The 69,809-nt window shown below is 43.1% G+C and overlaps 1 long non-coding RNA gene across 1 annotated transcript; it reads right to left on the bottom strand.

Annotated features, from left to right (window-relative positions):
- Positions 1-9,062: 9,062 nt before the first annotated feature.
- Positions 9,063-59,840, bottom strand: LOC147455761 (uncharacterized). The gene is made up of 3 exons (XR_015188409.1): positions 59,322-59,840; positions 55,952-56,029; positions 9,063-9,580 (listed from the first exon to the last, which is right to left on the bottom strand). It is a non-coding gene; the product is annotated as an uncharacterized LOC147455761 (long non-coding RNA).
- Between the last annotated feature and the right edge of the window lie 9,969 nt (positions 59,841-69,809).

The raw sequence follows: 69,809 nt of genomic DNA, 5'->3' as shown, positions 1-69,809 counted from the left end.
TTTTGCCACCAACTAAGCGGCGAGAAGGAGGAATGGAGCTTGAGGAAAAGAATCGGCAATTCAACCATAAATCCAAGCCCGCATGCGAAGATATCGCCCAAAGACCCTCATTTTCCCTTCTTCTCTACCCAGTGGCAGTGGCGGTAAATCTTCATCGGGTCCGATTCGTAGCCAAAGTACCCTTGCCACCTCTTGGGACCCAAAGAAGAAGAAAGAGGTGGATGCCGTTGTGACCCGATTCTTCTATCACGACCATATCCCATTTGTCGCGGCTCTTTAAGCTTTATCGATCTTCTCTCTCACTTCTTCCATTATCCTCGTTTCCGCCACTATGATCTCTAAAGTTTAAACTATGAATAATCATACTAACCTCTTCTATGTGTGATCGAAATATGTTGGAGTATAGGAAAGTTATGGTGCAACGGAAAGAACGAGCCGAAAGAGGGTGCAACGGTTGAAACAGGCAGCAAATGGTCACAAAACGGGCAGATTTTGGTAGGCTCCAATGATAAAAAATGGTCACAAACGGGTAAATTTTGGGGGTTTTTGTTCTCTGGTAGACCTATAAATTGCTCCCCCCTCACCCCTTTCCTTCACAAATGCAACAAGCCTCAAGGATCTCTCTCTCCCTTGCTCTCAAGCTCTACCCTCAAGCTCTCAAGCTCTCTCTCTTCGGCTTGCCCTCAAGGCTTCAAGCTCTCTCCCTTGGTCTCAAGAAGTGAAGCCTCTCTCTCAAGCTATCAAGAAGTCAAGCCCCTCTCTCAAACCCTCAAGGATCAAGCTCTCTCTCTTTCTCGAATCATCCATGGCCTCTTCTTCTCGTACAACCCCCTCCGTTCATACTGGCAACACTCAAAAGGCGAAGGAATGGTCGTGGTGGGATGAAGTGACCACGGAGGGCACCTTGTTGGTGGCGGGAGGTTCTCGTGCATGGGCACGCAAGCTATGCTCTTACACGCGGAAAGGGGAGCATGACAAAGTGAGGGCACACTTTCTTCGAGTGCCGGTACATAAGGTGAGATTTTGCACCAACGTAAGCGTCGAGAAGAGGAAGAAGCTTGAGGAAAAGAATCAGCAATTCAACCATAAATCCAAGCCCGCACGCAAAGGTATCGACCCAAAGACCCTCATTTTCCCTTCTTCTTCTCTACCCCGTGCCAGTGGCGGTGGATCTTCATCGGGTCCGATTCGTCGCCAAAGTATCCTTGCCACCTCTTGGGACCCAAAGAAGAAGGAAGAGGTGGATGCCACCGTGACCCGATTCTTCTATCACGACCATATCCCATTTGTCGCAGCTCGATAAGCTTTATCGATCTTCTCTCTCACTTCTTCCATTATCCTCGTTTCCACCACTATGATCTCTAAAGTTTAAACTATGAATAATCATACTAACCTCTTCTATGTGTGATCGAAATATGTCGCAGTATTCGAAAGTTGTGGTGCAACAGAAAGGAGAGTATGGCACTGGCTATGTGCCGCCATCTTCAGAGGCTCTCCAAACTGCTTTGCTTGATCGAGAGAAGGCGATCATGGAGCAAGCAACACTCAATATTCAATGGCTTTGGGCAAAACATGGTGTTTGCCTTATTGCTGACGGGTGGAGCGATACAAGGAAGAGATATATCCATGGCTTCATCGCATACTCCAGAGGAGAGATGTATTTTGTGCATTGTCATGATGCCACCGAGAGTGGCAAGTCCGCTGATGTCCTCGCTAAATAGTGGACAACGGCCATAGAAACGATCGGCGAGCAACATGTGATGGCCTTTGTCATAGATGGGGAGGCATCAAACAGGGCAACAACAGCTATTGTTGAGGGCCACTATCCGCATATGACAGTGTGCTTTTGCATGCACACTGCTTGAATAACCTTCTAAAAGACATCGACAAGCTAGAATGGATCACACCAGTCATTGCGCATGTAGTGAAGATTGTTAATTTCATCAACAATCACAACTTCATTTGATGCAGGTACCTTAAGAGGTCGGGCGGCAAAGTGCTTCAAAAGTATTTAGACACCAGCTTCAAATTCAATTTTCTCCTTGTGCGCAGGCTATCTGAATGTCAAAATGTGATCCGACGGGTCTTCATCAGTGATGAGTTCACCATCTTCCCCCATGCAAAGACTGTTGCAGGAATTCAGTGCAAGGAGAAGGCAAAGGATCTTGAGTTCTGGAAGGAGCTCAAGAGTCTAGACGCACAGGTAAAATCGGTGGTTCATTTGCTTCGGGTTGTGGATAGCATGGACCCTTGCATTGGCAAGGTTTATGAGGCAATAGACGGCATGATCGAGCAGCTTGCACAGCTTGAGCCGGATGCAGGGTGACTTGATGAGATCCATGCGCTTTGTAGCTCAAGGTGGAATTCATATGCCTCTTCTTTAAAGAGGGCAGCATACATGGTGGATCCAGAGTTCCAAGGTGTAGGGCAAGAGACAGATAAAGAAGTCATGAACCAATTTACAGAGATCTTAAACAAGATGGTTCTAAACAGAGATGGGCGACGCACTGTCAGAGATTAGTTGAGACAGTACAGAGAGATGCGGGGGTCATTTGGCAATGGTGGCTCTTGAGACTTGAGTCTTGAGAGTCGAGACTTTAGGACTTCCATTATCCATACCTTTTTGTATTGCGGCTTGCCCCTTTTGTAGCATCTTTATGGTATTTGTCACCTTTGGTCTTTTGATATTGTGGTTTGCCCCCCTTGTAGTCTCATTATGGTACATGTCACCTTTGGTTTTTTTGTAGCGCCTTGGCGGGCCTTGTTAGCCAAATCAAGCGAAAAGTATATTTTTGCTCACTGTTATGGTTCAACTTTCAAGTCTTATCTCTTAACTTCTACTCTTGCAATTGTTTGAGAGCTCAAATCTGTAATTGCATGTGTTGATGTGTATGGGCCTTATATCTGTTGTGTATGTACTATGATTGGCGGCGCCGCACATCCCATTAAGTCATACTAAGGTTGAATGGTCTTCAAATCGTGTTTTTTGTAGGTATTAGAGTCAACGGACTCTAGTACTACTTGTACTCAAACCCATAACGCTAAAAATTGCATTATTTGGGTGTTTTTAATGCCTCCCATTCCACGTCGTTCCCGTTTCGGACCCGTTCCGCAGGGAAGCCCGCTGCCGTTCCCGTTCTGTGTTCTAGGTAACTCTAGGGCAAATGTACAGTAGTTTCACCGAGAGACTTTGTCGAAGTCAAGTTTATAAATAAATCATCCTAATGATTTACTTTCATAACTTTGTCTTCCAAACTTGCACTACCTAAGTCTTAAAAAGTTTACAACCAGTATCTTGTCTTATAAAGGAAGCCAGAGACCTAGCGTTTTTAGTCAGATTAGCAAGCACTAGAAGATGCTCAACATTGCAGAAATCAGCCTAGCGTTTTTCGTACCCCATTGCCGGCCATTTAGCCCAACGTTTTTGCAACAAAAAAAAACACGCCAAATCAACCCTAGCAGCTAGGGTTTCCAATTTCCAGCCCATTCACTTGTCAGAAGTGCGGTGAATCCACTAACACTAACTTCCTTGTTGCAGCCTGGTACTTCGGATGTCCATCGAGCCTCTTCTCGGCTATTCCCTCGCCGCATTGAATGCTCCCATCGCTGTCCATCAATTGCTCCATCATCAGTTGTGTTTTCTGCCGTGCTTCACGCATCAGATTTGACCATTTTTGCAACCAGATCTGCATTTTTGCAGCCCTTTATTTCGCTCACATTGGCAGCACAAATCAGCCCCTTGGTGGTGGCCATCAGCAACTCCACATCGAGACCGATCCAAAGATCCATCAAATCAGCCCCCGGGTGCTTCATTTTGAGAATTACCACGGCAACATTTCCCATTCAAGTCAGTAGAGTCTACGTTGAGGTATTGTATGTGTGTACATTCTATTTACGCAATCAAAAGCAAATACCACATCGGCAACTATGTGGGGCGCCCTTGAGAGGGTGTTGGGACTTCATCAGCTGTGATTCTCTCTCTCTCTCTCTCTCTCTCTCTCTCTCTCTCTCAAATTGTTGACGTGTCAAGCCATTGAAGAACGAAGCCAACTTGTAGATCCCGGCTGAGGGGCCTAAACTCTAAAAGAAGTAGAAGCAGCAGAAGCTCAACCAACTTATGGGTACCACATCCGACAGAGCCTGTAATAAATCAAGCAAGAGCCTCACACACAAAAAGACATTGCGTACCAACTGATGACATGGCAGCAACTGTATGGACGCTCCGTAAATTTTCCCTAACAAGCTGATGACATGGCAGTTGTACAGACGCTCACTTTCTGCACCGGCAGCTTTTGGACCAGATGCTTTTGACTTGATGCTTTTCATGTAACTGCTTTTGAGCCTACGGCTTTTAAATAAGACCCATAGGCTCTCTCTCACTCTAGCAGTCTACCTGAGGAATGCAGAGCAGAGCCATGGGAGTTGTACTGAATTGAAGCAATATAGAGAAATATCGAAAGGGGTGCCAACGTTTGGGGCCAGTGCTCTCTCTTGGGGTGGCACACTGCCACTCCTCGTCTCATGTGTCGTGCATCGCTTTCAATTCAGTTGTTATTTGAAGAGCTTAATGTTGTTCAATCTGATCTTTTCCGTTGGCACATGGTCTCTCTCTCTCTCTCTCTCTCTCTCTCTCTCTCTCTCTCTCTCTCTCTCTCTCTCTCTCTCTCTCTCTCTCTCTCTCTCTCTCTCTCTCTCTCTCTCTCTCTATGCGAAGTGGAGGCTGCCCCTATTGTGCGACGTGACTTGTGCGTCTACAAAGGAAACCCTAACAGCGTGTAAGGAGAAAACTTTGAGCGGCGTGCCAGCTGCTGTGTGACACTAAGGCTGCCCCTGCTATGCGACGTGCCCTGTGCGTTTGCAGAGGAAACCCTAACAGCACATCAGTCTTCTGCGAAGCAGGTTGCCCGACAGTCTCTCTCTCTAGCAAGAGGTAACAAGTGCCCATCATAACATTTTCGCTCCTTTTTCGTTTGTATGATTATGCGGTCCATTAGAGCAGTAAGAAAGTATTAGAAATGGGTAAATTTCTTGTATGGATGTCCCAAAGTCTAGCCATTGTCTGTAGAACAAGGCTGAAACATGCACCGGCCCCCGAGTATGCTCTTCGTGGTGCTCTGAGTGAGAAGCACGCAACTTGCACCTGTTGAAACAGTGTGCAACTTGTGCTTGCATGCGCCTCTTGAAGAGCGCAACCAGCACCTGCGGGGGGGCCACAACACCTGCATGACCTACAACTTGGGACCTGCATGAGTTAGGCAGGGGGTGATGGAGTATACAGATGCATACACCTATCTTGGGGTAGTCTTCAGTGGATCGGTGTTTTCTTTGAGGAAAGCAGCAGAGGCTATATTGATGAGAGCTTATGCAACCTTGGGAGGATTGGAAAAGATGTGTTCGCAAGTCCAGTTTCAGGAACCTCGAACAAAGCTATGGCTTTTTGACACTTTGATGGCTTTAGCGATGCTTTATGGGGTTCAGATTTAAGGACCCTTAGTAAACCACCATGGGAAACTTGGTAGCACTGATGGATGGAGATGTATGGAGAGGCCTCTAGTCTCTCGGCTGATTCGGGCTAAGGCCTCAGTGCCACATGAGATTATTCGAGCCCAACTAGCTGCCCGCCCCCCCCCCCCCCCCCCCCCCCCCCCCCATAGTTGAGGCCCTTGTTAGATCGGTTTCCTTCATGCATAATTTGTGGGACCTCCCAAGAGACAGATATGCTCGGCTAGCCCTTGAGTCATTCCGGTAACTAGGGCTACAGTGGGACACAGCATGTTGGTATGGGTAGATGACATCGTGGTTTCAGTAACATGGCTTCAGCATGGATAGACTACCTCCATTCCAGTACTCACTTGGATGCACCCTCACTTTCTCTCACACAGACAGAGATCACTAGACTTGTACGTCAAGATTTGATTCAACTAGATACCAGAAGCACATGGATACAACCGATACAAGAGTTGGGCACGGAGATGGCTTTCTATAGAGAGCATCTTGTCCAATTAACAGAGGATGGATATGTAATCAGACTGGCCTATATGGATACTCATTTATCCTATGGGATACGATGTGCTATTGGTCAGATGCGCACATCATCGCATCAGCTAGAGATTGAAACTGGAAAATTTAAAAGAGTACCAACAAAGGCCAAGATATGCCAGTTGTGTCCTATTGAGCCAAAGACATTTACATCGCATTTGTCATTGTCCAGTATACTATGAGATACGAGGTCGCTTTCACTATCTATTCAGAGCCCGTTGGCTGTAGTCATGAGATATCAGAATCAGAGATGGGTTGTTTTTGCTAGAGTTGCTAAGACATGGGGAGAGTGTCTTGAGAAGACCAGGCATTGGGAGACATTCACAAAGAGAGACCGCTGACTTCTTTAGAGAAAGGACTCTGCAGCCACATGAGCATGCTTCATAGCAGACTTCAGAGCCAACTTATACCCAAGGTATATTAGTGGACAGAGCTACTGAGCTCGGGAGGACTAGATCCTCACATCTATGAGGGCAACCACGACATCGACGTAGGCTCCATCAGAGGATCATGACTATTCTAGCACGATATGGGGCCCAGTACGACTATTCACAGAGGCAGACATTGACGAAGCTCTTCAACGACCAATGCAATACTTTCTCAAACAACGCCCGATGTCGGGCATCCTCGGGGATTGAGGATGATGATGAGGATTTTAGTCTGACAATTTTAGTCTTAAACTTTCACTTTACTATTTTATTTTTGTACCCAAACATTGGATTGATCCACAAGGATTATATCAGTTTGGTCTCATAGGTCATTTTGGCCTTCTTAGAGACGCTATATAAAACATTTCATCTCTCTCTCTCTCTCTCTCTCTCTCTCTCTCTCTCTCTCTCCCCCAAGGAAACCAAATGAACCATCATTCGTACTAGGGTAGCACACATTCAAGCAAGGAAAGAAGTAAAGATTTGTGGAAGTGTAAAGTCTAGAATTTCACCATTTCAATTCCGTCGCACCTGACATTGCATTACATAAAATTTGACCATAGGTCCTCTCTCTACACACAAATGATGGGCTTGTACCTTTTATATTACATAAAGGCAAAAAACTGCAAGCGTCCATTTTACAAACCAGGGCCGAAGCAAGATTACAAGATATAACCGTAGGTAAGAAGACCCCTCAAGATCTTCGCAGAAAGCAAAGCTTAGGGGGAAGACCTGATCGGGACAAGAAATGGATACAATTAATGGGGCTGAAATGGAGCACAGAGAGTCCAGGATTCCTAGAGGTACCACACAAATCTACTTGGAAACCACTCCCATGTGATGCAGCACACTGAGGAAGATGATGACCTCTAAATTCCAAACTAACTAGTGGCCAACAATCGTCATAGCAAAAAAAAATAGAGTTGAATCCTCCATTCCCACCATAAAAGTAGAAGATCTTGAGAAATGTATAAAAAGAGTAGCCTTGCTTAAGCATCTTCAACCAAGCAAGGCAAGACAACTGAGAAAGCCTTGTTACAGTATCCGCAACTCGGCAGGATAAGGCAAATAGAAGAGACACCACCACCCTCCACCCACCCAACAACCATGTATCCTTCCATTGCCTGAAGTTGGGAGAAACCAAACACGAACAAATAAGCACATACACTCACGCAAGCATGCACACACCACCACACTCACAAGTAGACATACATCACAAGCAATCCAAGCAGTCAAGAGACACAGACAAGCACATGAAAGAAAAAACGTCGCAAGCAGGTAAGCAGCAAACGAGCAAACGAAAAGAAAAAGACAATCACATAATAGTAGAAGCATCGCAAGCAGGCAAGCAGCAAACGAACAAACAAAGAGGAAAAATGCAAACAAAGGGCGGTAAGGGAGTCCGGTGGGGGAAACGGAAGATGCTGGTCACGGGAGGTAAGTGGAGGCATATCAAAACTAAAACGACTACATAGAACGACAACAAAGACAATAGTAGTATATCCAACAGACAAGACACGAGTAGGAGCACAACTGAACCTCAATACCAAATGATTGGAAGGCAGCACAATCAGCTCAAAAACAAGAACTATACTCAAATACAATGGGCTTGTCAAGGCTAGAGTGTCCAGGATAAGTGTGCTATGTAGTTTAACTATGCGAACTCAATTGGTAGACTAATTCGATAGCAATGATCATTGAAATCAGGACCAAGGATTACATATGTTCCACGTAGAAAGCCACAAAGCCAAAGGGCTGCTCCCGCCAATATGTAGTGCAGCCAAGGTATAGTCTAGTTCATTGCTCAAGGTCCTCTACAATGAAATGGTCCAACTTCCAACGTGCAAGGTCTATCCGTATACTAAAGTGCATGGTGTAACCACTCGTCGGTTGGATAATTCATTCTTTCACTCTTGAATCATTCACTCAAAGTGAAATAGAGCAGACCAAAACTTGAACTAACGAGACAAGACTTCGGGATTGTAGATGAGATGAAGAAGAGGAGTTCCTCTGCAAAGAGTATTGGCCTTCAAGTCGAGCGCCCCTATCAATATCTCCTTATTTTTTCATCAAGTTGTTCTTATTTTTTCATCAAGAGACAACTGTGTGCACCCATGTACTAAATTCGATTTACAATTGAGGCTAGGCCTCACATTTAAAGGCCCTAGGCTCTAAAAGAAACTTTTTAAAAGGATCCTAAAAATAGGGTCCAAAGTCTTTTGCTTTTAATAACTTCCCAAAAAGTCAACTGCTTTAATAATTGACCTCCAAAAATCCATCCCAAAAATTCAACTGCTAAATAATGGCACCCAAAAAACTTTGCAAGTGAAATTGTCATGATTTCCACCACGATTTGCGACAGGATTCACGCATCGCTCAGTTAAAATTTAAGCCTTCTGACCTGCGGCCTCTTCTCCTATACCATTGGTTGGTGCCACGTCACTAAATTTTCACATACCCCTCTCTTTAAGAAGACTATCCAGCCTTGATTACACCTGCTCACACTCACATGGTACAATGCTAAGTAAAACCAGTAGCATGCCACAACAATCAATGCTTATGCTTCATGCTATGTATCACAGTATACAATGCATAGATGCAATAAAATCTCAAGTAATTGTGTGCAATATGTGAGTACATAGACAATAAGCTCGCTACACACACCTCGAGTGTGTTTGAAATCAATCATAGGGCCAAAAACTCCATACTCCCAGTCAATACGGAAAGTCTGCCACTGCCACAAGTGTACACCATTCTAATGCATACGCGAATGACATTGGATCTCATCAGAGGAAAGGTTCATGTCTCATTGGAGGTGATCGTCCATCCAAAGTGGAGGAGATCCATACCATGTCATCATTTATTCATTCATAATCATCATTCTTCATTCTTCATCACCATACATTCATATTTCCAAAAGGGAGTGAAATCAGCATCAAGACCAATATCAAACAACTTCACAAGGCACCCAAACAAGGATCAAACAAGTTCAAACAAAACCCAAAGTAGTATTCTCAGACAAGTAGTTCTTCTCGTTGCATAAGAATGGATCTTCATCTCCCATGCTCCCAAATGCTTGTAAATCCATCTTCCTCCATCCTCCTACCTATTATCTACAAACAAATAACAAGATCATCCAAAAACATCAATTACACACATGCTGAAATTTCAGTAGAAACCCTAATTTGTTGCTTGTCGAAATTAAAATTTGTTTGCATCAAAGTATAGGGCTCATAGAGAGCATCAATTTTTACTTCTACAGTATACCCAAATTCTCAATGTTGAAGACGTTTTTAGATGTCTCTTCAAACACAAAAAAAACATCAAAAAGTACATTTTTTGGCCTTTTGAGAGCACAAACGAACTCATAAAACTCTTTCGCAATGATTCCCAATGTCTCCCCACACTTCTCCAAGCACTTTCGTATCCAAGTATTGGTCAACACTAGTCAAACCTGCTTATATATATATATATATATATATATATATATACACACACACACACACACACACACACACACACACATACATACATATATACATACACGTATATATATACACACACACACACTCTCATAATATCCATCTTCCTCCATCCTCCTACCTATTATCTACAAACAAATAACAAGATCATCCAAAAACATCAATTATACACATGCTGAAATTTCAGTAGAAACCCTAATTTGTTGCTTGTCGAAATTAAAATTTGTTTGCATCAAAGTATAGGGCTCATAGAGAGCACCAATTTTTAATTCTGCAGTATACCCAAATTCTCTATGTTGAAGACATTTTTAGAGGTCTCTTCAAACACAAAAAAACCATCAAAAAGTACATTTTTTGTCCTTTTGAGAGCAAAAACAAACTCATAAAACTCTTTCACAATGATTCCCAATGTCTCCCCACACTTCTCCAAGCACTTTCGTGTCCAACTATTGGTCAACACTAGTCAAACCTGCTTTTATATATATATATATATGTATATATATATATATATATATATATATATATATATATATATATATATATATATATATACACATATAATATATATACATACATGCATACATACATACACACACACACACACACACATATCTACACACACACTCTCATAGTAAGCTTAGCCTATCCCCTGTACAAAGCATCATCAATATAGAAGCTTTCTCCTTTGTATAACGATCCAATGTACACTTGTGTATTTACCTTCCGCCTATGTTAATAGAAATACACTCTTTCCGCCTGCAAATTCTTTGTGTGTGTTTTCTCGCTAATCACAAAACATAACCCCCAATGTAGAAATTGCTTTTTCTGTTTTAGGAAGAGCAGTAAACTCGGGACTTCCTGCTATATATGAAGAGAAATTGACAGCAAAGGAGAGAAAAGATCACAAAGGGCAAAACATCATCATGCTCTCTGATGATCATTCTCAAATGTTGCCATTTGATCAAATTGCATGGACGGAAGTAAAACCACCTGAGAATTGGGTGGTAGACATCCAACCTATCTTAAAGTCAGAAATAGTAAATAGAGTATTAAGTATTGATAATATAGACTCATCCAATTATGTTATTAACTCTCAAAAAGCTATCTCTTCTCTCGTTGTGCATAAAGCCCCTACCAAGTCTATATTATCAATGAGAATAAAAGATTGTCAACATTTAGAAACTTTTGAAAATGAAGATGAAACCTTTTGTAGACACTGCTTGAGACTAATAGATCAAACTGTATTCTCAATACAATTTTGTATGATCGAAGATAAAGATTTCATTACTCACATAATGATAAAGTCTTTATTACCTCTTATGTTATAATGAATGATCACACAAAACCTCGTCCTGAAGTACTTCATAGTAATTATCAAACTGTGAAGCTACATATGGTTGAGAAATAGTTAAACAAACTACATAAGCTCGTTTTTGAGTCAGCCCACATCCTTGCCCAATTGCATATACAACTACAAAGCATGCCCACAGCATCTCCTCCCTCTTGGCATACTGATTTGATCGTACTGTCTTCTAAAGACTTGCAATACTTCTCATTTACTAAACCTTCCATGCATTGTTTTCCTGGTCACTCAGACAAGCATCTGCTCTTAAATGTCTTGAAATTTGAAGAACAACAAGATAATTCTTCAGACATAGAACCGGGGAGGGAAGATTGGGAAGCCGTGGAGCGGCTTAATTACAAGCTGCAAAGCAGCTTGTCGAAGGATGAAAGGGATCTCTACACTATTGCTTATTGTTACAAAAATCGCAATAAACTGATCGCTAATACAGACAAACCTCTATCCAGAAATCCTAAAGGAGTAGTCACAGAATCAATTGACTACAGCTGGGTAGAGGACCGACAGAACCAATTTGGGTTATGTCAAATGCAAAACACAGGTCCAGAATTATAGATTAGCGTCAAGTATTATTCTAGGAAAATTGGGATCAATTTGATTAATTTTATAAAGAAACCATCTACAATGCTCTTCAAGCCAAAATTATTCCAAACAACCTTCCATCTCCTCCCATTGCATATGAAAGTCTTTTCAACCTCAAAGATGAACCAGAAATAGATGATTCTCAAATTGAAATCCCTCTAGTTCCATTGCAAATAAAAAAGGACGAGCCAATGGAAGAAGCATCGACAAGTGCCGCCCAAAATAAAAAAACTCCCTAATTTGTGCAATGTATAAAGAAGGTAGGTGATATTATCTTCTAGAACATGATAATAACATCTTGATTTTAGAATATATATGCATAATTGGATCTATCAATAAATGTTATTTGGGCACATGCGGCAATAAACTGCAATAGAAGCTGTAGTAAATGGTTTTGCACGCATCTTCAAGCGATGGTAGGAAATGCTTCCCCTCGAAGTCAAAAACTCTATTATGCGACCTGAAGGAAATGTCTCTCCTCTCTTGCTCCTAATTAAAAGTATCTATAAAGAATTTATTGGGCATCGAGAAATCAAGCAACATTGATATTGCAGGCTTTTCATGAAGTCTAAATCTGTAATTTCTCCTCCATCTGGAATTTCTGTATTTATTGCAAAAATTTAATATACAAAGCAGGGAAACACTATTCTGGAGAAAAAAAGCAGAATTTGTGCACAAGCTGCCAAAAGAAATTACAAAATTGCTAATCGAAAAATTGGACAACCAAAACGTGGATCTCCAAGCCTTACAAGTACTAATACAAGAATTATGTATTTAAAAGCAGGCACAAAAAGAATTGAAGGACTCAAACCTTCAAATAAATTTTGCAAACAAAACTACTACTCCAAAGATTTAGGATGCGCCGACAAAAAGAAGAAATGCTCGTGCAAACATCCCAAGAAGGGCAAAAAGGAAAAGAAATTCAAGAGAAGACCCAAGCACCGATTTTTCGGGAAACGTAAGTCCACGTCTTCAAAGAATGATAATAAATGTTTTATTTGTGGCAAAACAGGTAATTGGGCCTCTGAATGCCCCAGGAAGAAGAAATGCTCGTGCAAACATCCCAAGAAGGGCAAAAAGGAGAAGAAATTCAAGAGAAAACCCAAGCACCGGTTTTTCGGGAAACGTAAGTCCAGGTCTTCAAAGAATGATAATGAATGTTTTATTTGTGGCAAAACAAGTAATTGGGCCTCTAAATGCCCCAGGAAGAAAAAAATCAGTAGCATTTAAAAACATAATCCTTGAAGATGAGTATAGCTACTTAGAGTTAACCTCTTCACATATCTCAGATTTCCAATTCAGCATTGCTAAGTTTGCAAGCAAGTCTTCTTCAAGCAACGACTACAATTTCGACTCTAGCTTTGAGGATTGTCCCATTGTCGTTAATGTAATGAGCTTGGAAGACATCATGCCCACTCCTTTTAATCCTCAAGAGTGGAAAAGTTGTCTAAAGGAAAACAACAATACAGGTCTGAAGATTTAGATTCAAACGACTCAGATTCCTCTCCCATGTTTGAAAGATCAGGTAAAAAGACCTTCACTAAGAAAAATTGCAATGAGGTAACCACATTTCAGAAGCAGCTTAAAGTTGCTCTAAAAGAAGCTGATAACCATAAACCACCCACTGTAGAAAAAATGCTTATTCCAGCTTTGGCCAAGAAAATGAAAACGAAGCAAATACAGGAGAATAAGCCTCTCTTTGATCATAATTTTATCAGCAATCGAGTCTCAGACAAAATTCAAGGCAGATCAATCCATGAGTTGCCACCCGGAAGAGAACCCTCCTCTCCTTCCAGTTCTGATGATGAAACCACGAAATATCCCCAAGATCTTCCCTCCACAGCACAAAAACTCCCTAGTCTATTATATAATGAATTTCTCCACAGAGAAAATGCACTACGACAAAGTGAAGAAGTGCTTGAAAAGCAACAAGGTCTACTTCGATGGGAAGTGAATCTACAAGAAAGAGAGGAATCTCTTCTCTCTCGACGCGGTGAGAGATATCCACCAGCTCCAATTCCATGGGATATTTCGCTACAAAAAGAACAACCATCTGAAACAACTGAAGAAACAACTCCAAAAGGTATCAACTATCCGAAGAAGACATCAAAGACTTAAGAAAATAATAACCCTATCCAAGCAACAAAGGGATCAACAACTTAAAGAACAATCCACCGAGTTACAAAGGGCCAACTCCTCAAAGTTACAAGTGACCGATATATGCCAAATTGGCAACAAGGATATCCTACCACCAAAGGCGGATATCGTAGTGATTGGCAAAACCCCTCTAACAGGAGAATCGCAACCAAGCTCTTCAGCCAGTAAAGGTAAAGAGTCCCAAACTAAAAAGCATGTCTCCATTACAGTAAAAAGAATTAGTGAAGCAGAGAGACAAGATATCTTAGAATCCCTAGCAATCAATATTGATGGTATTCATGCAGAAGATCTACCATTTCTCACCTCTAAAGAAAAGGTAAACTCTTCTATCCATTATTCCTATTAAAAAGAAGAAACCATTTTGGATCTAGAATACCCTCTCAGACTTCAAACTAATAAAAATAAGGCCAAATAGATTAACACTAATGTCTCAATACAAAGAGTATCAAAATACAGAGACTGGAGAAGATTCTACATCAACTATGCAGACTCTGTTTCAGAATCAGAAATCTCTGAAGAAGCTAACCCTCATAAGCAACTAGATGATGAACAAATCAAGCCAATCAATCTTGAAGCCATTAAAAAGGCATGGATCAATCCAATTAGCAAACAGATTTAACAATGGATTGATGATCCTAAAGAGCTTCAAGCACTTGCTCAAATAATAGATGAAGAGCAATCCCTGAATCATATCCCACAAGAATCATCTACACAGAGCAAGAGAAAGGTAAGAAACCAGTAGAAGAAAGGTTCTACCCAACGATCAGGAACACAAAAAGATAGAAGATTGGTTCTCCCTAAACTTAGCAGGCTTTATAAAAAGATTGAGGACATCCAAACAAGAGTATGTCACAACACAAAGTTGATAATCAATAATCAACGAAGCCTTGCAAGGATTGCAAAACAAGTAGAGGAATTCATTTTATCACAACCGAAAGAAATTCAGGAACCAATTAATAGAGATAATAATCTTTTTCCATTAAAAGAAGTCTCCATCACTATAATCCTCAATACTAAATTTTAGAATTTCCTCAATGCTATATTGGATACAAGAGCCAGCCTGACACTCCTCAACGAGCTGAAAATTTCTGGGAAAAGCTAGAAGAACCCTTTCTTATCGAATGTGCTAACAAATCAGAAGAGCCGATAAACTATCGGGTTAAACTATGCCTAATGCTTGGAAAAGCCAGAATTCCTATCCTTGCCTATCTCAACCAAGCTTTCATATGATCATCGGCAAGGATATTCTTGACAAATTGCAGCCAATCACATTCGACAATGGATATTTAAAATTCAAATGGAAAGAAATAGATTGCTTTGCTGCAATCTTACATCAAATCCAATATACCATTCCATCACATGATGCTCAAAAATATATGTAAAAGAATTCAACCTAACCAATGCAGCTATTTAATAGGAAGCTGCAAATCTAATCCAAGCAAATCCCTATCTAGCTAATAGGAGCACTCACTGTCTAGAAAAAAGTGTGTGCAATAAGATTCTTCACCTACCACTACCTTTTGATCTGTCCACCTTGTAAAATAATAAACCACCATGGACAATGACACCCACTAGCATAAAGTAATTCCCAATCATGCAAAGTGACATCCGCTACCTTACCCACCAAGGCATTACCTGAGGCTCAAGCCAAGTCATTTCTATATAAAGGAGGCCACGTCTTATTGTAAAGGCAGCTTTAGTCGAGCCTAGCCTTGTTTATAAGCTCTCCAACTTCAGTCGAGCCTAGCCTTGTGTATAAGCTCTCCATCTTCAGTCAACCTTGCCTTGTCTATAAGCTCCATATCGATCCTCTCCACACTTAGTGTAATTTCCTTTGTATCTCTTTTGCTTTATAATGCACTCCTTCCGCTTGCAATTATTATGTGTGCGTCTCCTGGTATCAGATCTTGTGAATGTATCTATTGTGAGTTTCATCTTAATGCTCAACGTTCATTACCTCTAGCTTATAGAGTGATTAGCAGAAACTGCTCTCTTTAACATTGTCTGCTTAAGAAGCTATTGTCATTTTTCTGAATTGTGTCGTAAGGCAAGGTCGCGTGGTTGTGTGGTCCGAAGGTCGCCGTCAGCATCTGGATAACAGCCATAGGCACAAATCCTTGATAAACTCCCGCAGAAACTCTTCTCTCTCAACCCAATATCAGGTAAAATTTCAATGGCATTCTTGAACAGATCATTGTGAAAAGTGACAAGTCTCTTGCGCATCTCTCTAAAGCTATAGAAGAAGCTAAACCATTTACCCAATGGCAGATACCAGATCTGAAATCTGAAATCTGATCATATATATAAACATAAATATTTATTTAAACTTAAAGCTTCAACCGTCTACTCAGATAATAGATCAGTTGCATCTATCCCTAAATGCATTTCATAAAGCTCATTGAAATCCTCCAGCATGACAAAGTTGAAGCCATTAAAAAAGGCTATCACTTTGTTCATCTCGTTTGTGTACAAATAGCAAAAAACCCTCTGTTCAGAGCAGGTTTAGCAGTATTCTGTTTAGTAATGATATTAGATACTAGACATAGAAATTTGCAAGACAAATTCCTTGGAGGAATTGAAAGCAACTTAGCAGATGGACCAATTTATCTGCAAATTCGCCATAATTATAATGAGTCACTACATGACCCCTATTTTGGCGAAGCTTTGACTCTTGCAATCAAAATAATTGGTTGTGTTTAAAGCACATGACCCCCAATGTAGAAATTGCTTCCTCTGTTTTAGGAAGAGCAACAAACTCAGAAATTTGTGCAATATACGAAGGGAAATTGACAGCAAAGAAGGAAAAAGATCACAAAGGGCAAAACATCATTATGCGCTCTGATGATCATTCTCAAATGTTGTGATGTGATTGAATTGCATGGACGGAAGTAAAACTACCTGAGAATTGGGCAGTAGACATCCAACCTACTTTAAAGTCAGAAACAGTAAATAGAGTATTAAGTATTGATAATATAGACTCATCTAATTATGTTATTAGCTCTCAAAGACCCTATATTTATTGCAGAAATTTAATATCCAAAGCAAGTAAATACCCGGAAGAGAACCCTCCTCTCTTTCCAGTTCTGATGATGAAACCACAAAATATCCCAAGTATCTTCTCTCCACATCACAAAAAATCTCTAGTCTATCATATAACGAATTTCTCCACAAAGACAAAGGATTATGCAAAGGGAAGAAATACTTGAAAAGCAACAAGCTCTACTTCGATGGGAAGCGAATCTACAAGAAAGAGAGAAAGCTCTTCTCTCTTGGCAGGGTGAATATATATATATATATATATATATATATATATATATATATATATATATATATATATATATATATATATATATATATATATATATATATATATATATATATATATATATTATTTATTTATTTTTATTTCTATTCTTATTTCCCCCTCCCCCCAAACAAAAATCTCTTGATTTCTTTGGTTTTTCTTCTCTTTGATCGTATATAAAGCTTCTTCTATCGCTACAACTTCTTTCAACTCTATAGCTTTGATTGTGAGTAGGACTTGTTTGCTTGAATGGAAAAGCAAATAGCTAACGCTCTGATACCGCTAAAACCACCCACCAGTTGGATGATGGAGTCTTTCACACACATTGAAGTAGAACACGGAACTTGAACTGATGAGACAAGACTTCGTGCTTATAGATGACACGAAAGAGGTGAAGTTCCTCTTCGGAAAATAATGGCCCTCAAGTCTAGTGCCCCTATCGATACTTTATTGTTTTATCAAGAGATTACCATTGTGTGCGCCCATGTACTTGATCCCATTTACAATTAAGGCTAGGCCTAGTATTTAAAGGCACTAGGCTCTAAGCAAAACTTTTAAAAGCATCTTATAAATAGGCTCTAGAATCTTTTGCTTTTAATAACTTACCAGAAAAGGCAACTACGTTAATATCCCCAAAAGACAACTGCTAGAAAACATTCAGCATTACAAACAAGTGAAGGTCGATGTCGATTCTCAAAGCCGCTTGCTCCTTCTATCAACTCTCTCAAGTGTCCACATTCTCTAGCGATGTCACAATCTTCGCAAGCACGTACGACAAGAGAATGCATACACAAGAGTAAATTGAACAAATCCTTTGCGATGAAAGTCATTGAATGGCTGAAATCTTCAATTCTGATGCAACTCTTCATGATAAAACTCCTCCATTCTCGACATAGGTTGAGGAGAGAGCTTTCACATAATCTCCATTGAAGGAAATGGCTGAAATTGCAAAAGAAGTGCTGAAAAATAGAGAATTCTAATGATATACTGGATTGCTTTCATTAAAAACAACTTCGTATATGTTGAAAAGTGGCATAGAATAATGAAAATAGGCTCCCCCAAGGTAAATATGGCTATGGAAAGCTTCAAACTGCAGAAACATGCCACTTAAACTGAGTTTTTAAGCCCCCAAACTGCCCTAGAGGCTCAAACTCACAAATTCTCTTATAGGTAAGTCCTTTTAGACTTGCCACTTGTCAAAATTCTCAATTTGGTCATAGGGCTTTAAGTTGAGTCCTTTATGTCCATTTAAAATTTAAATATGTGTGTAAACACACATTTATTAATGTTCTAAGTGATCTTTTGGTTGCCCAAGGCTCTAGTTCTAACATGTTCTCATCCTGAAAAGAGAGATATACTTACAATCTATTCACAAGCCACAAAATGTGTCAACAAATAGCATACGCATATAGTTGGGCAAGCGTCCCCATTTCCCAAAACTATTCATGACATTCATGCGAGAGACAGCATGCAAGCACATATATATGCTATGCAATACAACATTGGTATGGATGGTCCCTATTCATGAGCCTATGACTAGAGGCCATTCCCGCCAAGTACACAATGATACCAGACCCCCGAAAATCTCCCACACAAAGCATTCCCCGGGAGCACAAGCCCCAATGAAAAGCCAAATCCACCATTCTGCGTATAAACTCAAAGTTCAAAACGGAACATAAAATCTCAAAACACCTAGAAAGAGGTGTCAACCCAAGAGTAGGTGCAAGTTTGTATAGAGGTCATTCATGCTTTGAACATACTCTATAAAACCAACGAGCTCAGTTTCTGTAGCCTAAAGAATCGTAATGCTCCCTAATCACCCCTCTAGTCAACCATGGCTTGGCTATGGAGGGCAGTGGCTCGGTGGATTTGCACCACGAACTTGCCCACACATAGCAATCCAAAGGATCGACTAAGAGACGATGCAAGACTAAGAATCTATTGGCGAGACTAGGTGCTTGCTAATTAATAAATGGCCTAGGAGTAACCATAGGCTCTCATACCAATTGAAAGGGTTTAGGGGAGATTAGCGAGGCTAGCATTTATCTTAGCATACTTGATAATCACTCATTATTCAATGCAAGAGAGAGAGAGAGAGAGAGAGAGAGAGAGAGAGTAGACTCAAAATATAGCTTGATTAATAATAAACTGACAACATGCTTATGATGCTTCAAGTGTTCCAAGAAATGATTACTTATATAGTAGCTGCTAGTGGCTAGGTGCACCTCCGCCACATAGGTTTCTTCCAAAGGGTTAAGGGGCAACTCCCAAAGGGCAAGAGTGGCTCCATAGAATGTAGAAAACTAGGGTGGTTGGGATACCTTTTTGGACTCTTGTGCAACTCACCTCCCATGTGTGCCCTCACATGCTCATATGATGATTGGGCTGCTGACAGAGAAGAGACAGGTCATAGTACACGCCAGTTGTCGGTGTAGGCCAAAGACCACAATCCCAACAGCTCTCGGGCTGTGAAAGGAACCTTGAGTACGCATTGAGCAGTCATCCTAAGTATTTACTATAAATCACGTCCATTGTACATTACAATGAATCTCAACATCTTGAAAGTTGAAGTCATCAAGGTTGAGATTAAGTTGCTCACTCGCAGAGGTGGCCTCATCTTGTGTCATCTCCGACTCACTGAAGGGATCTACCTTCTTTGCCATGCTCTTGCAAAGCATGCGCAAGTTCACACTCACAAACACTGGATCATTTGGCCTCTGAATCCCAAGACGGTTCCTCTTCCTATAGGCAATGTGGTTGTATACGGTTCAAAGTCCAAGCAACTAGAGCTAATGACTTGGTCAAGAATGCAAAGAGCAAAGCGCTGCAACTCAAGTGATATGCCTATCTAATCCATAGTGCTCCCACCATAGCGCCGCCCCAATCTTGGTGCATCATCATGAGTTCTTTCATTCATGTCAACTTCTTAAATATTGGCATTGGATAATACTAACATACCTTCAAGGAGCAAGCCAATGTTGACATCATTTAGGCCATTTAATAAACATGAAAAAATCTAGTTGTGCTGGCACGCGAAGCGGGTGACTGAATGTAAGTTTCTAGGAAGGGAAACTATGAGTGATGACTTCTCAAGTTCCTTAGTGAAAGCCCAAAGATTGACACCAACAAAACACACTTTAGATGCACAATATGCTCAAGCCCCTAACAAAATATTCAGGAAAAAACATATTCCAAATGAGTTTAAGTGCTTTGCATGGTCATTAAAATACCAGAATCAAATTTTGAGCGAAGGGAATGGTATTTGTGTAGCAAAAAACCATTGGTTATTACTCATGTTCGCTCTTTTTATCTTTGTCTCGTCGGCATTTCACTATTGTAGGGCCATGAGCATGCTTTAACTACTGTGGAATGGGGTGCAGCCTGAGTGATTCAAAGTGCACACACCAAGGGTTGTGTGCCTATATGCATGCCATCATCGCATGGACCTTGCAACGCTAATAATGGCATGTTCTCATGAGGCTGAAATCAAGGGGCATTACGGCAGCGTAGATTGTAGTCTTTCATGGGATGCCACATAGACCCAATGGGGTCGGGTACAACAAGTGGCTCAATAGAATCTTTGAATCTTGCCCCACCTACTCCTCAGCACTATTTGACACGGGGTACTGAATGCCCCAAGGCGGTGGGATCGACGACAGAGGGTGGAGTGCATGAATCTCGGGGCGAGGGAAGGGTCCAAAAAAAGTCAACACGGGTGGGGGTTTGGAGATTTGAACCCAACACCTCGGGGAAGCTTGGTGAGCTAACCACGCAGGCGCATGGGGGTTCTTGAAACCCATGGAAGTTCACATGTTTATAAAGTTAGTTTTTGTTTTCCCCTCCCATGTCCTTGTTTACTTTTTGTGCTCTTGTTTACATTTTCGCATCGAACGTACGCACGCGCCTCTGTTTACATGCCTGGGCTTCTCCGCCGTCGATCCCACAGCCTAGGCTTCAATCAATACCCCATGTCGAATAATGTTGAGGCCACCTACTGCCACATCGTGGTCCCCCATCCTAGATAACAACCTTCAAAAATTGAAAGCCTGAAAGGTCTCGCCCCCTCTTGACCTTTTTCCAATTTAAAATTCAAATGGTCCTTCGCTCCAAAGGTGAAGTGGGGTCTAGAATCAAATTTCAGCATTTATCTTACCCATCACATTTAATGTCTTGACTGTCCATGACTTTTTCACCATATGAAACTATGGTATTGCCATGCGTATTGTGGCTTTGACTAGGAAAAAAGCTGGAACGGAGGGGACACACTATGACATGCCTAGTGCCTCCCATTGGTCAGTTCCTAAGCACTCCTTAATCAAAAGGGCTCAAAGAACACTCAAACGACCATGTGAGTGTGTGTAGCAAGGGATCTTGGCGCTCGCTGCTGCTAACCTGCTTGCCATCGCTTCTCCTTTCCCCCTTTCCCATCATCTTGCCTCCCCCCCCCTCCCCCCCAAAACTCCTCCCGTTGTGAGCAATTTTCGGCTTCGGCTTCGTCTTCATCATCTTCGCCTTGGCTCGCTCCTTCTGTCTTCGTCATCTTGGCATTTTTTACTTTTTACTTTTTTGGGCTAGAGCCGGTAAGCCAGCAAGGAGCTGCCTTTGCTTCGCGTCAAAGACAAATTACCTTGCGGACTTACCGACAAAGGGAAAAGCGCTTCCATGCCGTATCGTGGCATGTCAACGGGGAATGGAAGCAAGTTTCCCCCTCGGGGGAGTAAAAAGTCTTTTCATGCCATGTTAGTCAGTCCATGTTCCCTTGTTAGTCACGCCACCCGAGGGTAACGTCGGGAAATCACCAAACGAATTCAGTGATGCATTTAAGGACCAAGGCTGAGAGAGAGGGACACACCCTTGTAACTCACAGACCGTATTGAATCTTGCCCAGGTACTCCAGGATTTTCGCCTGGTAGAAAAAGGCCCCCGTCCAGCGGATGTCCGGTAGGACTGCCATACCCAAGGTGGGCGTCGGCTCAAAGGAGGCATCCCGATCCGGCCAACCATGGTCACCAAGGCCCGCTCGGAAAGCCCCAGGACCATGTTAGGCGGGACCGCACCGTACGCAATAACTACAAGCCCTACGAGCTTTCAACACCCTCACGGGCCAGAGCATTGTAGTATCGCGGTACGGCCCCGCAGAGGAATGCTGCAACGTTATCCGCATAGGCACTCCTCAGCTGCGGTCCACGACGACCATTATGGGCCCCACGGGGGACAACCCATCCTGGCAATCGCTTTCCGCTAATCTCCCCTCCCAGGAGTAACACTTCGGTATCTTCACCGCTCGGATTGTTTAACAGCCGTCTAGCATGTTCCAAACAGGGTCGTATTGAGCTTCTGAGATTGTCCAGCTCAGGGCACTGTACCAACAAGTGCGTAAGTGACCTTGAGCCTTCTTCCATTCCGCATAACGGGCAAGTCCTCGACTGTGCCCGTTCAATCTTATCCTTAAGCCTTAAGCCATCCACTCTTGTTAGTAACAAGACTTTCTCCTCCATCCCACCGGGGTTCTTCCCAATGCTCTGCCTGTAAAGGTAACCACGCGTGTCCTCATACTTCCTCTCGATATAAGGATCAAGGGAGACACATTGATGTGAGTGTTCCCAGAGCTTCCAGCTTTCCTGTCTTGCGGTTTCGACAGAAGCGCCGTTGATATACCTCTGCCCCCAAAACTTTGTCCTTTTACACCAGGTCCACTTCTTGAATTGGTTCCATTCTGGTATATTATTAACCAAATCTGCAATCCAAGTCTTTAGACCTGCGTACTTGGTAAAAGCTCGTACCCTCTGTCCTGCACAGTAAGCTGGTACGGGGGGGAGCCCTAACTCCCGGTGAAGAGTTGCTGCTGCCACAGAACTCGACTTCGCGGCCTTACCGACTACCCACCTCATTCCAGTTGCTATAAGCGTCTCTAATGGGTTCAACTTCCTCATGTCATGTGAGCCCATAATCTCCGCTCCATAAGTCGCCACTGGGAAGACGCACGCCTTGAGAAAGGCCAACCTTGACCACATCGGAATTTTCTTAGAGCATAGAAGGTGTTTATGAGCATATAAGGACTTACGTGCGCTCTCAATCCTATCTTTAAGGATAGTGTCGATCGAGACTTCGCTGTCTATTAAGATGCCCAAGTATCTATACTCCGAAGCTACCTGAATCTCCTCAGGTCCGATGTGGGGTTTGAAGGCAATAAGTTCCTCAAGGTCCCCGTTGAACACGGTCGCCTGGCATTTCTTTATGCCGAACTTCATCCCCCACTTCTCCGCCCAACTATGCAATCTATCTAAACTAGCCTGTAACTCCTCCTTAGACTCCGCAAATAAAACTAAATCATCTGCAAAAAGCAGGCCTTGGATCTTCAGGAGTAGGCCTGGAATAGCCACCCCAAGGTCAGTCGCACTCTCATCCAAGATGTCATTAATGAATATGTTAAAGAGAGTAGGCGACGCGGGACACCCTTGACGCACGCCACGGGCGATTTGGACCTCCTCACTCAACTTCGCTCCCACCCGCACTCTGACCTTGGAGGATTGGTACAAGGCTCGAAAGAAATTCAAGCAACGACCTCCAATCCCTATGGCTTCCATCTTTAAAAAGAGCGCCTCGTGTGGCACTGTATCGTACGCCTTTTCAAAGTCAATATATGCCGCAAACGTCGGTTTCTTAACAACCTTTCGCCTGAGCACAATCTCTTTCAAGGCAATCACTTGTGCCACACACTCCTCCTGAGTCCGAAATCCGGCTTGACCACGCAAGAAGAAGTTTCTTTCCTCAAGTTTCACTGAGATCCTATTGATCACAAGTGAGGTCAAGAGCTTCAGAGAGATTGGAATCAGAGAAATCCCTCTGTAGTTGTCCGGATTAGAAAGATCACCCTTCTTCGGGATATACACCACTACCGAGGTAGATGATGCCTCCGGCAACTTCCCTGAATCAAACCAAGTACATAGCAGTTTGAAGACTGCTCTTCCCATGTCTGTATTTGGTTTAAATCGATCCGATCTAGTTCCCTTGTCTTGCATAAGGATCTTGAAAAATTCAGGGGGAATGCCATCTATCCCAGCTGCTTTATGCCGCTTGATCTTGCGGCATACCTCTCGAACTTCAGTCCATTTAATAGAGGCATTGATGTCCTCTATTCTAGGCCAAAGTCGCACAGCATGATTTTGCCAGTGTTCTGGGTCCTTGCTGTGCCCGGAGGGATCGGCGAAGACGCGAGAAGCATGATCCTTCCAAATGTCTCGGATCTTCTCTTCGTCCGCCTGCAGCTCGCCGTTCTGGTCTCTTAGGGGTTGAGCGGGCCCTCCTTTTCTGCTCCCCCCTAGAACAGCTTTCATATGCTTCCACCAAGCATACCATTCCTTGCGTCTTGCCAATTCGACGCTCTTGAGCATGAATCGTTTGAGAGCCTCTCTCTCGCTTCTCTTCGTTTCAGCTCGCGCCTCTTTTCGGCATTCAACAAACTTCCTCCACGCCCTATCTTCCCTAGAGGAATCACTCTCTGCATCCCGCAGAGACTTCCACGCTTCCCGTCTTCGGTTGATGGATCTCCGGGCTCTCGGGTCTAGCCTAAAGCCTCTATTAGGCCTCTTGGGGGGCCTTACGGAGAACGCACCAACATCTCGAGAGACTCTTTCAGCTGCCTCCTCAAAGCTCTTCGACTGACGGTTCACCGCCGCCTGCGTGATTTCCCCCTCCTCCGCTGCTTCTGGTAGGGAATCCCAGAAGTTGTGGTGTAAAAAGAGTTGAGCCGCAGGCTCAATTCTAGTTGCATCAATGGAGGGGGGGGGTGGTGGGGGAGGCTCCGCACACACCGCATCACACACCAACTTCACCTTAACAGGCCAGTGGTCCGAAACATCCACCGATCTCTGGACACTGGCATGACCGAGAAATTGAAGGGCCAGATCATTGGCCAAAAAGAAGTCAATGTCTGATCGTCCTTTACCACGGGAAGAGTGATACGAGAGTCCAGAGCCTCTCGTTTGGACAATCTTAAAATCAAGGTCTTCATTCCCCAGCCATCTCTTCATCGGGCGCCGTCTAAGATTCCAATCCCCTCCGATCAGGAGAGGAAGGCCCTTTCTGCCCAACCTACGAAGCTTCGAAGCTAACGCACTTAAGACGTCTGCTCGCTCATCCACTAACTGCCTCTGCGGGACGTAAACATTTCCATAAATCCAACCATCCTTCATATTTAAAGGGAAGAGTTGAACAAACAAGGAGTTTACGTCCGACATTCCCAACTCAAAGGATCTGAGCTCCTGGGAGACCAAGGTCACAAGTCCCCTGGCTCCTGGTTTATCAGATCCTGGCACTTGGAATGTCGAATACCCCGCCATTCTAAGGGGCCATGCACCCTGAAATAGTCGAGTCTCTTGGAGACCCACCACATTCCAAGTCTTTTGTAACATTATGTACTCCAACTCCCCCCGCTTCGACCGGAGTCCATTAATGTTAAGCGTGGCAAAGATCGGCGATTTCGCCACTTCCATCGCCGGCCTCAAACGGTTCCTATCTCTCCTAGCGAAAGGAAGCGAGATCCTAGCAAACCACCTAAGCCTACTCTCCGATTGGATGACCTGGAGGACATCTAGGGCTGCTTGTTTACTAGAAGTGAAAACATCAAAGCGGGTGCTCCCCGTCCGAATGTTAAGGAATCGATCCAAAAGCTCAATACTTGCAAACAGGGAGGTTGATCTCAGTGCGCGCCTCAAGGCCTTGCTGAATGACACTTCGGTGTGTTCATTAGCGCCCCAGATGCACAGCTTGCCAACCGTCCCTTCTGAAACACCCCTCCCAAGCCTGCTTCTCATCATTACCCGTTCCTCTCTAGCCGGCCTGCTTGGGGCGGTGACCGGTTCAATCTCGGGTACCGACAAGGATCTTAGCCTGTTAGATTGAAGTTGATCGGCATTCATGACCTCAATGTACCGTACTTCCCTTGTTGAGTTCGTTCCATCTTGGTCTATGCCCCCGCCCCTCAGCTCCTCAGATGGTTGCCCTTCCGAGTTAACTGTGGGGCGTCCAGTCTCAGCCATAGCTAATGAGTTTTGCTGCCCCGCTACGCACTGGTTCATCCCGTCCTTCCCGGTTTCTGTGAGTTCGGGTTCACCGTAGCAGCGACCAGCGGGGCCCCACTCCCCACTTTCTGGGGTGCTGTCGATCACAGTACTCGGGGAAGCTCCCAGCGCCCGCCTCCCCGAGGGTACCTGGTAGCAGCCCTCTTCCACGTCAGCCCAGGTACCCTTAACTGGTGCTCCTGGATCGTTTATATAATATGGTTGTGAATTCATAGAAAATGCACGACTATACTTAATGAACAGGTTGTTCACCTTAAATTTGGAGGGGTCCGGGTTAGATAAGTCGTTCCCGAGGGATCGGCCACCCACTTTCCGGACTATGGTTATCCTGCATGTAACATTTCATGGTCACAACTGCCAACGTGTTGACGAATCAACTCCATCTTCTAAATTCGTGGATTCACCTGAGGTATCGATACAATCCGCACAAAGTTTTGCTTCTCAATCGGTGGGCGAGACCGAGGGACAAGCGGGTCCTTGATCTGGGTGTGGTCCATAACGGTCCCGTGGTTAGCAAGACTTTAGAATCCACACCCTACTGTAACTCATCACGTAGTTGGTACACTTGCGGGTGGAACACCAAGCCCGAGGGTCCATGATTTTGGCTCGAAGTAGAGGGTGTTCCGTGAAATGGGATGGGTCAGGGGAACTCGGCGCCTCACCTCACCCGTCTCCCGTTTCAGGGTGCACCCTCCCTTCCACAAGCGTTGACTGTTCCGTGGAGGGTGACATTGGCACCGCCCCGAGGGAGGGTGAATCGTGAAATGGAGTGGGTCAGGGGAACTCGTCGCCTCACCTCACCCGTCCCCCGTTTCACAACCCACCAGTCCGTCTCAAGACGTCACCGCCACCCCTTTAGTGTGGAGTTTACTCTCTCCGTGAGTCAAGGGGGGGACCAGCGGAAAGGTTACACAAGGAGCGCTTCCAACCCACCAACCTCAGCTGTATGAAACACCCATCCGCTGGTGAATCGTGAAATGAGGTGGGTCAGGGGAACTAGTCGCCTCACCTCACCCGTCCCTCGTTTCACAGCCCACCAGTCTAGGTTCTGGTCTCAGGCCGTCACCGTCCCCCCTTCCGCTGGGTAAGTGTTTCACATTACTGGTGCGGAATTACGGCCAGAAGCCTCTCCCCCCAAGCGGTCCTCCAGGGATTGTGTCCCTCTTGGCTGCCACCGGTTGTGTCATGAGGTACATTCCTTCTCCCCCTGCATTCAAATATGAGAAGCCGAGCCTTTACACCTAAGGGTTGGTTGTAAACCGACGGAAAGTATCTGGGCGTTCAGGGTGTTCCCCCCTCGAGTCCGCTCGACATCCTTGTATGATTTTTACAGAACTTTCCCTGCGAGGGCTCGTTCGACATTCTTGGATGATTTTTACAGGGCTGTCCCTAGGTCCGACCATCCTTCTTGCCTTCCATACTCTCCCAATTTCAACCCCACCCTGATCCAGCTTTGCAGCTCATACTCGTCTTTAGGGCATTATGATCACTAATGTCCTCCCCCCTCCCCTTTGGGATTTTACTCCTACACACGGAGAGGGTTTTTCAACCGTACGTGGTCCCCCCATTGAGGTTTTGGGAAGCACTTAGTCGATGTCCAGTCCCGCCACGTGGAGGCGGCTTCCCGCTAGGACCCGTCATCTTGGCAGCACACACTGATGGAGGGCTCTGCTCTGCCAGAGGGACCCCACAAGAGGCCCCTCGCCCGACCCCGCGGAACCCACCATCTGACTTGCTCTTTCGCCGACAGAGCAAGCAAGCTTAGAGGTAGAGGCCACCTCTATTATCTGCAAGATTCTCGGCACCATACCTAGCAGAGGGGAGGTACGAGATCTCCTCAAGGTCCGCCTTTTAGCAGAGGTGGACAAGATCATCGACATTCAGCTTCTCGGGCACGGCTACTATCAGATAGAGTTTGAGTCTTCCGAGATGGCTTCCAAGGTCATTGCAATGAGCCCCCTGGCCATCCGAGCAGATACAGCTCACTTTCAATAGTGGTGCCATAAATTTGATCCGGCTACCGATATTCTCGTTGAGGAAGAAGACCTTCCTATCTCGGTCTGCTTCCCGGCCTGAGGAGAGAGTACCTCCCGCTTCTTTCCAAGATTGGTTCAAAGATTGGGGTTGTCCTACAGACACCTCGCACCGTAGCTTTTGTAGTTGCCAAGGAGAAGATCGACACAGTACTGGGGACCAGAAGATGGGCTAGTCCCCGCTCCGTAATAGTATCTTTATTACTGAGGAGAAGTCTATACAAGCACTTGAATCGAACGTATTACCACGTTCGTTCTAGAATAAGACTCGATGGTTCTCAGAAGCCTCAGCTTCCTATTCTTAGGGTAAAACCCTTTTCCAAGGAACTTCCGTTCTGTCACAAAGAAATGACGTGGTGGACAGCAGAAACCCTAATTTCTGCCAGAAACCCTAAAATTCTTACAAACCCTAATTTTTGCCAAAAACCCTAATTTTTGAAAAATCGCGGAGGCTTAAGTTTTTTTTTAATTTTATAAAATGATGAGCAACGCGAATTTTGCTTTTTTTTATTAAAAAAAAAGAGAAAAGACTCTCTAAGAGAGAGAGAGAACTGATGCTTTTTATTTTAAAAGCTTTTGGGGCTCTGCTTTTGGGCATCCCTTGTATCTTTAAATAAGTGGTGAGGGCTTCACTTCTCAGAGCATCTGGACGCAAAGTCTGAGAGTGAATCCCGACCCACTCTCTTGTACTTTGAACTGATTAATATAAAAAGAAATACCGAAAGGGGCGCCAGTCTTTGGGGCCAATATCTCTAGGCGCGGAACTCCGCCGGGATTTGCTTTGTGATCTGTGAATTGTTTTGAAGTGGTTATTTGGTGCTGTCGCGATTGATTCTTGACTTGGAGTGTCCAAGTCTGTTACAGTGATATCAGAGCACGGCCGATTTCTCTTCTACGGGAAATCCGATCCCCAATTTTTTTCCCGTGGCACCTATGGCTTCACGCAAAAATCAGTCGACTCCCTCTGCATCTGGAGATGGAGGCTGGGATCACAACGAAGATTCTGGCAGAGAGTATGGCCCGCCTCGGCCTACTGAGGCGGAGCAAAGAGAGATGACGCGTCGTCAATTGATCGGCGATGCAACGAAGATGATGCTCAGTTTTGCCAAGGACCCGAAGATGGCAAAATATATGAACTAGACCTCTTTGGAAGAGGTACAGATGGAGTGGCAAAGAACCACAACACCACTCCCGAAACCCGCTCTCAAAAAACCTTCTGTCTCCAAGAAATATACAGAGAAGGAACCGGAGAACGTGGTTGATGCACGGATTGCTCAGCTTTTTGACGTGCAAAAGAAAGGCAAAATGCACGGCAAAAAGCAGAAGAAAGGCACTGACTTCCCGGGATATTTGGGTCGTCGATCGACATTTGACAAGGCAAAGAAATTGAAGAAGCGCGTCAAGTTTGAAGAACTACCCAGTTCTTCTTCTTCTTCTTCTGACAGTTCTTCTAGCTCTTCAGACTCGAGCGAAGAAGACAGAAAAGATAAAAAGCGAAGCAAGAAACAAAGCTTCGGAAAGGGCAAGAAAAAGGCAAAGAAGGCTACATCTCGCCCAGAGATTGACAGGTCTACTGAGGACTCGTCTACAGACAGCTCAGATTCCGATGACGGAAAGTTTTATGCGAACAAGAATAATTTTTACAAAGCTAACCAGTATGACTTTCTCGAAGATAAAAGCAAGAAAGTCCAAGAGTTTAAGGAAGGTGGCCACTCGATCAAGTTTGATACTTTTTCAGGATACTCAGATGCTTCGAAGGCTTTGTCTTTTATACAACAGTTTGACATTGCTTTCGCGGGAGGATGCTATTCAGAGCACTCCAAGATTCGGAGAGCTGCCTCTTACTTTAAGAGGAATGCTCGTACTTGGTGGTCCACGCTTCTTTTAACAAGAGTGCGCCAGTTAAATGGCTGAAATTTAAGAAGCTTTTTATTTCTTCTTGGTTGACGCAAGAATATGAACGAGATGTACGAGCTGCTTGGAACCATCTTCGGATGACCAAGAAAGATACAATCAATGCTTATTGTGAAAGATTCTGGAGCTCTTTTCTACCCGCATCTTCATTCAAGAAGATCTCGTTCAGAGGACAAATTGAGCGGTTTACCTTGGGTCTACCTACAGAGATCCGAGATCACTGCTTGGGACAGAAGTCAGCTTCTATTCAGGAGTTGATGAGTCATGCGAAGCGGGGCTTTGCCATTCACTCTGGCAGTCTGACCTACCCCACAGATGAGGCCATGACACAACGAGCCAAACAGACTTCTGGGAATGAAAGTAGAAAGAAAAAGAGCAACCCAGAGAAAAATGATGCACGACCCAAGCTTACTCCTGAGGAGAGAGCTCGCTTCATCAGAGAGGGGAAGTGCTTTGGATGCGGGGAACATGGACATATCTCCACGAAGTGCCCTAAAAAGGCACAGAAGAACAAAATGATAAAGACGACGACACGCCTGATAGTTCGAGAGCAGCTGAGGAACGTGGCAGAAAAGGCATATAGAAAAGCAGAACTGGTACCACATGGCGTGGAACCTGCACCGAATCTAATGAATGGAAGTACAAACTTTGCCGCTTTTGGGACAAAGTGAAGGATCAGGAAGCTCTTTTAAAGGAGCCAAGGCCAACTTCTTTTCACTTGGAATTGGCGGCTCGATTTGGAATTACGCCCGACAGACTGATGCCACAGGCGGAGATAGTTCGACTGGCGCCCGGATGGGATGTTGCCATTACACTGAGCATTGGCAAACTTCGTTTGCACTGACGGGGGTGTTCAGGGCACGCGAGTGACGTTCTACTCAGGATCCCTTGGTACCACAAGAACTACGCCGTGGTTGACTACCGGGCCGAGAAAGCGACTTTGATAAATGAAGGGCTTAGAGATTGTACTTGATGAACTTTAGTTTCTTACTCATTCTTTTGGGAGAGAACTGAACGCTGGATAAAGGTTGAATATGTTTTGACCTGATCAAAAGAACGCCAAGATTTTACTCCACACTCATGCTGATTGCTTTTCAGAGGGCCTGAAGATAAAACCATTGATCTGATACCTAGAAGCACGCCACCGAATCGGCCACCTTATCGTGTGAGCCGAGTACAGAATGAAAAGATTATGAACCCAGTGAAAGACCTCTTGGAAAAGGGTCTTATCCAGCCTAGTACTTCACCGTATTGCTCTCCAGTGTTGTTGGTTTTGAAGAAAGACGGATCTTGGAGAATGTGCATCGATTATAGCGCTCTCAACAAAATTACCATCAAGAACAGATTTCCGATTCCTAGGATTGATGATATACTTGATAGGTTACAGGGATCCTCGTGCTTTAGCAGGATTGACTTGAAGAGTGGATATCATCAAATCAGGATAGCACCAGGAGATATCTACAAGACAGCTTTTCGGACAACTTTTGGGTTATTTGAGTTTTTGGTGATGCCTTTTGGCTTAACACTAGGTTGGTAACCTAATAGGACATAAAAGTGTCCTTTCAGGGTTTTGAAAAAAACCTCCAAAACCATAGTAGATCCACTCATTTTGTAAAATCCTTTCATGAGGTTATAGTTCAAGGCCTACTACACATGGAAAAAATAAGAAACTTGTAAAATGTCTCATCTTTTGGTCACACCAAGCCTCCAAAGTTGATGGACCAGTGCATTTTCATCAAAACAGTCATTTCTTACGTTTTGTTGTATAAAAATAAGATTAGGGATTTTTGTAGGACTTGAGATAAATTCCCTAGTTAACTTCAATGGGTTGGTGATCAGAACATATGATTGCTTCTCACTCACTATTGTTTGTTTTGCCAAAATAAATAGGTATAAAAAAGTTGAATTTTTGCCATTCTGCAAACATATCATCAAAGTTTCTATAGCCATGCTCAATACAAATAATATATGCATGTTTTCTTAGTTCCCTATTGTCCTTTATGTTCATAAGGAGCCATGGAGCATGTCAAAAGAATAATACATCTCTTACCAAGGGGAATCTTGGGGACAAAGATGAAGTGTTAAATACAGCAAACATGAAAAAACTGGGTTCAACATTATGAGTTGTAGAATCCCATAGAAACTATTCAACTTCTAGCCAAATTTGATACTTATGACTAGATATGGTTACTACCTACAAAATGCATGTAGTTGTCACAAGAAACTCAGAATATTGAAAAAGCTATACTTGATATACTAGAATGTTTCGTTTTCTTCTATAATTGAAAAAATTAACCATCGTTGTGTACTACGCAAAATAGGGTATTAGGTGCCCCAAAACTCAAGGAATATTAGCTTTATGTTACAATATGTGACATATAAAATCAAAAATTCATTTGGATATCATGAAATCCACCAAAAAAATCATAGAAGAGCTAAAATTGGCTAAAAAACAGGATTTGACAATTTTTGTAATTTGGTCATAACTTACAACTTTAATATTTATTTCTCCCTAGAAGCATCAGGACATGTTGAGGACTACTAAAGATAGTTCTCTAGCATTATAGACCTCACAAACATGAATTCTAGAGTGGTATAGTTGCAAAAAGTTGAAAAAAGCCAAAAACAGGACCCGTTTTTTCACACAGTTAAGGTTGTGAAATGTTGTGCAAGGACAATGTTAAAGATGGAATTGATATTCCAAAAAAATGTCGAGTTTTTTTCAGCTCATGAGACAACTTTCTAGATAGATAGCACCTCAAAATCCATTTTCAAACTCTTGACATAATTCAAAGAAAATGGTCACTTAACAGGACATAAAAGTGTCCCAAGACATAAAAGTGTCCCATTACCAACCTAGTGTTAACCAATGCTCCTACGACATTTAACCGGATGATGGACAGGATTTTTCGAGAGTACACGCTATTTGTTGGCACTTTCTTTGACGACATCATTGTTTTCTCCAAGAATGAGGCAGAACACAGAGATCATCTGCTTCAAGACTTTCAGGCATTACGAGATCACACGTTAGTGATTAATGCAAAGAAAAGTGAATTTTTCCTACCAGAGATACACTTTTTGGGACACATTGTGTCAGCAGCAGGAGTGCAAATGGACCCGGCGAAGATAGAGACTATCCGTGATTGGCCCGATTTGAGGAATGTCCATGAAGTTAGGAGCTTCTTGGGACTGTGTTCGTACTACAGGCGGTTCATAGAAAGTTTGCAGAGGTTGCTTCCCCTTTGCATACCTTGACACAGAAAGGAGTACCTTTTTCGTGGGGACCCACAGAGGTGACTGCCTTTCGGACATTGAAAGAGAAATTGACTACGGGACCTATTTTGACTTTGCCGGACTTGCAGAAGTCATTTGAAGTATATTGTGATGCTTGTGGTCGTAGTCTGGGTGCAGTCTTGATGCAAGAAGGCCATGCCATAGCTTACGAGAGCCGTTTGTTCTCTAGGCCGGAGATGACAGCACAAATCTATGAGAAAGAGCTTTTGGCGGTTATCCATGCTCTTACTCAGTGGCGGCATTACCTACTCGGAGCGGATTTTACTGTCTTTACAGACCATCAGAGTTTGCGCTACTTCTTGTCACAGAAGCAACTTTCGGAAAAGCAGATGCGGTGGGTGAACATCTTGTCACAGTTCCACTTCCAGATTGTCCATGTGCAGGGACAGAAGAATGTGGTGGCAGATGCTTTGTCTCGGAAACCGTTGGTTCTGGCTGTTTCCGCGATACATCATAGGAGCTTCGAGGATATGGCGATCAGTATACCACAGATACAGATTTTGTAGACATTTTCACACGGAAACGGGATGGGGAGACAGTAGCTGGATACTCCCTTCGGGAAGGCTACTTGATGAAAAAAGACTATGTTGTGCGTTACACAACCGTTGAGGGCAAAGGTTATGACTGAATGCCACTGTCCACCTTTTACAGGTCACCGCGGCATTGCTACCACCATGAACGGGGTAGAGAGATACTTCTTTTGGCTGAGACTCAAAAAAGATGTGGAAGAGTTTGTGCGCAGTATGCCAGAAGGTCAAGTTTGACAAGCATAAGGCACAGGGATTGTTACAGCCTTTACCCATACCCACCCACCCCTAGGAAAGTATTGAAATGGATTTCATTTTTGATCTCCCGAGAACACAGAATGATCACGATGATTTTTTTATTACATGGCACATCTGAGACGATTGTCTCCGATAGAGACCCCAGATTTATGAGTTTGTTTTGGAAGGCAATTTGGGAGAACATTGGCACGCAGTTGCAGTTCTCGTCATCGTTCCACTTGCAGACTGACGGGCAATTTGAGATTGCCAATTCAATGATTTTAGATTTATTGAAGTCTTGTATCTCGGATCAGAAGACTCAATGGGAAAAGAACTTACCTTTGGTGGAATTTGCATACAATAACACGATACACTCTTCGACGGGGAAGACGCCATGTGAGATTGTTGAAAGTGCTGCGAAGGTTCCATCCTTCCTGAGCACGAAAGATTAGATATTTGAAGCAGATGAATATTCACGAGATTTGGATACGGCTTTTGCCAAGGTTCCCGAGACTTTGCAGAGTCTTAAGAACGAAAGAAAAAGGCAGCAGATCGCCATCGTCGCGACTTGAAATTGAAGGAGGATGATTGGGTGCTCTTACTTTTGAGAAGGCACGCCTACGAAAGAAAAAGGGAAAGGAGAGGCTTTTCCAAAGCTTAGTATGCGATACTACGGACCTTTCCAGATCACTGACAAGATAAATGATGTCTCCTTCCGATTGAAATTGCCAGATACTTGGAGGATTCATAATGCATTGCATGTGAGTCTCTTGAACCCTATTAAGGGTGATGTGCCTGATGATGGGGAGCCTGATGAGCGACCCGAAGTGGAAGAAAACGAGGAGATCCTTGTTCCTGAACAGATTTTGGCACATAACGATACGAAGAAAGGTAAAGTCCAAAGGCGGTTCTTGGTTTAGTTCAAGAACTTTCCTGCATTTGATGCGAAGTGGATGGAGGAGGAGGACCTAGCAGTTACTCCTCGGATTGTGAAACTTTACCTCGATGTTTTGGTTTAGCATAGTCTACTCCAAACGAAACCCAGAAACTCAGCTTGGCCGAAGATCTGGTGTAGTGGGATGCACAAGAGGGGAGTTACTCCGCTCCTTTGTCAACAGATGCCTCGATTTTGATACTAAAGTCACTGATGTCTCTTTGAGCTTCAGGGATACTAAGAGCTGACAGTATTCTGTTGGATGACTTTATGAAATGGAATTCCTCATTATGATACTGATTTGTTCTTGACTTCTTGTGAGTGCAGGAACTGATAGACGAAATGACTACAGCATTTTGGTCTACTTGATCTCGAATAGACATGGTTGCAATAGGGGTTAGTCAATCGGACATCGATGAGGTCCCGATTGGACTTATATGTGATTGCTAGCTACATTGCCGATACATCATGGTCTAAGATCCGAATGAATGTTGAATGTCATGTGATGTCTGGTGATGTCGTGTGATGTGACTGTCGATTTGGTGCATGTGCTAGATGTGTGTGCCTAGTACGTAGGTACTAACAGTCAGTGTCTGCTAAGACGGTTTATGGCTTTTGTCGGTTTTACAGGCGTAATCGCAGTCGATTACATTGCTTTCAAGAGGGGGGTATGTCACAAAGTGATGACGTGGTGGACAGCAGAAACCCTAATTTCTGCCAGAAACCCTAAAATTCCTGTAAACGCTAATTTTTGCCAAAAACCCTAATTTCTGAACAATCGCGGAGGCTTTTAAAAAGAAAAAAAATTTGTTTTTTTTTTAATAAAATGATGAGCGACGCGAATTTTTTTTTTTTTAATTAAAAAAAAAGAGAAAAGACTCTCTAAGAGAGAGAGAGAACTGATGCTTTTTATTTTAAAAGCTTTTGGGGCTCTGCTTTTGGGCATCCCTTGTATCTTTAAATAAGTGGTGAGGGCTTCACTTCTCAGAGCATCTCGACGCAGAGTCTGAGAGTGAATCCCGACCCACTCTTGTACTTTGAACTGATTAATATAAAAAGAAATACCAAAAGGGGCGCCAGTCTTTGGGGCCAATATCGCCGGGCCAGTGCAAATCTTTTGTGATCTGTGAATTGTTTTGAAGTGGTTATTTGGTGCTGTCGCGGTTGATTCTTGACTTGGAGTGTCCAAGTCTGTTACACGTTCCTTATTCCAAATCCTCGAGAATCAAGGTTCTCGCCTCTGGATCTCACCTTCCAGACTCAAGGTATACCATCCCTGCAACTCTCTTCCGACTCGGTTTCCAGAGTCCTCTTCCTACAGAGTAACTCTGCTTTCCTGGACCCCTTGAGAATTTCACACATCTTGAGAGTCTACCACTCCCGGATCCGTGGATCTACTTCCCAAACTCGGGTACAAAACCCTTGGGCTGATTTAGCTCTAGTTCCTCAGAGCGCTTTCTCCTGCAGAGGCTCATGCCTTCCTCTGCTCCTACTCCCTCACTAAGAGGAAGTACACCTGCAAACAATTACTTACAAATCATAACGTGAAAATCGTTACCTTTAAAGTCTCGACGCTCGAAACACAACTCGGTTCTCGAAAAGCAATTCCCCAAAAGAGATCTTCACATAGAAAATCCTCTCTTCCAATCCTACACACACAAGAGATGTGTTCTTGGGTTCCTTCTCGTAAATCAGCCCCATCTACGACGTTTATGGGTTGAAAACAGAGAAAAACAGCACCTTGTCACGATGGAAACACCCTCCGTAGGCACTTCTTCGCGAGGGAACTTACGCATTGAGTCCTGGCAACATCTGGTGCACTTGGGGCAGCCATGGGCATCACTTGGAACGTCTTCTTTGCGGTTGAAATCTGCAGCAGCATCTTCTCCTTGCGAAAACTGGTCTTCCCTCTGGGAGAGGGCGTGTGATGCTTTTATAACTCCCTGGCCACGGCAAAGATAGTAGAGCATTGGCTGCTCACGTAGAGATCCTGGCCGTTTTTTGTTTTTTTCTTTTTTCTCTTTTTCTCTTTTTTTTTTTGCGCTCTTCTGCCAGAAAAAGAGAGACAAAAATCGTGATGGCTGGTTTTTATTGCTTATCTAATCATAGGCTGTCCACTTATGAAGTGGGGGGCCAGTCACCTTTAAAATGGTATGAATCTGTCCAAAAACTCAATAAAACCTTATAAGTTAAAAACAATGCTTTCACAGCACTTCCCAAGCGTCCCTGGATGCAATCACATACACAACTGCAATGCAGACATAGACTTCCTCGCGGGAAAGCATCTGCTTTCCCGAAAAGCAACCTGCTTTCTCATTTCCCAAAGCATTCGTTTTTCCTCAAAGTTTCCTCTGAACCCATCTTCATTCAAGTGCTTGCTTTTCCTTGTGCACAATTCTAACACGGTTCGGAATTTCCTCTTGACTATGGATATTCCCTTTCTGATGCACCCGTCACCCACCTTGTGGTGATGCATTAGGAATACCGATCACATAGTCCTTTCCTATTGAACTTACGGTACAATCTCCTATGACGCATCAGAGATGTCCGTTCCCGGATGGTCAGATACTTCTTCCCGATGCTCCCTGTCACCCATCCGATGTGACGCATCAGAAGTACCCGTTCCTGGTGGCCTTACAAATATTTCCTTTCAAAGGGCTCCCGTCATTACTCTAAATGACGCACTAGGAATACTCTGTACTCGGATGTCTCCAGTGAGAAAAAACCTCACTTAAAATTCCAATAATCCATTTAGAATTATTTATTCTTGGTGTTCCAAGCGAGAAAAACCTCACTTATGAATCCAATAATTCAATTATAATTATTTTTCTGTCAAATAAAGTCAATTTAGTAACATCCATTTAGAATTATTTATTCTTGGTGTTCCAAGCGAGAAAAACCTCACTTATGAATCCAATAAATCATTTAGAATTATTTTTCTGTCAAATAAAGTCAATAATTCAATACTTACCTTACCGCTTCATGTCCTTCCTCTAGTACCTCGAGGATACCCTTCACCAATCATCAAACTTACGAGCCATGTAAGAACTCGTCATTCGCGTCTTTCCAACAGATCGGAAGTTTCCTCATCCAAGAATCTATTAACTCAATTCCACCTTCTCAATCCCGAGAAGAATAATCCTCCTAGAAATTAATCTAGATATCTCTCCTTGCGCATAATCTTGCATTGTTAGTCCTAAGGGTGTTAACCCTCTTGTGTCCTTCCACATAGGGAATGTCCAAATCATAGAGCATTAAGCTCGATGTCTTTCTTTCACAAACAGAGTCTGCAATCACATTAAAGACGGTTCTTTTTCTGGGCCGTTGCTTTGGGTAGGCTAATTGTTCTGATCCGAAGATCCCTTGTGCACGGCGGCACTTCTTTCCAATCTTTTTCTCCTACACGTTATTACCACCAGTAGTGTTTTCCCGACGCCCATTAGCGTCTCTTCCTTGCAAAATCATCAAAAACGATTCACCTTGCAAGCATCAATGACGACTTGCAAAATCTCAAGCAGATAAGATTCTAACCATAGCATTTTTTGAAGTACGTTCAAACCCGGTTCACAATAGACCAAACCCTCTTTGATTCTCAGGGATATTCTCCCATATGTAATTCTTACCATTTTGAAACGGTTGGCGAATTATATTCTTATGAACATAATTGTTCGAATTTATTCCAAAAGCGTGTAAATGCTACTTGACATTACCGCAACCAAAAGTTTCTACTGTAATGGTAAAAGCACATAGCGTACTCAATGATCAACGACCATCAAAAAACCTCTTCTCCGTAGAGAAACTTCTACTGAACACATCTCAAATAGAGATTCTCGTGTCGGAATATCCTTGCACGCAAAAAAACGCTCAAGAGAGTATAACAAACTCCCATCTAGTTCCTCAAAAGGAAGTTGGTTCATCTCATTCCGTTCAGCAAAAAAAAAAATCGACTGGTAGATGACCCACCTTGGCATAGGTCTGCATCTTCGTGTGTTATCCATGTACCCAAAGGTGTACATAATTCTTAAGTTGTGTTAAGAGTTTCAGTGAACCTGGGAAATTATCTTCTCTTCGTAAGATCCTTAGAGCGAAGACGCTCAACTTGACGATCCCTTGGCTTGATCTTAGAGCAAAACCTGCTCATCAAATAAACGAGGATTTCAATCCTTGGATTCCTCGAACACAGGCCATAGCCATCGATTGTTTCTTCCCTCGTAAAGAGAGTGTTCATTCACTTGTGCAAAAAGCACTACCATATCTTCCCTTACCGAGTAAGGGGTGTAGGCTCATGGGGTACTCCAGCTTGATAAAAGCTTTTCTTTTCTTGAAAACTCGGAATGGTTCCTTCATAATGTCCTACCGGCAATAGCAGGTAATTTGTTGGAGAACTATCGGCCGGATACCAGATCAATAGTTGACCTTTCAGCTAGTTGAGCAAACCAAAACAATGTTTCAGATTGATCCCACTCTCATAAACACTCAAGAGTGAGTAGTCCCGGTTAGACATAACCATACCTCGTGCAAAAGAGCAAACAAGCACGATGCACTTTATGATTTCCTCAAAGATGTAACTTTGATCAAAGACCTGCCCTCTCACTTAAAGTTTGAGGGTCTTCTATTCAAAAAACTCATGAGCTAGATTGAATTCCCTTACTCCAAACTTTCTCCGGATAGCAACGTAAGGCTTCGAGGAGAGGTAACAAAAATTCATTGTTTCTGTGTTCAACGGTTCCCGTTCCACTGCGGGGATTAGATTCTATGTATACAGAGGTGTACACTTTCAGCTTCTATTGCTGATTCCACCATCCGCTACAAAGAATCTTGCGGATGCGTCTACAAAATTCGGGCAAAAGTCCTTCATTGAATTTCTTCATCTTTCCTTCCTCAGAGAGGATCAAGAGTGGAGTTACCTTAGCAAGAGTGAACCACTTGCTTTGACTTGCTCGTGTTCCTATTGGGCAAACCGATCCCAATCGTCTTGGATGCCTTCCTCAAAGCGTAGAGGGAAAAAAAAAAATTGTCGAAAAATTCAACCTTGAATTGAATCCAAGTCTTGTTGTAAGTTCCTTGCAGAGCTTTGATATACGACCAAGTACTTGCAATTCCCTTGAGGTGTTTGGTCACATGCCTCCCCTTCGACGCTTCTAAGAAATTTCCATTTGCAAAGGAAACTTCAAACTATCGAATTAAAGCGGTAGCTTTTGGGGCATCTTCCCTTCCGTCAAAAGTATCAAACTTGACTGGAGTGTTCCTAAGTCTAGAGACCTTCTTCATATCCTTCCCGAAATGATGGGATTTCTTGGCTATGGTTCTGAATTGATGTTCATGGATATTTTCTGGATTCTGAAGGATCTTGAGCATTCTACTCCTTGGATCCTCTCCGTTCTTGAGCATCATGCTCTTGTCGCCTTCTCAGAGAATCCCAAGTCTTGTGTCGACTTCTTGCAGAGAGAAAAATTTTCCCAACTCTGCGAGCTTTTCCTGCAGGACTCAAGTTTCTGCCTGCTAACTTCTCTCTTGGCTTGTCATGGCTTCTTCCCGTATCTTCGTAGAGTCGTCCTCCTTTTCAGAGAAAGAGAGGAGATCATGCTCTGATACCACTATCACAAACGGGAGATAAAATACATTCGGATAAATAGAATCTATCACTTATTACTGAAGCCAGAGGATATAGAGAGAAATAGATAGAGAGTGAGAAGATCGACACAGTACTGGGGACCAGAAGATGGGCCATCTTATGGTCCCCAGTCTTCTGTCGATCTTCTCACTCTCTCTCTCCCTCTCTCTATCTATTTCTCTCTATATCCTCTTGCTTCAGTATTAAGAGATAAATCCTATTTATTCGAATGTATTTTATATTGCTATGCACTCCTGTTTGTGACACATACCTACAGTACGCATTCTGGTTCATGACACCCACACCCTCCCGAAGGTCGTTCTACAAGCTCGAGTGAGTGGTGGTTGGCTCTGCCAAACTACAAAGATGGGCCATCTTTTGGTCCCCAGTCTTGTGTCGATCTTCTCACTCTCTCTCTCCCTCTCTCTATCTATTTCTCTCTATATCCTCTTGCTTCATTATTAAGAGATAAATCCTATTTATTCAAATGTATTTTATATTGCTATGCGCTCCTGTTTGTGACACATACCTACAGTACGCATTCTGGTTCATGACACCCACACCCTCCCGAAGGTCGTTCTACAACCTCGAGTGAGTGGTGGTTGGCTCTGCCAGACTATGAAGTACTCGAGCCTCCCAAACCAGTGCTTTATTTTTCAACAAATGGGCCATCTAGCAAAGGCCTATCCACAGAGGAGGCCTCGACCTTCGGAACAGACCCAGACCCAGGCCCCTAGGGCTGGCCAGATGCAGCACACAGATCACGCAAGTTCCTCCTTCAAGCTTGGTGCCCAGGCAGAGGAGGGATGGCAACACATCCGTGGTCGTCTCCGCCAGGGACCACCACGCCAGTTCGGCTCCCCTTTGGTCATCCTACACAACGCCAACAGTAGTGGGTTCCCACAGGGAATCACTTTGACCCCTTATAACAAGACGAGGCCTCAACTCCTCCCTCCACCTCAGCTTTACCATCGACAGCCCCTCGCCCCCTCGTGCCACCCATCGACCCTCCGCCTCCGTCTCCTCCAACCCCCTACCCCCCATTCCCCCCGTTGCCGCACCCTCCCCTCCCATTCCACCTACTAGCTCCCCTGCTTCCTCATCCTCTCCTGCTCCTCCCCATCACCCGACTCAGGGGACAAGACTTTCTTCGTATGCTCGGAGGTCTCTTGGCAGTGCTTTTACCACGAGCCGCCTGGCAAGAGGAGCAGGCCGTCTTGCGGACCCCCCTTTTGGTGCAGATGTCTCCCTTTGCCGCAGTCCCTTGAGGATTGGCGAGCTTCGATATTCGTCGCCGGTGGGACTTCTTTGCCTACAACTTCACTTGGAGACCCTCACCAGACTTTGAGGCGGCTTGCTTCAGAGTCCATGTATTGTTTCTTGCAGCTAGAGAGATAGAGGTCCTAGACACAATGGTTGGTTTCTCTTTCCCTCTATGTAGCAGGGACCAAGCTGAGTGGACTCTAGACTCCATGATGGACTCGCTTCAGGCTCAGGCTCTTGAGTTCTCTCACCACACGGGAGACTTGGGGGTTACAGATTTGGTACAGACTCTGTGGCCGTTGGTCAAGTTCTCGATGACACCTCTGGACACACCAGGATGTAGCCACATTGTGGTACACTTTTTTGCTGACATGCAGAGCCCACCATGCTATGTATATATATGGACAGAGGTGCAGGGATTAGGAGGACCCCAGTTTCAACGCTCGCGAGGTCGGTTACGCCACGAGCTTCAGTGATGCCTTATGGGTGGTGAGATTGATATTCTTATGCTCAAGAGCATTATCTTTGTGAGCACCACATTAGATGATGTAGTCAGATTTTGCGCGGTCGCTATGAGACATTTTGATCAACTGCATTTCCACCTAGTGGTATCTAGGAAGGGGTATGTATGACTATTGCCGATTCATGGCAAGAGGCCATTGTGGGCAGTGGTATTATTTTACTAGGCAGGGCTCAATGGATTACTATGCAGATTCAGGGTTGCCTCATGGACTTCCTAAACATATATGTGCCCAATGTGGCGAATGCACGAGCAAAGTTTGGTCTCATATTGTAGAGGCTCTGCCACATGCAAAGCAGTGGTATCTTGGGGGAGACTTCAACATTTGGACGACCCCTCTGACAAGATTGGAGGTAGCCATCTACTGTACACAGGGCTGAGTTGGTAGCTTGGGAGCGGTTATGTATGACTTTGAGGGTGTCATCAAAGCTTTGTGAGGCCCCCAAACAACTTGTCTTTCTCTCGCTCTAACCGTAGATTAAGAGAAGTGAATCTATCTCGGATAGATCGCTCCTACGCCAGTGACCACTTCTGTGACATGGGACTATTGTTCCGACCATGCATCAATGATCCTCACTATGACAGATAGAGGAGGGGGAGCAGGATGTTGCGCTGTGCGCATCCCTGAGAGGATCTTGCTCATCACCACCCTTATGGGTGGTGAGATTGATATTCTTATGCTTTAAGAGCATCATCTTTGTGAGCGCCGCATTAGATGATGTGGTCAGATTTTGCGCGGTCGCTATGAGACATTTTGATCAGTTGCATTTCCACTTGGTTGTATCCAGGGAGGGGTATGTATGACTATTGCCGACTCATGGCAGGAGACCATTGTGGGCAGAGGTATTATTTTACTAGGCAGGGCTCAATGGATTACTATGCAGATTCAGGGTTGCCTCATGGACTTCCTAAACATGTATGTCATAGTTACCGGGGAACGCCTATATGGGGCCTTGGAACGCCGGAACGGCGTTCCGGCCAGTCAAAAATTCAGGGAACGCGTCGGAACGGACTGCCGTTCCGACAGGCAGGCCATCACCGGAACGGACCGGCTGGAACAGGGCGGAACGGCCCGGAACGGTCGGAACGGCAGCAACGGGCAGTTTTTCAACTTTTAAAAATATAGCTGTTTGGGAGATTTGGGCAGCCAACGGCCATTTAAATTTTACAGCCCTATATAAATCCCCCCTTCCCCCATTCTTCACCAAAGCATCAAGGAAGTTTGAAGGGGGCCATCTCTCCCTTGCTCTCAACTCTCGAGTCTCCACTCTCAAGCCATAGGGGCCTAGCCTCTAGCTCTCAAGCCATAACCTCTCTCTCTCTTGGGCTAACCCTCAAGGCTCAAGGGTCAAACTCTCTCTCGGTCTCAACTTCCAAGAGGTGAAGCCTCTCTCTCGAGTCTCAAGCTCTCTATCTCAACTTCTCATTGCTCAAGCCTCAAGAAAGAACGGAATCAAGCCTCTCTCTCTCTCAAGCCCTCTCTCAAGCTCTCTCTCTCTCTCAAATCCTCAAAGATCAAGCTCTCTCTCTTTCACGGATAATCCATGGCCTCTTCTTCTCGTTCAACCCCCTCCGTTCATGCGGGCAACACTCAAAAGGCGAAGGAATGGTCGTGGTGGGATGAAGTGACCTCGGAGGGCACCTTGTCGGCGGCGGGAGGTTCTCGTGCATGGGGATGCAAGCTATGCTCTTACACACGGAAAGGGGGGCATGACAAAGTGAGGGCACACTTTCTTCGAGTGCCGGGACATGAGGTGAAATTTTGTGCCAACGTAACCATCGAGAAGAGGAAGGAGCTCGAGGAAAAGGATCGGCAATTTAACCATAAAGCCAAGCCGGCACGCAAAGGTATTGATCCAAAGACCCTCATTTTCCCTTCTTCCTCTCTACCCGGTGTAGGTGTTGGTGCATCTTCACAAGGTCCAATTCGTCGCCAAAAGACCCTTGCCACCTCTTGGGACCCAAAGAAGAAGGAAGAGGTGGATGCGGCCATGGCCCGATTCTTCTATCACGACCATATCCCATTTGTCGCAACGAGGTATGTTCATTATTTTATGATTTATCAATCTTCTCTCTCATTTCTTTCGTTATCATCTGTTCCACTTTTTTGATACTAACCTCTTCTATGTTTGATCGAAATAGGTCGGAGTATTGGAAAGTCATGGTGCAACGGATTGGAGAGTATGGCACCGGCTATGTGCCGCCATCTTCAGAGGCTCTCCGAACCACCTTGCTCGATCGAGAGAAGGCTATTGTGGAGCAAGCAACCCTCAACATTCAGCGTCTTTGGGCAAAACATGGCGTTTCCCTCATTGCCGACGGGTGGAGCGATACAAGGAAGAGATCTATCCATGGTCTCGTCGCATACTCCAGTGGAGAGATGTACTTTGTGCACTCTCATGATGCCACTGAGAGTGACAAGTCCGCCGATGTCCTCTCTGCAGAGTGGACAGCGGCCATAGAAACCATCGGTGAGCAACACGTGGTGGCCTTTGTCACAGATGGGGAGGCATCAAACAGGGCAGCAACAGCTATCATAGAGGGCCACTATCCGCATGTGACAGTATGCTTTTGCATGGCACACTGCTTGAACAACCTTCTAAAAGACATCGGCAAGCTAGACTGGATTGCTCCAGTCATTGCTGATGCAGTGAAGATGGTTACTTTCATCAACAATCACAACTTGGTTCGGAGTGAGTACCTCAAGAGGTCGGGCGGCAAAGTGCTTCTAAAGTATTCAGATACCCGCTTCGCATTCAACTTTCTTCTTGTACGTAGGCTGTCTGAATGTCAAAATGCGGTCCGACAGGTCTTCATCAGTGATGAGTTCACCACCTCCCCCTATGCAAAGAAGTTGTAGGGATTTTGTGCAAGGATAAGGCAGAGGATCTTGAGTTCTGGAAGGAGCTCAAGAGTCTAGATGCACAGGTAAAACCGATGGTTCATTTGCTTCGAGTTCTGGATGGCATGGATCCTTGCATTGGCAAGATTTATGAGGCAATGGACCGCATGATTGAGCAGCTTGCACAGCTTGAGCCGAACGCAGAGCGATATGAGGAGATCCATGCGCTTTGCAGCTCGAGGTGGAATTCATATGCCTCTCCTTTACACAGGGCAGCGTACATGGTGGATCCAGAGTTCCAAGGTGCAGGGCAAGAGACAGATAGGGAAGTCATGAACCAATTTACAGAGATCTTAAACAAGACGGTTCTAGACAGAGATGGGCGACGCATTGTCAGAGATCAGCTGAGACAGTACAGAGAGATGCGGGGGTCATTTGGCAGTCCAGATGCTCAGATTGATCGCAGGAAAATAGGTTCAGTGCTTTGGTGGGAGGACTATGGCTATGATGGCCCTGAGCTTCAGAGATTGGCGATCCGTATTCTCAGCCAGTCAGTTAGTACCTCATGCTTGGAGCAATTGTGGAGTACCTTTAGCCACATTGCTTCCAAGAAGAGGAATCGGCTTGGAGTGGAGAAGGCTAATGATCTTGTCTTCGTCAGCGCAAATTTGAAAATGCTTTGCAAGAGTACAGACAAAGAGACAGATCCTTTTACACAGTGGGAGATGGAGCAAGAGGCTTCTCAGGCGGATGGAGATGCACATCTACCAACACCAGGTACTTCATCTGTGGCTGAGATCGAGCCGGACCTAGACCTTGATGATGAGGAATGGGAGGATGTGCATGATTTACAGCCGGCTACTACGGATTGGGAGGCCTCTCAGGCTAGTGGCTCTTGAGTCTTGAGTCTTTGCCATTTATCCTTACCTTTTTGTATGGCTGCTTGAGCCTTGCCCTCTTTGCCATTTGTAGCTACTAGCATCTTTATGGTATTTGTCACCTTCAGTCTTTTGGTATTGTGGTCACTGAAGTCTGGTTTGAACTTTGCCCCCCTTTGGTTTTTTTGTAGCACCTTGGCCGCTGGCGGCCCTTGAGGCTTGTTACTATGTTAGCCATAATTAATTCCAAAGTGTTATCTCTGACTACTACTCTTGCAATTATTTGAGAGCATTGTGTATGTACTATGGAAATTGTGTTTGCTCATTGTTGTTCATCTGGCTATGTACTCTGGGCGCCTCACATCCCAATCAAGTCATAATAAGGTTAAATGGTCTTCGAATCGTGTTTTTTGTGGGTATTAGAGTCAAAGGACTCTAATACTACTTGTATTCAAACACATAACGCTAAAAAAAATAATATTTGGGTGTTCTTTTAGCCTGCCGTTCCGCGCCGTTCCCGTTCCGGGCCCATTCCCGTTCCCCCGTTCCGCAGGGAGGCCCGTCGCCGTTCCCGTTCCGCGTTCCGGGTAACTCTGATGTATGTGCCCAATGTGGCGAGTGCACGAGCAGAGTTTTGGTCTCATATGTAGAGGCTCTGCCGCATGCAAAGCAATGGTATCTTGGGGGAGACTTCAACATGTTGGAGGACCCTCTGACAAGATTAGAGGTAGCCATGCTACTGTACATGGGGCTGAGTTGGTAGCTTGGGAGCGGTTATGTATGACTTTGAGGGTTTCTGATGTTTGGTAGCAACCAGGCTTTGTGAGGCCCCCAGACAACTTGTCTTTCTCTCACTCTGACCGTAGAGTAAGAGAAGTGAATCTATCTTGGATAGATCGCTCCTACGCAAGTGACCACTTTTGTGACATGGGACTATTTTTCCGACCATGCACTAGTGATCCTCATAGTGACAGACAGACAGAGGAGGGGGAGCAGGATGTTGTGCTGCATGCATCCCTGAGAGGATTTTGCTCAATTCAGAGCTTAGAGAGAGAGTGGTGGCACTTTGGATAGAGAGCTTGGATACGCAGGGGACTTCCCCCCGCTGGTAGAGTGGCCTTTGGACTTGCTGAGCTTAGTTGCTTCTTCTTCCAGGAGTCTACAACTCGCTTGGCTGTAGCCAGGAAGGAGGACAAGCGTCTCCGACGCGGCATGATTTTCTTGCAGAGGATGCAGGAGCATCACCCAGACAGTCCTTTGTTGGAGGAGCAGATGCAACAAGCTCGATAGGAGCTGGCTAGCATTGAGAGGCGTCATGAATATGCCTTCCATCGACAGGCATCTTAGTGGACCCAATTGGGAGACAAAGTTACTAGGGAGTTCTTTGAGATGGTGGGTCCCCGCCATGCGCACAATGCGGCTTCGAACGGCAATCCGGCCCCAACCAAAGTCCGTGCTACCTCCTTACGCTAGAGGGACAACAAGTAGCAATATGCAAGGCCCTCAACGAGCAATTATTGAAGGTATTTGAAGCCAAGGATGCTGCCATCAAAGCCAACAAAGAAGAGAAAGAAGCGGAAAGGTCTAAACGTCCCGCAAACAACCCCAACAATATACCTTCATAAGTTCAGAATAGTCTGAACTCACGAATTATAAGAGGGAATAAAACACTCATAAAACTATAAAAGCAAGTGACACAAGAAAAGAAAAGAAAAACAAAAACAAACAAACAAACTAAATCACTTTGTTTGCTACGAAACAAAACTAAATAAAACAAAACATTATTAACTTAAAAATATTTTCAGAAAAGGCATGTGTAAAATAAGTTGACGCAACGTATTTGGCTTAAAACAAGTACTCAACTTTAAGCAAAAAAAGGATAAGACATCTTAAAAACTTAATCCTAAAAATCAAACTTCACACAACAACTTCTAACAAAACACATTCTTGAGTCCTCATGTAAGCTAAATACGAAATCGAAAAATGAATACTACTACAAACCTGCGAAGAGCAAAGAACCAAACTTGACAATATGTGATCTCAACTTCGCTGCTTGTCCAAACAGGAAGAATAAGATTATCACCTTTATCATGCATAGCTTGGACAACAGCTATGACATCCCTACTCACGTCGTCAGTGCCCAAGAGTAGGTGCAGGTTTATATAGAGGTCATTCATGCTTTGAACGTACTCTACAAAACCAACGAGCTGAGTTTCTATCACCCTCCGGAGGTGATGGGCAAACTCAGCCATGATAAAGGCTAGCATTTGTCAAGCTATATTAAAAATACTAGAAGCGCTAAAGATCAAAACAACAACATAAGGTGTTATTAAGTCAAACAATAAGTGGGCTTTTTAGCTCCCCACTTCTATTGAATTTACTACTGATTATCTTGAACATTCCAAAGGAAGAAACATTAAAAATAAACTTACTACGATGCAAAAATGAACGAACATTTTTCATGATTCTTTTGAATGAGTATCCTTTTTCAACTAGTAAAGAAATAAGATGTCAAGATTGAGCAACAAAAGTAGATTTATTAGAACAAAGACGAGAAAATCTAAATAATTGAGAGCAAATGACACCGTACTTAGCTAAAAGAGAAATGTCCGAAGAAATGTGAGGCATACGGATGATTTTTAGATTGGCATATTCTGGTTCAAGGTGCTTATCATAGATATCTACTTCTAATCCCAAGGGAGTCTGAAAAATCTTAAGATCTAAAAAGGCACAACAATCACTATTTGTGGTACAGTTAAGTTCACAAAACTCCTTGGGATAAATTCCTCCGCCTAAAGAACTCGAATTCAAGTACATAAAATCTTGAAAAGAAGGAACGTCAGGGACAAAAAGATCATCTACAAAGCGTCTTACATTGCATAACTTGTGCAAAAATATTGGGCAAGTGTTAGCAAGGACAAGACGCTCCATAAAATCAAACTTATAAGTAAAAAGATAGAAATTAGCAAGAAAAACAACACAATTGGTACCGATAGGGATACCAATTGTTTGCTTGGTTTTTCCCTCTTCTACACCTTCTTCATCGGTTGGTAGTGATAGTAATGCGGCAACGACGGAGACAGCGGCGACAACGACCCCAACAACTTGGTTTTTTCCTCTTCTACACCTTCTTCATCGGTTGGTAGTGATAGTAATGCGGCAACGACGGAGACAGCGGCGACATCATTTCGATCAGCTTTCAATGCCTAATACTACTCCGATCTCCACTCCCAAATCTCACCAACGCACCCTACATACCACTTGGGATCCAAAAAGAAAGGAGGATGTGGATGCAAGTGTTGTCTGCTTTTCCTATCATGATCACATTCCCTTCATAAAGGCTTGGTAAAACTTACTATCATTTTCATACAATCAATCATCTCGATTCTCATTCTCATCTAAATAGTAAATACTAATACCTCTTGTGTGCAATGTTTAGGTCGGAGTACTTCAAGACCATGTGCACGAGGATTTGGAGAGTATGGAGAACGCTACGTGCCACCTTCTTCCGAGGCCCTCCGTACTACTCTACTCGAGAGAGAGAGAAGGCCGTTGTGGAGATGGCAACCCTCAACATGAAGAGGCAATGGACGAAGTATGGTGTGACCCTCATTGCGGATGGATGTTGTCTATTCAAAAGGGGAGATGTATTTTTACCACTCCCCTGACGCCACGGAGACAGGAAAATCAGCAGATGTCCTTGCGGGCCTCCGCCATAGAGACCATTGGGTCAGACCTTGTGATAGGTCTAGTCATCGATGGAGAGGCATCAAACAGGGCAATCGGAGCTATTTTGGAAGGCGCTTATCCTCACATAACGGTGTCCTTTTGCATGGCACATTGCCTTAACAACCTCTTGAAGGATTTCGGCAAACTACCTTGGATAGAGCCTCTCATTGCATCCACGTCTAAGGCGGTTGCTTTCATCAACAACCACAACATACTTCCAACCGAGTTCTTGAAGTGGTCGGGTGGGAAATTGCTTCTAAAATATTGTGAGACCCGCTTCGTCTACAACTATCTAATGGTAAACCGCTTTGTAGCATGTCAAAGTGCGGTGCGGCAACTCTTCATCAGTACAGAGTTTACTGAGACTTCCCATGCAAGTACATTTGCACGGATTGTTTGTACAGGGAAGGTAGAGGATCTTGAGTTTTGAGAGTCTCTAAAGACTACCAACAAAATGGTGAAACCAGTGATCCACTTGCTTAGAGTGATGGATGGTATGCAACCGTGCATTGGCAAGGTCTATGAAGCAATGGATCACATGGTCGAGGAGCTTGAAGATCATGAGAAGGACCCAGATAGACCCGAAGAAATCAAAGAGCTATGCAATAGCAGGTGGAATGCCTATAGTTCACCTCTTTATGGTGGAGCTTTTGTATTGGACCCAGAGTTCCAAAGTGCAGGGCAGGAGCATGATTCGTAGGTAAACACACATTGGAACACCATCTTGAAGCAGCTTCACCTTGATTATGACATGCAACACAAAATCAAGGATCAGCTTGCATTTTACAGGGATATGCGAGGATCATTTGGGACAGCCGATGCCCAAATTGATCGCACCAAGATTTCCTCTGTCTTGTGGTGGCAAGAAAATGGTTCATATGGTCCCGATCTTCATCGACTAGCCAGCCATCCGCATTCTCAGCCAAGCGGTTAGCTCCTCTTGCTTGGAGCAATTGTGGAGTGTATATAGCCACATTGCATCTAGAAAGAGAAACTGACTTGAAGTGGAGAAAGCAAATGACCTTGTTTTTGTCAGTGCAAACTTAAGAATGCTTTGCAAGTCAGCATCCAAAGTAACAGATCCTTTTCTACAGTGGGAGATGGAGGCAGAGGCAGAGGTGCTTGGAGAGGTAGGAGGATCGACGCATGAGGATGAGCCTATGCAGGAGGATTGGGATGATATTCATGACATCCAGGACTCCACTACAGATTGGGAGGTGGGATGCTCTTCTGCCCCTACCTAGAGCTGAACATCAAGCATGAGTCATGACTCATTGCTCATTTGTTTTTGATATGTGTTTCCTTTGTTGCCGCCAGCTTTGCCCCCTTTTTGTATTGCACTGCCACATGAGTGATTGAGTCTTGACATGTCACCTAGTGACTCTTACAGTTGTTATTTAGCACTCTAGACTCTACATGTCTTTTTGTAGCGCCTTGGCTGGCCTTGTAAGCCATCGTTATAATCTATCATCTTTTTGCTCTAAGCTTTTGTGTGGATTCTGGACTCTATTCAAGTTTAAGTTAATGTTCTTTCTATGAAAAATCAAGATGCTTTTGTAAAGGATGATCCCAAGGCTTAAGACTAAAGAATCATTGCAAATCATGCCTCAATAGGATTCTACTTGGACTAATGGGTGTGTATGGCTCTCTACTAACATATAGGTTAAATCCAACCTAATTTAAGCATATTTTAAGCTTACCAAGGTGGTAAGGTACATAAGGTACGGTACGTATTCAGTACGTCCTGAACGTAGTACCGAATGGATAGAGTTGTAAGGTACGTAAAATTCGTATGTTTTTTTTTTCTTGAAGCCAAAAACCTACAATATGGTCCATACTTGATAAAAATTTCATAAGTATCACTTCAAGCATGTTAGTTCACTATTCAACTTGAAAGTTCACATTGATCATGATTTGCCAATTTGCACACAAAAACTTGATGGCGAACCCAATTTTGCAGACCCGTTGGGTTTTTTTTCCAACAAAAAAATGATTGTACAGAACGATACAGTATTGTATGGACGTACCGTATCGTATCGGGTAACTTTGCTCCGATCTCGTAATTTAGTTAGTCCCCCATTGTACACATTCTGTTTTCTCACTAGGAGAGTCTCCCCATGTAGCCCTCTCTAGGAGAGGTGGTTTTAGCCCTATGGGCTGTTCTATTAACTAGTGGAAGAATCTTTTTCTCGGAAAAAAAAAGGGCCCAAAGAGGGTCCAAATTTTTCATAATGAAGCCTTCTTTTTACCAATAGAGAGAGACTTCACCCCTAACCTTGTGCCAAAGGCTATTGTCAAGACAAGGGTGGTTGAAGACAATGCAAAGCCCATTGCTCACCTCCCTGTCACTCTGCTTCTTCCCTTGAAATTCGGGGTCGACCTTGTAGGCCACTATACGGAGGGGAGAATAGTAGGCATTATACTTGGACAAACACGAGGAATTGATTTCTTCGTCCAAGCTCCTCCAACTTCTTGATAATCCGATCCATGGCTTCATAGCCTTTGTCTATGCATGGTCGCATACCATGAACAACCTACAATAGGTGGAGAATGGGCCTTACCATAGCATCAAGCATCTTCACATTTTCCCGCCATGCAACGTCGTTGGCCTATGCTCTAGCCTCTACATTCTCTGTCAATCGCTATGGAAAACTATGGTATGTGGAGGTCCTCATCCCTAAGAAAAAGCCTCTCAATGCTCGACCAGAAGTGGACAAGCAGCCGAGCATCAAAAGTTGTAGGCAAAATGGACCTCTAAATGAGAGAGAGAGAGAGAGAGAGAGAGCTTCTCTTTGAGAACTCATGCCTAGCCTTTTGGAGTTGAGGACAAAGGGGACCAAATGATTATCCACATATATGGTAGGTACAATCCATGACAAGGCTGTTGTGTCCTTGAGAAGGTTGTTGAGCCAATGAACTGTGCAAAAAGAAGAGGTGATGCTTGGGTACATGCTCTCTATATAGCCCCTGCTGCCCTATTTGACATGTCCCATCCGCAACCATGCCCACCACATCCACAATTAGGGAAAATTGAAATACCATTAGTAGCCCAAGATTCCTTGGTTGTTGTCACACTCTTAGTCACCTCCAATACGAGAATCGGACATGACATACAGCAGAATTACTTAAAGCACTTCACAACTTTAATATCATAGTTCACTTTGTCAACACGGCCCGATGTAGTTCCGTGCCCAAAGAGATTGGCTCCAATGACTGAATGAAAGAGCTCAATGAGTATTCTTGTGGTTCCAAAAATGTCAAACTTTATACTTTGGCCCCCATCCTCGAATTCCTTCTTTCCCCTTCTCTGTTGAAAGTTGTTGTACTTTGGTTCTCGAATAATGTGATTCCTCTTTTTGTTACTCCAAATGTATAGAGTCATAAGCACTACATGACGATAGCTTTTGCGGCTCCTTCTAGATCTGTTAATCTAATGTTTCCAATTCCTTGATTCCCATCAGTCATCCTCACTTGAGGAGGGAGAAGAAGAAGAGGCTAGAGTCATCTTTGAAGTTAACATGTCGGTGGTGTTTCTTCCAAGTTCCCGAACCCCGACTCTGCAAGTTCATCATAAGTAGACTATCAACCCAAATAGCAGGAAAAGACGCGGACTTTCGTCCCTTCCTTGTGTGTTTTTGATGCTTTATTAATTCATCGACTTTCCACTACATAACCCATTCAATATCCTCTTCGATTAAAAGAGAGCACTTCTTATTGAACTTTGACTTTGCTTTTACTATCATTGCCAGCTTGAGGGGTAGATGAGTGGCCTTTTGCCACTTTTCAAAGAGGTCCGGAAGTGATTGGTTCTTCTAATACGTAGCATAATTAGGATCCTTTGCAAAATTGATCAACCGCTTTGTACAAGTGCAAACTTACGACTACTGATGAAGATCTGTGGACTCTAGATCCTCATTAGAATTTTCCTCAAGTATGTCATTGAACTCCTCATCTGTCAATTTGTTGTTGTTCGAATCTCCATTACCATTGCACTGACAAGACGCTAATCTCACAACCACACACACACACACATAACAGAGACTTCTAACACTTGCACTTCAAAACTCAAAGTAGTCGAGATACGAAGCGGCGTAGTTTCGCTACCGGATGCATTGGCCCAAAGTCACGCATCCCTTTCAGTACTTCTTTTTTATATTGATAAGCACAGAGGATAAATGTCATAGAGTCTCTCTGCATTGTGTAACCATAAATTAATGAGCTCCAAGGCTCCTTATAAAGGCATCTAGTCCAACAATTGATACAAAAAGCCGACACTAACGCCAAAAGCAATTGCTTAAGATATAGGGTGCCCAACATCTGAGTTCACATTGCTAAAAAGCCGGTTGTCAAATCTACCATGTTAGAATCATAAATCTTGGCGTATTTACGAGATTGCCACGACATCAACGTATGAAATGCCACATCACTTTTGCAATCTCTCTCATATATTGTCTCTGGCCGATAGGTTCTAGTGCAATGTCATCACTTTTGTGACGGTGCATCCTATAACAAACTGCTGACATATCAAAGCCCTGAAGAATGGAGTCAACTTACAGATATCGGCCGAGGGGCCTAAACCCTAAGAAGAACAAGTAACAGAAGAAGAAGTCCTACCAACTTATGGGGACCCCGTTCGATGGGGCCCTAAGTGACAAAGGATTAAACTAAAGCAGGACCTGCACACACACACACACACACAAATTGATAACGTGGCAGAATTCCGAAAATTGCACTGACATGATGACGTGGCAAGCTGTACAGATTTCCGCGTTTTGCCATGGCTGATGACGTGGCAAGCTGTACGGATTTCAATGATTTACGCTAGCAGTTTTTTGGCTTTGCTTTTGGACCAAATGCTTTTAAGTTTGAAGGCTTTTTACTGTAAACTGCTTTTTGGCCAAGGGCCTTTAAATATGAGGTTAGGGCTCATTCTCTGGCATGCTTCCTAGAGAAGGTGCAGAGTCTGGAGTACCGGCTTGTACTGTGTTGATGTAATATAAAGAAATACCGAAAGGGGCACCAAGGTTTGGGGCCAATACTCTCTGGGGTGGAATTTCGCCACTCCGTGTCGTGTGTCATCTCTCTCTTTCAGTTCAGTTGTTATTGAAGTGCTAAAAGTCTGTTCAGTCTGTTTTTTTCTATTGGCACATGGTGCCCGTCTTGTGACACATCCCCATCCGCCCCTCGGTCCCATACAGGCGTTCCTCGACCCTAGGCCTCCATCCAGCATTCCCAAGCTTCTATGTTTTGAGCTCCTTAGTTCCAAGAGATGATCTACTAACAAGCTTTTGAAGTAAATCACATACAAAACATGGCTTGGAACCCACGTTCTAATGTAAAGCATCGAAAGATTTAAACTGATGAACTAAAATAGAGACAATACAGAAGCAAGACTAGATCACTAAATGTTTTATTTGCTTCAAAACAAATGATAGATTCAAGACAGCATTGATTGATTGAAAAAAGTGTAGAGAAAAGAGCTATGCAAAAATAAGTTGAGAAGCTTACATCAATGAAAGCTTCAAAGAGTACTTAACTTTAGAGACAATCACAACAAAAGGTAAAAGACCAAACTTTAAAATCCTAAAATAGACTTAAGACCAAAATAAGAATCTACAACGCAAAACTTTTAAATCCTAAAATAGGCTTAAGAACAAAAATAAGAATCTACAACGCAAAACTTTTAAATCCTAAAATAGGCTTAAGTCCAAAATAAGAATCGACAACGTACCTCCCTAGAAGAAGTATTAAAATTGTGTATAATGGAGCCCCACGTCCTCCATAGCCACTTCTTGCGCCGAGGATAAACCTGTTACATAGAACTTAACTCAAATTAGCTTCAATCTATACGACTAATCATGACTAGTTGACATTTGTAAACGAAACTCAACAATCGTGATATTCTTTTGGGGATACATAAATGCTACAATCGTGGTCAAGAAAGGATTGTTCACTCTTCATCAACACGGCAAGGAGATCATTTTCATTCAATTATCTACCCAAATGTAAAGTTTAGCTTACATTCTTCTGACCTATCGCATGAGTTCAAACTAAGTCAACAAATCTCGCTCGCAAACCATAAGAAGGGGTAAAACAAACACACAAATCCTTAATGATAGTAAGAAGATATGAATTAAGTAAAAGACTAACTTAGCATTCAAGTTATTTCCAAACTAACATTAATAACAACTTCAAACAAAGAGACAACAAAAAAAAGTGAAAGAAGCTTTACATGTACACCCTCGAGCTTCCACAGTCTCAACTTACATCACAAGAAGATTTAGAAATTTTCTCATGTAAGAAAACGGAGTCTTTTTCAGTGATTTTCATACAATGCACATCGGGCCGGCGGTCCTCTGCCCCCAATTGTACCTAGCTAGGTATGCGGTGCCTCCCGAGCAGAAGCTCATGATGTTGAGGTATGTCATAATGTGGGAATTTGTCCAAAACTTCTTGTGCATACTAAAAGAAGGGTTAGAACACTTGCACGAAAGAAAAATCAAGAGTGACAATGTGAGAAGATAATGAAGCAAGACTAACTTAAATATCATATAGTAAAACAAATTTGTGGATAAAACAACGCATCCATTACTTTGAAAAATAAGTAAAATACATGAAAGAAACAAGCTTGATTGAAACTTTGAACAAGAAGTCGTACATTAAAGACATTCACAACAAGTACAAGACAGCACAAGAATTCATTCCCTACATCTCAAACTTTTACAACGTATATAAGAAACAAACAAGCACAATTTCTAAAACTAGCCACTAAAAAAGAGATTCTACAACATGCCGTTCTAGAAAGAAGCGATATGCAACCAAACTAAACACAACCTTGAAAATTTTATAACCTATATTGTCCGTGATTTCATTGCTTGTCCATACATAGCAAGAAATTATATTCTAAACTTGAAACTCTTACAAAATAGGCATAAGACAAAATGCAAATTCTTTATATCTCTCTATCTCTACCTTCCTTTGTCTCTCTATTGTATGTATACATGTCTATGAATATTTGAGAGTGTGCATGTGCGGTAAGATATTTAACATATATGTATGCATCTATAATTATGTGCATGCTTATGAATATAGCAGTGAGTGCACTATGTACATACACACATGTATATATGTGTGTAAATAAATATGAATAGAGTAAGTAAATAAAAATGCATATACATATTATTACAAAACTTGTTTTGCTTTTTTCTTGCCCAGAAAATGGGACGTTTCAAAACTCCAAAATCCCAAAATGGACAAAACCACAAAACACTTCATGTCACATTGCTTCGACCTTGCTAGGTAGGAGAAGAACCATACACAATGGCATACCTATTTGACCCTCTTGCCATGATAGATGTCGAGGAACCTCACTTTGATACCAATTTTGAAGGACTTGGGGGAAACTTCTATGCCATGAGTACAACTTCATAGATGTATACTCGCGAATGTAGAACACATTATGTATATGTATACTCGTGAATGTAGAACACAATATGTACCAAGTCTATAGATATACACATCCATCCTACTCTCCATTCGTAAATGGATACTCGTGAATATACAACTTCCCACATGTATACTCATAAGTGTGGAATGCAATATGTACACACGAACGAGACACAATTACAAATAGGGAGTGGATACTTGACTTACCACATGATAATACACTAATAATATGGTATGAGTGTAGATCATTGACCCTTGACGAGCTCCAAGTACATCCATTTGCCTTGTCTTTTGCCCTTCGGCCATCTCATACCACCACCATGCGCAAGACTTCCATTGATCTCGATTGAATGAGAGCACCCATATGTCACTACTACACCCCACCTCTAATGATTTATTTTAGAGTTTACTTCTAAAGTTCCACGATACTTTCGCTTTAACAAATCTACATGATAGAAAATAAGAACCTACTGACCTAAAAAGTTTATATAATAAACGGCCCGCATCCAAACTAGTCTGCCTACCCATCAAGCCATCCAAGAGCATAGCTTACCAACTATCAGAGCCCTAGTCCTAAACACCTTTAATCTAGACTTGTAGCTATAATTGTTACATGGCACTATGTTGAGTAGTTGACAGCCCTTGTACTAAACTCCTTTATCTAAACTTGTAGCTAACTTGTGCATGGCACTATATTGAGCACATGACAACCCTCCATAATTACCAAACAGACAAGTTGAGATGCTACGCCTTAGCAAAAAGTAGATGCAAAATTTGAAGAGTATAGCGAAGCGTATAACATGAGAAGAGCAACAAGAAAGTAAAACTTGTTGATTATACAAGTATGGCAAAGACTATATTAGGACACGAGACCTGAGGCACAAGCAAACAACTTTTACAAACTTTGACGGCATTCTGAAGAAGATAATTGGAAAATAAAGGTATAAGTACTAGAGAGCATAGAGAAGAAGCATTGAGTCAGCAGAAAATAGGTTTTGTCTACCTTGGGTTCAAGCAACCTCATGTCACCCAAAAGACAATATAACCATCAACTTCATCATGCATACTATTGAATAAATACTACAAAATCCCCACCGACATCATCAGCGTACGATAGTGGATGTAGAACTAGGTACTAACATATGCTCCCAACACAACACACCATACCCACACACATGTGAAGACACAGCCTAAGACAAGGACACTACCTAATAGAATAATAGCTTTCTCATTGCAAGCCGTGCTCTATCAACCTCTACATTCTACATGTTTTCAAAGCTACTACTACAAAGCATATCAATGAATAAGTTCACAAAGCAGAATAGTGTGGAGCTCAATGAGAACAAACACACAACTCAATGGTTGTCTTCGATTAAGAAAGTAAATATAGACAAAACAAAGCATCTTTCTTTGCCAGCATTATAAGGAATGGAGCGTGAACCAAAAGATGCTCATGCTATTCAAGTAAAATGTAGGAACCAGACTTCCTCTTTGAACGAAAATCATGAGATTTTCTAAGCACTACTAGATCAGGTATTAAACCTGGTCTCCCTTATTTCTCTGGGTGACAGTATCAGTGTCAAAAATAGACTGCAAATTATGAAATAACTCCAAAAGCAAAAAGAGCAACAGAAAAGATTAGTGAAAGGACTTACCTGCAGAACTCGTTTGCAATGATGAGAATTTATTGCTCATAGAGGAACAGAAAGAAAGAGAGAGAGTGATCAAGGGCCTGACGGCGCGAGGGAGCACGCTCGATCACATGCAGGAGCTTCATAATCTGTGTGTTTCCGAGCGTGCTCTCTCTCGTCGTCAAGCCCATATATTCTGTGTCCTCTCTCTCTCTCTCTCTCTCTCTCTCTCTCTCTCTCTCTCTCTCATATCTAGCAAAGCAGATCTGAAGAGAGAAGCCATCGCTACTTCAACGGCTTGAAAACTGCACAGGGCCGGAGCACGGGAAAAGGCACCTCGTTCTTCCCGAGGTTTCTGTGGAAAGGACTCCATGGAAGCTCAGCATGGTAGTTAATGAAGGGAGCATTCAGCAGAGCGGCCGTAGGGGAATGGAGGAAGCGCATAGCTTTCTGCAGCACTGCGGAAAAAGAAAACCTCACGACTTTCTGGTCCTTCGTCTTCGCCTGCTGAGAAGGCGTCGTAGCGACTAGCGAGGGCTTTCGTACGAGCGGGACGGGACGAAAGAGAGAGAGAGAGAGAAGGGCAAATTGGCAATGCACCATTTTGTAGCTTTAGCTTAAGCTTTACAAATGTACTATAGTACTATTACACTAGTATTTTACGTTTAATTTTTAGCAATTTCCCCCCTTTGTACTTGAAAAGTGGGCTTTTCCATGAGGCGCAATATGTATTTCATCATTTGCATGGTGACGCTTTTTGGTACCAAATGTACTCCTATAATTTTCCTAAAGCTTGGCTTTCAGCCTTTCATTGATAAAGCTTCGGTTAAAATGTACTCCTAAAGTTTTGGCTTTCGTTCCTAACTTTCCCTCAATGTACTTTATCTTTTATTAATGACCTTTGGTTACAATTTGCGACCTTTAGGGTATCTTCTAAGCCAACCTTCGATGATGCAAAAGATCTATATTATAAGATTAGGGACACACAGCTACACACCTTTCTAGTATAATGTCTCTCTCTCTCTCTCTCTCTCTCTCTCTCTCTCTCTCTCTCTCTCTCTCTCTAAGCCCCACTTACAACAGATAACTTGGACAACGAGCTCCTCCATAGGTTCTTTTTTTTGGAGTTTTGCAAAGGACCATTGGTGCCATGCCAAAGTTGCCGCTCTCCTTCCCCCTTCCAGTGTCTGGCTCTTAGTTTTTAAACCTTGGATTTTGTGCCAGAAAGTGCTACTTAGCTTCTTGGCCTGTATGATCGAGGAGTTTGTTTCTTGGACTTGTTTCGTTCGCATAACTTTCTATTGTTGCAATAGATGCAATGCAAAGAAGGTGTAGGTTGTTCTCCTTGTATGCAAAGTGAATGTCTTTTGATGCACCTATATTTGCCTGTCGAGACTAAGGGTCTAGGCCTTTTGGAAGCAAACATTATCCTTTGCAGTGTATTGGCTAATCTGGGTGTCTAGCGCTTATGATGTACTTTCTCAACAAGTGTGCTCAAAAAACCTTTTTCCAAAAACTTGAAAAACCTACATATAAGATTTTTTAGAGGCAAATTGACTATATTTTAAAGTCCTTACACTAAATTTCCCTAGAGTTTATAGCTATTTTCACCTTTATATTTAAGATTTAGAGATGACTCTCAAAAATTGTAGGTGGGATTACACTAAACCTATGTTTTTTTTCGAGCACAACGAGTCAACACACTACAAGTTTTTGATGAGCTACCAAATTGTGACGTGGTCCCTTCCAATGCATTGTTTACACGATGCGCACAAAAGGGGCAAGACCAAGTAGCTATCAATTGTTTTGAAGCAATGGGTTTCACTTCATATGGGCATCTAGTATGAGATGTCGGCTTAGCAACATGAAGTCAAGGCTCCTCTCCGAATGTGGTGTACTTTTGAATGCTCTAAAGTTTTTGATGAGCTTCGTAGGTGAAATGCATTCTCTCTTACAATGCATTGATTGCAAGACATGCACAAAAAGGCCAAGGCCAAGTAGCTACCAACTATTTTTGACAAGTGGTTCTCAACTTAGATGGGCAGTCGGTGAGGGATGTCATCTCATCAAATACACAGCCAAGGCTTCTCTCTAGATGTGATAACCTATGTTGTGGCATCTTACAAGAAGCCAACTTGGGCAAATACTTTCATGGCAAGAGTAACAGTAATAGGTTGATTTTGGTTGGCATTGCGCAACGTACTAACTAGGTTAAACAAGTTCAACGAGGTTGTTAGTCACGGACTCGTGAAAGACACCATCGTACTTGGAAACGCTATAACTGACATGGACGTCAAGTGTGGTTACTTTCAAAAGCACAAAATCTGATGATCTTGCTATCTAGGATGTCATTTCTTTGGGCCAGGTTGCATGCATAGACTAAGGGTCAAGAGCTTTTGGAAATCAATGAGTCTTTGTAGTACTTTGGTTGGGTTGTAAGTCAAATGTGGTTTACATTTTTAGTACACTGCAATTTTTTTATGAGCTACCTAAACAATATTTGGTCCCTTCCAATGCATTGATTGTAGGACATATACAGAGGGGCAAGGCCAAGTAGATATCGACTATTTTCAAGAATGGGTTTCACTTCATATGTGCAAGGTGTGGGATGTCATCAAACACAACACCAAGGATTCTCTCCAAACATGGTGTACTTTTGAATGCACTAAAGTTTTTGATAAGCTTCCTTGTCGTATATGCTTTTTTTTAGGTGCATTGAGTAGAAGCACGTGCAAAGAGGTAGGTTCGGGTAGCTATCGACTATTTTCAACAAATGTTTGTCACCTTAGATGGGCATCCAATGTGGGATGTCATCTCGGCAAAAGCAGAACCAAGACCTCTCTCTAAATGTGATAGCCTATGCTTGAGCAAGAAGCCAACATGGGCAAATAATTCCTAAAGAGCCTAATACTGATGGGTTGCTTTTTGTTGGCATTATGCAAGGCACTTACAAGGTTAAAGAAGTTCAAGACGTGGTTATTAGTCAAGAGTTGGTGAAAAAACATCATTATACTTTGAAATGATTTGATTGGCATGTATGTCACACGTGTGGTTACTTTTAAAGGCATAAGTTCTTAATAATCTTGTTGTCGCACTAAAGTTTTGATGAGCTTCCTAATCCGCATTGTATTGACTTGCAATACATGAGCAATGCATTGATTTTAGGATGTGCAAAAGTGAGGTAGGGTCAAGTAGCTATCAATTATTTCTTAGGAATGTTTTCATAGTTGATGGGCATTTGGTGTGGGTTGTTGTCTTAACAAACACACAACTTAACGGTGTAATTTTGAAGACATTATAAGTTTTTGTTGAGCTACCTAATGGGGATGTGGTGCCTTCCAATGCTCTGATTGCGAGACAAGCACAAAAGAAGCAAGGCTATTAGACTACTCATAGAATAAGGGGAGAATGGTAGCTAGATTCTTAAGCTCTCAACACACATGCACATTGTTACAACTTTGGGTTCCCTCTTGTTGTATGTTGTTAGCATTACAACTGGGATAGTTCGCATGTAATACTTACTACTCTAACTTGGAATATTTTGATGTAATAAATTGAGCTATACAAAAGATTATAGAGTACTCATCCTTCAATGCAATGCTGTCTTTTAATTTTTACTAATATTGAGATTGATGTTGTATCGATTGGAGTTCTGAGAATTGAGGAAAATGTGCCAAATAATCTCTCTCAATGAATTTTTTATTTGCACAATGTTTTAGATATTTTACCAACAATAAGGTTTCATTGTATATATCTAGTGACAACTCACTTTATAAAGAGTCATGAAAGATGTGATAGCCACCACTCTTGAACTAAAGTGGAAAAGAGGGGCCTCAAATACTTGGCACATAAACTAGGTATCATAATACGTAACTCCACAAAGAGGTGCCATGGAGTTTGGGGGTAGGACATTAGGCCATTCTTGTGCAAGATGTACGGAAATCATGTCTACATCTCCTCTCTTACATGCTTTCACTATCTAGTCTATTGAGTGTGTGTGTGTGTGTGTGTGTGTAGCAGTTTTATTTTATATAGATAAACACAAACGAACATAAAAGTTCAAAAGACAGCCGGATTTAGACAAGTGACCAGGATAACACAAAAACAACTCAGTCTTAGAATTATTTTTGCATAAAGCTATAAGAATGAGGTCTCATTCTAGTGTTTAAGTACAAAGGTAGATCTGTATAGATTGATCCCTAAAGTGGCAAGGGTCTAGTACTTCAAGGACGCACTACAAGAGGCTATTCATATTAGCGACGCTCACACAGCGACGCTCAAAAAAAAATAATCCCGGCGTCGCTATGAGCGTCGCAAATTTACATGTAAATTTGCGACGCTCATAGCGACGCCGGCTGGGCTAAAAAAAATAATAGAGAGCGCCCAAAAACTCAGATCTTAGATCTGATTTTTTCGGCGCCCTCAAGCAAGGAGCAAGTAACGCTCTCCCTCTCTCTCTCTCTCTCTCTCTCTTTCTTCTCCACACACACACACACACACACACGAGGAGAGGAAGGAGAGCCAGGTATGCTCCTTCCCTCTCCTCACTCTCATGTTCCCTTCCCCTCTTTCTCTCTCCCTCTCTCTCTCTCTCTCTCTCACACACACACACACACACACACACACACACACACATAGTGTTTTTGAGAGAGAGAGAGAGAGAGAGAGAGAGAGAGAGAGAGAAAGAGAAAGAGAAAGAGTACAAACATAAACAAAAACGCACACACACATACATAAACAAAGAATGCACACACACATTGAGAGAGGAAAAGAGAGAGAGAGCATGCATAAACAAAAAACGCACACATTGAGAGAGGAAAAGAGAGAGAGAACATGCATAAACAAAAAACGCACACATTGAGAGAGCAAAAGACAGAGAAAACATGCATAAACAAAAAAACGCACACACATTGAGAGAGAAAGAGAGAGAAACTAATTTAACGTCATAGGAAACTAATTAAAATTAAAAGACCTAAAGATCTAGCCGACGAGGAGTTGAACTCAAGACCTATTATTCAAGAGGGAAATGGCATAACCAATCTATCATACTTGGCATGGCTGATAGAAAGGTTATACCATTTATCTCTTTTTATTGGCACACACATCCACACACGCGCACACACACAAGAAGAAGAGAGTTATAACGTCGTAGGAAACTATCCTAAAAGATGTTAAAGATTAGGTTAGATGTAGACTTACGTTAAATTAGATTTAGGTTTATTTAAGTTAAATTAGATTAGATTTAGGTTTATTTTTAGTTAGATTTACGTTTATTTACGCTAGATTTAGATTTACGTTATATTAGATTAGATTTAGGTCTCCATAGACTGCGATGCCTGCATGAAGCGGGTGAAGAAAGCCCTCAATGGAATATAGGGTATTGTTGTCTTCACTCATGGTGGGCTCCGTCGATCCAAAAGTACTGGTGAAATGTCTTCAGAAGATAGGGAAGAAGGTGGATCTTCTAGGCGGCAAGAGTCACTACATCCCCGACAATGACCATCTAGACAACCTCTAGTCATTCAACAGCAACTTCAAAGTTAGTAACAAGAGCAAGAACGGTCCAAAGGGCCAATTGCTGTCGTCAAATGTGGATGGAGATGAGGCAGCGTCACCGCCGGAAGTTAACTCTCACATCTTTAGTGATGAGAATGCCAACTCTTGCCGAGTTATGTGAAAAATTATGTGTTAAATCAGTTTTAAGGTTCTTATAATCCCTGTTAGTTTAGTTCTTTGTTTTTAATATAACATAATTTACGTTAGATTTAGATTTATGTTATATTAGATTAGACTTAGGTTTATTTAGGTTTACCCACACACACACACAAGAAGAAGAGAGTTTTAACGTCGTAGGAAACTATCCCAAAAGACGTTAAAGATTAGGTTAGATGTAGACTTACGTTAAATTAGATTTAGGTTTATTTTTAGTTAGATTTACGCTTATTTATGTTAGATTGAGTCCACGCAAGAATTACTTACGGTTTAGGGTTTAGAGTTAGACGAACAGTGAAAAGATCTACTGGGAAAAGATGTTAAGATGCTGTGAAGTGCTACAGCTAGAGAACAGGCAAAGGGGTTTTGTCCACTACATGCAGTATCATGTAGACGTGGGTCTGCAGATTTCTTGTACCCATAAATATAGGTATTGACCAATAAAGACGAGATTATAACCCGGTGGTTCTGATCTCCGTGCACCTCTAGACCGAGGTGTGCGGGGATTGGACATGACTAGAGGATGTGAGGTAGAGAGAGAGAGAGAGACAGAGAGATAAGACGAAGAATGCCAATAGAATATTAAATTTGTTGTCCAGGTTATAAGATTTTTATCCTCATTATGAGTAGTGACGAGGATGTGGGACCGTCCAACCGAAACACCTATCTCTCAACGAGGGTCTTATGTCCTTGTAATCAATGCAAGCATGTTGTGCGACGGACAAGATGTGTTTCTTTGCAGTACGTTCGCGAATTTGGCGAGTTCGATCCATCTATTATAGGTCGAGTTGTTGCCAATTATAACTCGTCGGACTCTGACGCTGGCCAACAAGCAGCAATCTTGCAACCCAATAGACGTGTTCGCAGGCGCTTTGGTCAAGCAGCATATGTGAGGCCACAAGATGTAGCCTCTGACAGCTCGGGGGATGATCATGCATAGCACATTCCCAACGAGGCAATGTTTGAGCCCGAGATTGATGAAATGATCGAGACGATCATGGATTCAGAAAGGCTTATCTATGATGATATGAAAAGTGAAGCCGATACGCCATTGTATAATGGAGCACGTATGTCTAGATTGAAAGCACTCCTGGTTCTTCTCAACATGCAGGCAAAGTTTGGATGGAGTGACACTAGCGTCACAGCGCTTTTCAGGTGATCTATTACAATTAGTTTACTTTAATAAAACTCTAAATGTATAATGATCTGATAGATTTTTACACGACTGTATCATATTTTTATGTTGTGCAGATTGCTTAAAGAGCACATACTACCAGATGACAATGTGATGCCAGATTCTCGAGATGAAGCAAGAAAGATTTTGCGAAACTTGGGGATGGATTACAATTCTATCCACGCTTGTCCTAATGACTGCATTCTTTTCAGAGGGGAATACATAGACATGGAGAAGTGTCCGAAATGTGATTCCGAAAGATATCGAGTAGATCTCCACGGGACAAAAATTCCACAAAAGGTTTTGCGACATTTTCCTTTGCTTCCTCGCATCAAGCATTTCTTCGAATGTAAGTCCATGGCCGCCCTAGCATCATGGCATGAGGAGAATAAATCTTCGGATGGTGTGCTACGAATTCCTGCAGATTGCGCAGCCTAGAAACATATAGGTGGAACATGGTCGAATTTTGCCAGGGAAGCTCGAAATTTGCGCTTAGGCCTGGCTATGGATGGCGTAAATCCATTTGGTCAAAGATCAACATCTTACAGTGTATGGCCCGTTGTCATCGTCAACTACAACATTCCCCCGTGGTTGACTACGAAGAAGGGGCACCTATGGCTAAGCTTGATTGTGCCAGGGCGATATAAAGTGGATAATATGGATGTGTATCTTCGTCCACTATTGGAAGAGCTACAACAATTGTGGATTGGCATAGACGTGGTGGATATGAGCCGACACACAAGACGACGGAATGCTTTGATCAGAGGCATTCTAATGTGGACCATGCATGACTATCCCGGGCTAACAGAATGCTCAGGTGATCTATTGACACTCCTCACTCAGACACTGTAAATCTTGTTTTTTCCCATAGTTGATCTATTATCATGTGTATACATGCAGGGCTTCAAACAAGCGGATACAGAGCATGTGTCACATGTGGACCTAGACTGAATGCACGTAGGGTGCCCTCACTGAAGAAGCAAATCTACGAAGGTCATCAAGCGTATCTTCCAGAGAATCATGTGTTACGCGACGGCTTTTTGGGAAGAGAGCCACCAAGGATGTCTGCACAAGCATGGTTAGAGCAGAAGGAGATGTGCGATGACGGATTGCCTCCAGGGATGAAGAGACTATCTCTATGGTACGAGTTACCATACTGGCCCCGACTCATGATCAATCACTTGCTCAATCCAATGCACATATTCAAGAATGTGGGTAATCTACTATGGGACCATCTGACCGGCAAGAAAGATACTTTGGGAGCCAGAGTTGACCTTAGAAATGTGGATCGTATGGAGCAATATTGGCCGCAAACAGCGTCTGATGGATCGATAAAACTCCCTAAAGCACCATGGATTTTCACAGGAGCCCAAGAACGCAAAGTAAAAGAGACCATTCGATCTTTGCGGACCCCCACTGGCGTAATGCACTCGCTCCGAACGTGTTTTACTAAAGAAGGAAAGCTTACCGGTTTGAAGTCACACGATTGGCATAAAATGTGTCAGGTACGTTCATAGTGGACTTTAATATCATTGCATAAAATGTGGACTTTAATATCATTGCTGCACAAACTTTACAGTTTATTTTACCGGTTGCCATTGAGGGATGTTTGTCTCTCGACATCCGTAACACAATCTACAAACTTGCAAAGCTGGTGCAATGGATCTCACAAAAGGAGATCAACGTAGTCTCCATACCATTCGCCAAACTAAATGCTACGGAGCTTGTGTGCATGTTTGAGAAACATTTTCCTACTACCATGCTAACCATTCAGGTGCATCTTCTTGTTCACATAGTTGATGAGGTGGAAATAGCTGGCACAGTTCATTCCAGATGGATGTTCTTCTTAGAACGTTTCATGAAAACGCTTAAGGGATATGTGCGTCAAAAGGCACGTCCGGAGTGTAGCATGGCAGAAGGTTGGTTGGTATCAGAGTCCCTAGTGTACATTGGAGAGTGGCTAGACGGATTTGATAAAGCCCGGGACACGCTATGGCGAACCATAGATGATGAGCGCATATCTGGGATTATCATCTGCAATCTCGGTGTTGAGAAGAAGATGACGGAAGATCTAGAGGCTAAAATCAACCGATTTTGCATGCTTCACAATCTAGTGATGCAAAAGTGGATTTCACAATATGAGGATGCAAAGCAAGAGCGACAAAGGGCACGAATCGAGTGGAGACGGGGAAGACGACCACCGATGCACTATCCGACGGGTCTGGAGAGCCTACCAACATTCATGAGCTTAAGATGGTTGCACAACCAATTGAAAAGCGCACAACAATGCGGTGACGAAGTGACTGAGGAAGAGTGGGAGTACTCTGGAGGTTGCGCGACCAAGGTAAGTTTGCAATGTACGACTAGCTAGTGACTTTATTTCTAAATGTTTGAACGACCACTCATAATCTTTGTTCGTTGTAGTATAAGTCATACACAATAGCATGGTGTAAAGGTCGACATTTTAGGGTGGAACAGATCGACAAAAAGCGTTTTACTCAAGATTGTGGAATCATGGCAAAATTTGAACAGTCTAGTCGACGACGTTCCTCCGATGCAGATCCTGTGGTGGCGGAACTCACTTACTTCGGCACGCTACAAGAGATTTTGAGGATCGATTACAGAGGATTTTTTGTCGACTTGTTCGACGTGCAATGGTTCAAGATAATCATGGAGGGTCGCAACGCTACTGTGTGTAGAGGAGAGTCTGGTTTTCTTGAGGTGGATTCTACTAAGAAATGGACTGACCTAAGAGACACTTTCATACTACCCGAGCATTGTGAACAAGTAAGTATGTAAATAGTTAACATCCCCCTTTTACAAGTTATGTGCTTGAAAGCTCTCATGTAAGTTATGTGGCTCTGGCAGGTAATATTTCATCCTACAAAGTCTACATCAAACTGGTGGTACATCATAGAGGTAGCCCCTCGTAGTGCAAGGACGTATGAAGGCTACCATGTGCCAATCACAACGGCATCAATGGAGGAGATCAGAGAAGATGCTCAATCAGAAGCCGTTGCGGTGGTGCCAGACGAGCATCAAGATGCTACTACTCTATATGGGGTGCATGCAGAGGAGCTACAAAATGAAACAGAGGATATGTGTTTAAACGGAGAGCTCTATATAGATATAGGAAGTTATGTTGAGTTATGCGAGGATGAGAGAGAGATCTCTTAAAGCCACAAATATTGTATTTGAACAATTTTGCTCCGTGTTGTAAAAGCTCTGGCTCTCTAAGTACCTTCCATGGTGTATAACGCTCTTTTCTACTCGCGCTCACATCTTTTGATTGAAAATTCTGAGTTTTCGACTTGCCTCTTCTATCACTCAATTCATTGCGTCATTGTATTTATATGCGTCATTACGTCATTGTATTTAATGGTCTTTGCGTCATTGTCTACTCTATTCATTCAATATTAAGTTTAAATATTCGTGTGTTTAATGCAGGTATGGATGATGAGGAGTTTCTTTCTTCTTTGTCACCACATCAGAGACAGTGGTACGTGGAGCATCATCGCTCTGGCGCATCATCGCGCGTTCCTACTCCATCCGCATCTCCCTCTCTTTCGGAGCATTCGGCGCGCTCCGAAGCTTCGGTGTCGACGAGACGATCTTCACACTCGTCT

Source organism: Adiantum capillus-veneris, chromosome 6 (genome assembly GCF_014529385.1).
Source record: "Adiantum capillus-veneris isolate H3 chromosome 6, ASM1452938v2, whole genome shotgun sequence".
Lineage (NCBI taxonomy): Eukaryota > Viridiplantae > Streptophyta > Polypodiopsida > Polypodiales > Pteridaceae > Adiantum > Adiantum capillus-veneris.
Note: the sequence above shows the minus strand (reverse complement) of the source record. Positions and strands in the feature narration are given on the sequence as shown.